The sequence below is a fragment of the Mirounga leonina genome, unplaced genomic scaffold (genome assembly GCF_011800145.1).
Source record: "Mirounga leonina isolate KUSES-001 unplaced genomic scaffold, KU_Mleo_1.0 Mir_173, whole genome shotgun sequence".
In the NCBI taxonomy this organism is placed as follows: Eukaryota; Metazoa; Chordata; class Mammalia; order Carnivora; family Phocidae; genus Mirounga; species Mirounga leonina.
The window spans coordinates 50,790,601-50,857,659 of record NW_023270447.1 but is presented as its reverse complement, the minus strand read 5'-3'; the positions used below and the strand labels follow the sequence as shown (position 1 = coordinate 50,857,659).

At 49.6% G+C, this 67,059-nt stretch overlaps 2 protein-coding genes across 3 annotated transcripts in view; both read left to right on the top strand.

Annotated features, from left to right (window-relative positions):
- The first annotated feature begins 7,778 nt into the window (after positions 1-7,778).
- Positions 7,779-51,451, top strand: MROH7 (maestro heat like repeat family member 7). Its single transcript, XM_035020158.1, has 22 exons — positions 7,779-9,378; positions 15,716-15,789; positions 18,889-18,963; positions 20,301-20,380; positions 20,662-20,791; positions 22,833-22,928; positions 23,437-23,541; positions 23,756-23,891; positions 25,798-25,910; positions 26,274-26,450; positions 26,876-27,030; positions 29,460-29,598; positions 32,644-32,834; positions 37,260-37,397; positions 38,472-38,586; positions 43,215-43,355; positions 44,031-44,210; positions 44,794-44,949; positions 45,222-45,344; positions 48,424-48,526; positions 50,557-50,619; positions 51,153-51,451. The coding sequence occupies exons 1-22, from the start codon at positions 8,148-8,150 to the stop codon at positions 51,395-51,397; spliced, it is 3,966 nt and encodes a 1,321-aa protein (XP_034876049.1). The 5' UTR covers positions 7,779-8,147; the 3' UTR covers positions 51,398-51,451.
- Positions 51,452-56,307: 4,856 nt separating this feature from the next.
- Positions 56,308-67,059, top strand: part of TTC4 (tetratricopeptide repeat domain 4) — a 24,365-nt gene continuing 13,613 nt past the window's right edge. The window contains exons 1-5 of one of the 2 annotated variants that reach the window (XM_035018471.1): positions 56,308-56,497; positions 57,095-57,212; positions 57,990-58,151; positions 61,682-61,759; positions 63,231-63,355. In XM_035018471.1, coding sequence (XP_034874362.1) covers positions 56,387-56,497; positions 57,095-57,212; positions 57,990-58,151; positions 61,682-61,759; positions 63,231-63,355 — 594 coding nt within the window. In that variant the 5' untranslated portion in view covers positions 56,308-56,386. The remainder of the gene's footprint in view (positions 56,498-57,094; positions 57,213-57,989; positions 58,152-61,681; positions 61,760-63,230; positions 63,356-67,059) is intronic. The other variant, XM_035018472.1, reaches the window with a different exon arrangement.

The window sequence follows — 67,059 nt, the reverse complement described above, 5'->3', positions numbered from 1 at the left end:
GGAAGGCAGAGGGGTGGGGGCAGAAAAGGGAGATCTGAGGTGGTAGGAGGGTATTCACTGTTGAGCGCTGAGGCGCCTGGGGTGGGGGCTTCGGGGGCTGAGGCGGATTTCCAGGCTGGATTGAATGACCTGGGTAATCGGGAATATAGTTTAGTGGATAGTTTCAGTACGGCTTTTTAAACGGTGCCCAGTGAAGTTTTTCAGAGTAGTCACTGGTAATCTTAAGCGTTACAAAGCTTCTTTAGCAAGAGAGTAGTGTCTTCATTGCCTTATCCTGGAATCTAGGTTTCAGGGTCTGGGTCTCCCGGCCGGGCCCTCATTCCTGCCCTGCTCCACACTGTTATCTGTGCCTTGGGTGAGGAGGCAGGGTGGAGTAGGGATAAGATAAGGGACACTCATGACCTTGGGCCAGGGTTTTCCCTCTGTGGGTCTCAGTTTCCTCCACACAGACTGCCTGGTTCCAAAGACCTTTGCACACAGCCCACTACCCGCAGGCCTCCCTCTCAGATATGCTGTGCCCCAAGCCTGCAACATTCCTCAGAACGAGGCTGTCACCCCAAGACAAACAAAGGCGTAAGGTCATATGGTGAGGGGCTTTGATGGGGAGGCTTGAATGCTGGGCAAGGAACCTGGTCTTCCTTTGAGTAAGGTCATTTCTCGGCAGTGGTAGAGGGTCCTCCTTTGAAAGGATACCTCCCTGCTTCTAGCTACTGTGTAGGCAAGAGGAGGGGCCTCATTGGCTGGGAACTCCTGAGTCATGGTGACCTCACAAAGACCATAACACCAGCCTGGGCTGGCGGGAGACTAGGTAAGCTGAGGGGTGGCTCTGGGAAAGTCCCAGGGGTGGGGGCGGCCTGCACAGCCTCAAGGCATTTACCACCTTGACCCCACCCCCCTGGGTAAATTCCACAGTTAGAACTTCATACCTTTGGCTTAAAGCTGAATTTTCTGTTACCATGTGGATGCCCCAGGTGGAGGTAACACATTGAACTTTATATCAGCAGCTCAAGGCTCATGGAGAAAGAGTTAGCCTTGTTTGAGAGTATGGTGGGTGGGAGTTGGGGGAGCTGAGAAGACCCAGGAAGGAATGCCATAGACTGGGGGTGGGGGTGGGGGCAAGAAGGCAGAGACCCTGGAAGCCAGACTTGGTCTTCTATCTCAAGTTCTTCTACCCTATCTTGACCCAGAGGGAGGAAGGGATGATGAGGAGGAGCATTTATTGGGGGACTCTTGGGGGTCAGGTGCTGTGATCCTCACAATGTCCATTATCCATTTTACTCCCTACACTAATGTTGTGGATTGAGTATTAATACTGATGCTCAGCATGGTGAGGCCACCTGCCCGTGCTCACACCACTCGTGAGAGACCAAGTAGGTTTCAAATTCAGGTCTAGCTGACCACAAAGCCCTGGATTGGTGCATTATAACTGGGCATCAGGAGAGTTGTGTTGTTTTCTTTGGACTTTTCCACTAGGGTAGGGCCTAAGTGGCAACGGGAATGAGGAGTGAGAAACAGGGAGATGTGGGCTCACTGAGTGATTCATGGCTCAGAAATCCCTGGGGTGTTGTAGGAAAAGCTGTCAGTTGAGAAGACCTGGGTTTGAATTCTGGCTGCCATTTTCTGGGGCTTTGCAAACATTACTTTAGATTCCTGAATAGTCTGAATTAACATGTCAGTAAGTGAAGATAATGATACCTATCTTAAAGAGTTGTCATCCATCCATCCATCCTTCCATCCATCCATCCATTCCCTTACTCCATGAATTATTTCTGAACCTCCCCTGTGTGCTAGGCACTGTGCCATGTGCCGGGAAAACAGGGGTACCAAGATAGCCAGAAACTGACAAGCTCATTTTTTAGAGTGGAGACATATAAGTAAACAGAGTGATCCTCTAGAACAGAGTGATCACATGCAGAGGGCACTTCACCCACATTTGAGGGTCCCAGGAAGACTTCCTGGAGGAAGGGACTCCTAAACTGGCATCTACAATGTTAGATGTTAGCCAGGGGAAGTGATGGAGGTTTAGATGGGTAATCTTGGGGAAGTTTATAGGAAGAGGAAAGAGTATTTACAAAGGCCCCAAGTCAAGAAGGAGGCCAACACATTTGAGGCACTGGGAGAAGTTGAGAGTGGTTCAAGTATGGGGCTGGGGAAGGGAATGGATGGAGCTGGAGAGATAGAGGGGCCAGGCCTGTGGGCTGAGGGTCCTGGTAAAAGAAACACAGCCATCACATTGTAGACCAGGATGTCTCCACCAGTGGCCTACCCACCAGTTACGTGATAATCACTTTGGGGAGGGGCGAAAGGGGGAGAGTTTGATAAAAGTCTGATTCCTCAGCCCCTTCAGAGGTGCAAAGTGGAGGCCCAGCAATCTGTCTTATGAAAAATATAAGCTTTACTTACAACCTATTGTCTGAAAACCCATGAGAAGTCACAGAGGGGTTCTACAGGGGAATGACATGGTTGGATTGGCATGCATTTTTCCTTTGTCTGAGAATATCTTTCTTTCCCCTTCATTCCTGAGGGATAGTTTTGCCTGATCTAGAATTCACAGTTGACAGCTTTTTTTTTTGTTTCAGCACTGGAAAAAATGTGTCCAACTTCTTTCTGGCTTCCCTGGTTTCAGATGAGAAATCTTCTATTATTCGAATTGGTGTTCTCTGATACGTAATACTCTCTGGTTGCTTTTAAGGTTTTTTTCATTGTTTTTAGTTTTTGGAAGTTTAATCATGATGCATTTTGGGGTGGATTTCTTTGGGTTTATCCCGTTTGTGGTTTTCTCAACTCCCTAAAACTGTATGTTTATATCTTTCACTAAATTTGGGATATTTTCAGCTATTCTTTTTTTTTTTTTAACTTTTTATTCATTTATTTCAGAGAGACAGAGAGCACAAGCAGGGGGAGTGGCAGGCAGAGGGAGCAGGGAGCCCGACATGGGGCTCGATCCCAGGACCCTGGGATCATGACCCTAGCCAAAGGCAGACGCTTAACTGACTGAGCCACCCAGGCGCCCCTCAGCTGTTACTTCTTTGAATGTTTTCAGTACCCTCTCTTCCTCTGGAACCCTGACTAAGAGTGTTAGATATTTTGTTTTGTACCACAGTTTCCTGAGGCTCTGTTTGTATTTTTTAGTCCATTCTCTCTGTTGTTTGGATTAAGTAAATTTTATTGATCTGTCTTCAGTTTCACTGATTCTGTCCTCTGTCACCTCCACTTTATTATTGAGCTGGACAGCAACTTAAAATTTTTTCAGTTGTGTCTTTAAAATAACTTCTATTTTAATTTCAGTTATTATATTTTTTTATAACGTCTATTTCTTTGCTGAGATTTTCTAGTCTTTCATTTTGTTTCAGGAGGATTGGTAATTGCCTGGTGAAGCATTTTTATAATGACAGCTTTAAAATCATTATTGCAAACTCCAACACGTGGTTCATCTCAGTGTTGAAGTTAGTTATCTTTTCTCAAGATGAGATTTTCCTAGTTTTTGGTATGATGGGTAATTTTTGATTGTATCCTTGACATCTTGGACATCATGTTAAAGAGACTTTTGATCCTACTTGAATCTATTTTAGCTGGTAATCAACCTGTTAAGGCTCCGAGTGTGGGTTCTGGCCTGCTTTTACAGACCATAGTTCCAATGATAGTTTTCAGAGCCTTGGAAGCTTTGTTCTTCTGGCCCTGCTGGGGTTCTTGTTCATTCCCCATGGTACTGCCTGCAGGGGCAAGATGGTGCTGCCCTTGGCCACCTCTTGTTACCGGGAGGCCAGGAGCTGTGGGACCTGGTAAATTCTCTGCCACTGGGTGGAGAGCCCAGAGAGGCAGGGCTCCTGCAGGTGGATTGGCCTGCCACTGCCCTGGATGTGGAATGGGGATTAGGGTTCCCCACGAGGGGGGGGGGCATCTCTGTTGGGCTTCCCCTGTCTTGGTCCTTTGGCCAGAGGGAACAGGCTTTTTTATGTATGCACACGCACGCTCTTGGTGGATCTGGGTTGCGGGCCTCTCTGGTGCTCAGTCTGGGATATATGGGAGATAAAAAGAAAACCCTGGGGAATGCGCCCAGTGTCATCCCTCCAGTCCTGAGGTTCCTAGCTAGTCCACTGCCTTCTTCCTAGCTTTCAGAGTCCTTTTATGGTTGTCAGTTGAATCATTTCCAGGACATCTAGTTGTACTTGGAAGGGAGGAGCAGGGAAAAGTGAGTCTTGCCTGGTACATGTATTAAAAACACTGTGGCACAATATACATGGCATAAAATGCACTATTACTGACATTTGGTACCTTCGTCGTGTTATGCAACCACCATCACTATCTAGTTGTCAAACACTTTTGTCACTCCAAAAGGTAAGCCTGTTCCCAGCAAACGGTCACTTCCCATTCTCTTTCCTTGGTCTCTGGCAACCTCTCTCTATCTGCCTTAGTCTGCTTTTAGTCTCTCTAGAATTGATTATTTTAGATATTTCATATAAATGGAATCATACAGTATGTGGACTATTCCATTCATCTGTCTTTCTATCCTTATGTCAGCACCACGCCATTGAATGCAATTTTATTTTTTTTTAAGATTTTATTTATTTATTTGATAGAGACAGAGATAGCGAGAGCAGGAACACAAGCAGGGGGAGTGGGAGAGGGAGAAGCAGGCTTCCCGCGAAGGAGGGAGCCCGATGTGGGGCTCGATCCCAGGACCCTGGGATCAGGACCTGAGCCAAAGGCAGACGCTTAACGACTGAGCTACTCAGGCACCCCTGAATGCAATTTTAAAGGAAGATATGTGCAGCTCAATTTAGAAAATGGTATATTGGGAGCAGTCCCTACATACAGGAGTCGTAGGCAATGGGATCTGCCCTAGGGTCTGGCAGTGGTGACGGAGATATGGGGGGATATTTGGGAGCTTTTCTGGAGCCAGAGTTGGCAGAACTTGGCCAAAATTGGATGCAGCTAGTGAGAAAGAGAGTAGTCAGGGATGATATCATTTCTGGCTTGTAGAGTAGTGCCAGTTTCTAGAAATGGAAGAGAAGAGGAAGTTCTGATTTAGGGGAAAGCTGGCATGTTCTGTTTTGGATTCTCTAGGTGTGAGGTGCCCCATGACAGACATGTGTGTGCACGTGTACGTGCGTGACTGCATTCTTACAAGTGCTTAACATATTCCAGGCCCATATAGCTGATGAATGTGTTCTCCACGAGGAACTGGAAGACCCCCTGATAGTTACGCCCCCTGAGGGCTCCAACAACCCTTGTTCAAGGCCTGGAAGGGTTCACTGAGGAGGGAGGGTGGGAATTAGTCAGTGATTCTCTCAGTCTTAGACAGGATTAGCTGGTTGTTTTGTAGCTGTCCTCCGCCCTCCCCATTTGGGGCTCCAGGGCTTGGGAAGCAAAGGCTTGTGGCCGCCGAGTCAGTAGTGAGCTCCTTTGGCTCCGCCATGTCCCATCCAAGCCCCTCAACAACACCACTCTTCCCAGCACACAACGTCCCTTTGGTGGACGGGGAGACATGGGATGCCCCCGTCACTGGCAGGCAGCTCTGAAGCCTTGCCTGTCTGTTGAAGATGAAAGAGAATGAGGGAAAGAAGAGGAGCAGAGTGGGGAAGATCTGTTCTTTTCTCACGGAAGAGGGAGGGTCCGCCAGGGTCGAGACCTGTGGCTGTCTGCCCAGTGACCTGGTATTACGCACCTGCTATGTCAGAGGGGTAGAGATCGTTCTCTTCCATAGGCCAAACCACGTAGGCCTTCTAGAATCCTATGCACAGCCTCCGAGGCTGCACCTGATGCATATTTTTCCAGGTTGTGAATGCCCCTCTTTGATAACTGTGGTGTGTGTGTGTGTGTATGCATGTGTATACACACGCTTACATGCATGCACACAGGTGGGAGGGGCAATGACAGAAGATCTAGGGCTGTTTGGAGCCTGAAGATTTTTTTTTTAGGCTCTTCTTTAAGTAAAAGAAGACAAAATTGTGAACACAAAAGTAAGTAGAGTACCCTTGGAAAGGGACTGTGTAGGCCAGGAGTCCTGAATTTTTAAATTTCACTAGCTTCAGGGTCAAATCAGCCCTGGTGCTGATGGTAAGCAGACACTTTCTGCTTCTGAAGGAGGATACAAGCTATACATGATCTGCTTGCTTGGAATGAAGGCAGCTCCCCCTGCGCTCTGAGCACCTTACTCCTCTCTGCCCGCAGTGCCTGGCAAAGGGTAACAGAAAGGTAGCTATCATTTAGAGAGGCCTTCGGTAGCCCGTGTGTTCTGTGCTAGGCACTGAAACCACCACCAGCATGGGTGGCAGGCTTTATGCTTCCCATGTTAGCGATGAGCAGGATGAGGGCCAGAGGGGGAAAGTCTTTTGCCCAGGCTCCCTCAGACTAGTGAGAAGTTGAACTGGGATGGAATCCAGAGCCATATGACTCCAAATCTATGGTGTTTCTGAAGCCAAGCTATAAAGAGGCACAGCAAAATTTATAGAATGAGTAAATAATTTAGTGAATGAGTTAGTGTGTGAATGAATAATACATGAATAAGCGATGAAATGAGCTAGCGAATGAATGAGTGAAGAAGACATAAGAAGAGGAAGCAAGCAGCTTATTTACTGAACAGTTCCTGTGTGCCAGGTGCTATGTTAGACTCTCCGAGGTCTTGCTGCCTAATGGAGAGACCAGATATTATTATGTGCCAGCAAAGGAGAAGTGGACAAGGTACCCTGGGAACTTACAAGTGGACCTCACCTTTCTCGGGGACCTGGAAGGCTCTTAAGCTGGAATCTGAAGGGTGAAGCCATAGGTGCTAGCCAGGGAAGGAGTCTGGAGAAGGGTACGCCTAACTCCTGGAAGGCCCAGACCGAACCCGGGAGCCTGGCTCTTTGGAGAAACACAGAAGCATTGAAGGGTGGTGGAGTGGAGTGGGGAAGAGAGTCTGGAGGGGCAAGAGGAGTGAAAGGGGCATTAAGGCCAGACACAGAAGGGCCTTTTAGGTCCTGCTGAGACCTGGGAATGTTGTCCTGAAGATAGTGGAACGCCATGGAGGAGTTTAGGTGGATGAGTGGCATAAAGAGATGGTCTTGGCTTCCCTGAGGGCTGGTAGGGTTGGTGACATTCTTTTCCTTGACCTCCACTTCCTTAAGTATATAATGGAGCAAAAATATCTAACTTCTAGGACTCTGTGTGTGCGGTGGGGGGAGGGGGGCAGATTTGGTTAGCAGCTGTGCATGTCTGGCCTGACTTTGCTCAGCAAGCATTGAGAAAACACACTTCACCTGACTCAGTCTTCTTCTGTGTCTCCTCGCAGGGGCCCAGTCCTGCTTAAGAACACCATGAATGCAGGTGAGCTCTCCCAGTGATTCCCACAGGGAGAGGAGCCCAGGGGTGGAAGTGGGGTAGGGTGGGGAGAGGGTTGGGGAATTCACCCTGCAGTCCGATTGCTGGCGTGAGGCAGGCTCTGGTTTGGAGGACTGCCCCAGGTTCTCCTCCCAGGTAGCCTGCCCCACCCAGAATAGGCAAACTGTCAAGGCCAGTTCGTAGCCCTGCCAGGGGCTGTTTTGGGAACCCAGTGCCACAGCCATCTGCAAAGTAGTTCTAGAAATTTAGGCTGGAAGTAGGGTAACCCCTAAGGAGGCTCCTTCTTGCCCTTTTCTACCTTGGTCTAGTATTTATGGACTTCCCACTGGGTGCTAGAGGCTGGGGATGTCCCAGGGACTAAGATAAGCATGGTTCTTGCCACCTCTTCCAGAGGCTAGACCACGAAATGGGTCACTGGAATAAAGTAGGATGAATATTTTGCCTGGGGGAGTGGGCTTGGCAAAGGACAGCGGGAGGAAGTTCCAAGCCAAGGGAATTGCACTGGTTAAGGGTCAAGCGCTGAGAGGAAGCAGGGTGTGGCCAGAGACACCCCGGGGCATCTGGCTGCGACCCAGAGTGCAAGGCACAGAGCTGTGTGGATGGGGCTGGAAAGGTGGGCTGGGCGTGGTCACGAAGTACCTGGAAAGTCATGCAAGGGCTTTCATCCTAAGGATAGTGGGGAGCCATGGAAAGGTTTTAAGCATGACTTAGAAGGTGAAGCATGCTGAATTTGCCTTTTTCTCTCTCAGGAGCATTGCAGGGAGCTCAACAGTTGGCTATTAGAGAGAAGGAAGCAGAGGCATTGAGAGACCGCCAGACCGGGCATGGCCCTGAACCCAGGGGCTAGTCTGGTCCTCTGTGAAAGCTCGAAGATGACACCTAGTCTCAGCTTCACTGAGGCCTCAGATTTAGGCTCCAGTGCCATCTCTGGCCCCCACTCAGACATGGGCCTTGCTCCTCTCATGAACCCACCCCTGAATCCTGGCTCAGCTCTTGTTCCAGACCTTAATCCAAGTCTGAGTCCCGTCTCAGAGGAGGCCCCTGGCCTGGTGACTGGTAACACCCTCAGGCCTGTGGACAGCTGGACTGTGGGCCCCGCCTCCCTCCAGATCACCACTTCCCACTCAGGTGAAGCCCTGGGCCCGAGTTCAAATCAGGTCTTGAGGCCTACCTCCCAGAGGGCCCCAAGTCCAGCCTCAAACCTCGTTCTGAGCCCTAGCTCTTCTGAGGCCCAGGGTCTGAGCTCAGGGAGCCACACAGGGCCCAATTCTGAGGAGGCTCTCAACTCCCTCCCAAGCAAGATTTTTGATTTGGGTCAGAGTAACTCCAATCCTTCCAGGCCTGAAGCAAACCCATTTATAAGGCCCTATTCAAGAGAAGCCCTGGTTTTGGGCCAATGCATCTCCAGGCCAGGCTCGAAAGCACTCCTTACTCCAGCCTCAAACTCTTCTCTGGACCCAGATGCCAACCAGATACTCTGTGTGGGCTCAAGAAACACCTCTAAGCTGGACCTGCATGCGGCTCGAGGTTCTGGTGGGACCCTGATCCCAGATGCCAACGAGACCATCACTGCGGTTTCACATAAGATCTCCGGGTCTGTCTCAAAAGGAGCCTTTGGTGCGGCCTGGAACACGAGTTCCAAGGGAACCATCAACGTGGCTTCGAATGGCAATCGCAGGTCTGACTTGAACATGACCATCACTCAGGCCTCATGCTTGACCCTGATTCCTGGCTCTAGTGACGGTATCAGCCTGCACTCCAGCACCCATGGGCCCAACTCCACCCTCTCTCCACCCTCGTGCATGACCCTGATCCTGGGCTCCAGTGAGACCCTCAGCCTGGGCTCTAGCCTCATTTTCAGTGACACCTCCACCCTGACACTGAGCAGCCAGCAGGATTATTCTGAGGACAACAGCATCCATGCCATACCCTTGGATGAGAATCTGGGGAGCTGGGGCGAGATGGTCAGCACTGAGACTGGTCAGTTCCCTCTGGGGTTCCCCACCTGTAACACCACAGACGAGGACACCACAGCCTTCCAAAGCATCCCAGAGGGTGAGCACAGCAGGGGTGACAGCCCCAGAGAGGGCACTACCCTGGAAGAATTTTGTATTCAGACTTGTAGGGCAGGGAGGCTAGAGAAGAGGAGTGGGACGAGGAAGGAATAGCCTGCAGTGGACAGCATGCAATATATTAATTATACACAAGAGATCTAGTGCTCAGCCTCTGTTTGCTGTGTGACCTGGGAGGAGCTACATAATCTCTCTGAGCCTCAATTTCCGTAACTGAAATAACTCCATATCATAACACTTTTATTATGTCCAAATTATGAGTCACACAACTAACTATACATTTCTTTCAAAATATAGGCCTGTTTCTTTCCAGTTAAATTTCGGACCTGGCTTCTCAGGGTCAAGTTTGACCCATGGAGCAGGCAGGCTCTAGGCTCAGCTCACCTCTGTTGAGTGTTTGACATCCTCACTTGAGTGAAGCCTTGAAGTCCTGTCTGGAGCCTCCGCCTCACTCACCTGGGATACGCAGGAGTTCTGAAAATTAATCCCTTGTCAATTGTTGATGTTGTAAAGACCTTTTCCCAATTATTCGTATCTCCAAATATTTTTGTTTGTTCATGCACCAATACCACATTTGTGATTTTTAAAAATATACCATGGCTTTGTAAATATGTATTTACAAAGGTACAATATGTATCTGGTAGGGTGAGCATTCCTCTTTGAAGTTCTTCTCAAAATTATTCTGAGGACAATAGCATCCACATTGTGCCCTGGAGGCTATTAGTAGACCCTCATTCTTCCATATACGTTTAAAAACAAAAAAAATTTTTTAAAGATTTTATTTTTAAGTAATCTCTACACCCAACGTGGAGGTTGAACTCACAACCCTGAAATTAAGAGTCACATTCTCCATTGACTGAGCCAGCCAGGTGCCTCTTCCATGTGCATTTAATGTTTGTTTGTTTATTTATTTATTTACTTACTTATTTTTTCCATATGCTTTTAGAATACATTTGTCTAAGTCCTCAAAAAGTCTTTCTGACATTTTTATTGGAATGTTATTGATTTATCCGTCTATTCAAGTTTTCCTTTATAATAGGATATACCCTTTGCTAGAATTTAAAAAATTCTCCATAAAGGTCTAGTGCTTTTTTTTGGTAGGTTAATTCCTAGGTACTTTATAGTTTTTATTGCTATCACAAAGCATATCTTATCTTCTTTTTTTTTTTTTAAAGATTTTATTTATTTATTTGACAGAGAGAAAGATAGCAAGAGCAGGAACACAAGCAGGGGGAGTGGGTGAGGGAGAAGCAGGCCTCCTGCCGAGCAGGGAGCCCGATGTGGGACTCGATCCCAGGACCCCGGGATCATGACCTGAGCCGAAGGCAGACGCTTAACGACTGAGCCACCCAGGCGCCCATATCTTATCTTCTAATACAATTTCTATTTTGTGCTGGTGATGCTGATGATATAGAGGAACTTGATGCAAGTTGGTTTTTTCTTTTTTAAAAGATTTTATTTATTTATTTGAGAGAGAGAGAGCACAAGCAGGGGAGGGATAGATGGAGAAGCAGACCCCCCACTGAGCAGGGAGCCCGATGTGGGGCTCGATCCCAGGATCCTGGGATCACGACCCAAGCCGAAGGCAGCCACTTAACCGACTGAGCCACCCAGGTGCCCCGCAAGTTGGTTTTTTCTTTAAACAGCTTTACTGAGATATAATTTATATAACTATAAAATTTATCCACTTAAAGTGTACAATTTAATGCTTTAAAAATATACGCAGTGTTATGCAACCATCACCACCATCCATTTTAGAACATTTTCATCACCCCCAAAAGAAACTCTATACCCCTTAGATGTCATCCCCAACCCATGACCCCCAGTCCCAGTCAATCACTGATCTACTTTCTGTCTCTATAGATTTATCTATTTTGGACATTTCGTATAAATGGAATCATACAATATGTGGTCCTTTGTGATTGGCATCTCCTACTTAGCATAATGTTCTCAAGGTTCATTCATGTTGTAGGGTGGATCAGTACTTCATTCCTTTTTATGACTGAATAATGTTCCACTGTATTCCACATTTTGTTCATCCATTCATCAGTTGATAGATATTTGGGTTGTTTCTACCCTCTGGCTATTTTGAACAATACTACTATGAACATTCATACATAAATTTTTGTATGGATATGTCTCCATTTCTCTTTGGTATACACTTAGAGATAGGATTACTAGGTCATATGGTGACTCTATGTTTAAGTGTATGATTCAGGGGCATTAGTCACACTCACAATATTGTACAACCATTACCACTATCTAGTTCCCAAACTTTTTCATCCCTCCAAATAGAAGCTCATACCATAAAGCCACAGCCCCCTATCCCTCTCTCTCCAGCTCTGCTAAACTCTAATCTTTCTTTCTCTGTGAATTTGCCTACTCTAGATATATCATGAAAGTGGAATCATATAGTTGACTTTTTTGTGTCTGGTTTATTTCACTTACCATAACGTTCATCTATGCTGTATCATGTATCAGTACTTTGTTTTTTTTATATGGTTGGACAAAATTCCAAGATGTGTACCACATTTTATTTGTCTGTTCACCCATGGATGGGCACTTGGGATGTTCCCACTTTTTGGCTATTGTGAATAATGCTGCTATTATAAACATCAGCGTGCAAGTACCTGTTTGAATCCTTATTTTCAATTCCTTTAGATATATACCTATGAGTGGATTTGCTGGATCATCTGGTAATTCTATGTTCAGCTTTTTGAGGAACTGCTAAATTATTTCGCAGAGCAGCTGTACTATCTTGCATTTCCACCAGCAATGTACAAGGGTTCCAATTTCTACACAATTAATCTCTCCTTGCCAACACTTGTTATTTTTCTTCGTTTGAAAATATTTTTTATAATAGACATTCTAAAGGCTGTAAAGTGGTATCTCATTGTGGCTTTGATTTGCATTTCCCTAATGATGACCGATGTTGAGCATCTTTTCATGTGCTTATTGGCTGTTTGTATGCTTTCTTTGGAGAAATGTGTATTCAAGTCCTTTGCCTATTTTCAAATTTGGTTGTTTTTGTTGTTGTTGAGTTTTAGAAGTTCTGTAAATATTCTCTCCCATTCTGTGAGTTGCCTTTTCATTCTCTTGGGTAGTGGTTCCTTTTTTTTTTTTAATAAGATTTATTTATTTATTTATTTGAGAGTGAGCACGTGCGTGCATGAGCAGGAGAAGGGGCAGAAGAGGAGGGAGAGGGATAAGCAGGCTCTGCGCTGAGCTCTGAGCCACTCACAACCCTGTGATCATGACCCAAGCCGAAATCAAGAGTCTGACGCTTTATCTACTGAGCCACCCAGGCGTCCTGATAGTGTTCTTTGATGCACAAAAATTTTAAATTTTCACCAAGTCCAATTTATTTTTTCCTTTATTGTTTGTTCTTTTGGTGTCATATTCATGAAATTATTGCCATATCCAATATCACGAAGGTTTCCTCCAATGCTTGCTTTTAAGAGTTTGTAGTTTTAGCTTTTAATCTTAGTCTTCAAGTCAATTTTTGTATATAGTGTGAGGTAGGGGCCCAACTTCATTCTTTTGCATGTGGAAATCCAGTTTTCCCAGAATCATTTGTTGAAAAGGCCATCCTTTCCCCACTGAATGGTCTTGGCACCCTTGTCAAAAATCAATTGACTACATTTATTTCTGGGCTTTCTATTTTATTCCATTGGTCTATATGTCTGTCCTTATGCCAAAACCACACTGTCGTGATTACTATAGCTTTATAGTAAGTTTTGAAATCAGGAAGTGTGAGTCCACTAACTTCTTGTTTTTGTTTTTTTTTTTAAAGATTATTTTGGCTATTTAGGGTCAATCTTTGCTTTTTATTTTTATTTTAAGTTTTATTTATTGGGTGCCTGGGTGGCTCAGTCGGTCAAGCATCTGCCTCTGGCTCAGGTTATGATCCTGGAGTCCCAGGATTGAATCCTGCATCGGGCTCCCCGCTCAGCAGGGAGTCTGTTTCTCTTTCTGACCCTCCCCCCCTCGTGCTTTCTCTCTCACTCTGTCAAATAAATAAATAAAATCTTTTAAAAAAATGAAGTTTTATTTATTTAAGTAATCTCTACACTCCATGTGGGGCTCAAATTGACCCTGAGATCAAGAATCACATGCTCTTCTGGCTGAGTCAGGTGCCCCCAATCTTTGCTTTTTAATAGGAACATTTTGCCCATTCGCATTTTTTTTAAGATTTTATTTATTTATTTGAGAGAGAGAGAGAAAGCAGGGGAAGGAGCAGAGGGAGAGGGACAAGCAGACTCCATCCCTGAGTGGGGAGCCTGAGTCGGGGGCATCCCACAACCCTGAGATCACTACCAGAGGCAGAGGTGAGGCGAAACCAAGAGTCAACGCCCAACCAACTGAGCCACCCAGGCATCTGTTGTCCATTTGCATTTTTAAAGACAACATGTTTTCAAATTGTACTAGCCTTTTAAAAAACCTTTTCAAGATACATAACATGTATCAGTAAAATATGTAAAGTGTACTACTAATCTCAAGTACAGCTTGATGAGTATTTACATATGTATACATGCTGGAGCCTACCACACAGATCAAGACAGAGATCTTTTCCAGCAGCCCAGAACCGTCCCTTGTGACCTTTTCCATTTAATATCCGTCTCCTGGGGCTGGATTTTTCAACCTTGGTGCTACTGACATTTTGTTAGATAATTCTTTGTTGTGGGGATGTGGGTGTGGGTGTGGAGGGGCTGACTTATGCATTGTAAGATGTATCCCTGGGGGCGCCTGGGTGGCTCAGTCGTTAAGCGTCTGCCTTCGGCTCAGGTCATGATCCCAGGGTCCTGGGATCGAGCCCCACGTCGGGCTCCCTGCTCCACGGGAAGCCTGCTTCTCCCTCTCCCACTCCCCTTGCTTGGTTCCCTCTCTGGCTGTGTCTCTCTCTGTCAAAGAAATAAATAAAATCTTAAAAAAAAAAGATGTATCCCTGGACTCCACCCAATAGACGTTAGTAGCACTTAAACCACCTGTTTGTAATAAACGCTATGTGGGGAGGTACTTGGAAACTATGTAAATATTCCATACCTCATCAAACTTTCAATGTATTCGTGTACTTGTTTATATTAGTATAGACTCATGATTTCTTAGGTTATTCAATGAACTATAATCTGTTGCTACCACTATTTACTGTGATACCCAAATCGTCCCCAATTTGGCCAGTGGGATCCCCTTTAACCAAGCTTTTATGTCCCTTTGACATGTCCCCATCATTCTTTGAGCTCTCTTGTTTTCCGGTACCAGATGTCTCAGGCTCATTCTGCCCAAATCCCAGGCTCAGCCGTTTCTCCGAGAAGGTTTGTTCCTTTCAGTGGAAAAGGTACCTAGGAGACAAGATCTTGGAGCAGGCCATGTTCACTACTATTGGTGTCTCTTCCTCTCCCTGTTGGCTCCATCCTCCAGAAGCCTCTGGTAGCCGAGATGGCCCTGAACCAAGTTCCAGGCACTCATAGGCCCTCAGAAAGAAAGAGACCCATTTTCTTTTGGGTTTCCCTCAGTGCTCTTAAATAAGGGGCTCTATTGGTCCTGTTCAGCCAAGTGCCCATCCCTGGGCCAATCACTGTGGCTGGGGGCATGGGATGCTTTTATTGGCCAAGCTTGGGTTCCAGGCCCACCCCTATCTGAAGAAGGGGTGATGGGTGGGCTTGCGTAATCCAGCTTTACTAGCTACATGGAAAGGGTAGACCACAGGGGAGAAGGGCCTCTTTCACCAGAAGAAAGATGAGGAAATCTAGGCCTGACAAAACAGGTATCTACTATAACAAATCAGTTTGATTATACATTGTGATAACAGCTGTAAGAAGAGAATAGGATGATGCTCAAGAGGATTGTAGTGAGTCCTCCTTTACCCTGAAGGTCAGGGAGGCCTCTCTGCGGAGCGGCAGGCAAGCAGAGATTTGAAGGAGGGGAGCCCCAGCTGGGCCAGTGGGGTGTGGTAGTGGAGTGGCCCAGGTAGAGGACACCACCTGTGCAAAGGCCCTGGGCGGGAAGGTTGCCCTGGCCTGGAAGGAGGACAGTGTGGCCAGAGCATGGTGAGCCAGAGGAGAGCAGCAGGAGATAGGCTGGGGAGGTGGGCAGAGGACACTGATCCCACAGGGATTTGAGGTCCTGACAAGAATGGAGGCATTATGCTCAGTGGAATGGGGTGCCACTGAAGGCTTTCAGGGAAGGCAGCTCAGTCTGGCAGCTAGGAAAACAAGGATTGGAGGGGCCCGGTGGGGGGAGAGGAGACAGGACTATGGCACCAGATCTATATCAGATCTTTACCCTCCCTCTTGTCTCCTCATTGAAACTGTGACATTCAGGAGTCTTCGATGGAGTGACCTCATGCCTGGTGAAGGTGCCAGGGAAGAGAGAAGATGACAACAAGATGGCTCTGGTATGCTTCCTGCCCAACCCCCAGCTGACTTCCCCAGGGTGCCCCCCCTCCCCCACTCCCCAGCCCCAGTGGTCCCTGTTTCTCTGCTCGGCTCTTCTTTTCTCCTTGGGACTCATCACCATCTGGTATACACTATGCTTTGCTACTTCATTTGGTTTTTGTTAGCCTCTCACACTGGAATATGTCCTTTATCAATCAGGGATTTTTTTAAAAAAAGATTTTATTTATTTATTGGAGAGAGAGCGTGCGCACATGAGTGGCGGGGCAGAAGGAGAGGGAGAAGCAGACTCCCCTCTGAGCAGGGAGCCCGAGGTGGGCCTCGATCCCAGGACCCTGAGATCATGACCTGAGCTGAAGGCAGACATTTAACCGGCTGAGCCGCCCAGGCGCCCCCTAAATCAGGGAGTTTGGTCTCTTATTCCCAGCTCTACTCCCAGCATCTAGAACAGTGCCTGGCACATCATAGGTGCTTAATAAAGGTTTTTAAGCACTGAAGGAGGCCAGAGAAAGCCGGCACCTATAGGACTTGGTGAGGGCCAGTGGGGGCAGACTGGGCAGGCTGCTGGACATGAGTGTGAACACACACACAGTCAGGGAGACTGGCTGGTGGACGGAGGCTGGAGGTGGGATCCACCCAGGCCAGGCCGTGCAGGAGGGAGGCCCTGCCCTCAGGCTGCTTCAGAGGCAAACTCCAGTCCCTGGGTGCCCCAGGGTGGGGCATGGGGAGAGGGTGCCAGGAGTAATAAGAGGTCTGGCATTTTAGGAGTTTCCATTCTCATCCCATGGCATTCCTCCGGTTGTCCACTTTGTTCTTGCCACACTGGCCTTGGTTTCTCACACATGCCATACTCATTCCTGCCCCAGGGCCTTTGCACTTGTCCTTTCTGCCAGGAAGTTTCTTCTCAGCTACAAAATGGGCATAATAAAGTTGAAGTGAGGCCTAGTTTGGGGAGATAGGCAGACCTTCCTCTAGTTCTTCATGTGGTTACGTCCTTTTTTTTTTTTTTCAAATGATTACCTCTTTCTTGTCATTCAGGACTCAGTCCAAATATCAACTCTTCTGAGATGTCTTCTATGACCATTCAGTCTATAAGCTATCCCTCTATCATCACTTTGACCGTTTAAGTTATCAGTTGTTATTTAGCAAACCAACCTAAAACTTAGTGGTCTAAAAGTTTACTCCGCTGGGGGAATAAGGACTGAGGGGCCCAATTTCTCATGATGCTGAAATTTTTGAAAAATTTTAATTTTAATTTATTTTTAATTGAAGTGTATACAATATTATAAGTGAATATTATAAAATATAATATATATTCTATATTATACAATATTATAAGTGAATACAGTATTATATTAGTTTCAGGTGTACAACATAGTGATTCAACATCTAAATACATGACCAAGTGATCATCAGGATAGATCTAGCTACCATCTGTCACCATACAAAGTTGTTACAATATTTTTTTTTTTAATTTTTTACTTATTTGCGAGAGAGAGAATGAGAGAGAGAGAGCACATGAGAGGGGGGAGGGTCAGAGGGAGAAGCAGACTCCCTGCCGAGCAGGGAGCCCGATGCGGGACTCGATCCCAGGACTCCAGGATCATGACCTGAGCCGAAGGCAGTCGCTTAACCAACTGAGCCACCCAGGCGCCCCCCAGTTGTTACAATATTATTAACTGTATTCCCTATGCTGTACATTGCATCCCTATATCTTAATTATTTTATAATGGGAAGTTTGTACCTTTTAATTCCCTTCTCCTATTTTGCCCAGCCCCCCCACCCCCTCCCCTCTGGCAACCACGAGAATGTTTCTGTATCTATGAATCTGTTCTGTTTTGTTTTGTTTGTTCGTTTGTTTTGTTTTTTTACATTCCACATGTAAGTGAAATCATATGATATTTGTCTTTCTCTGTCTGCTCTGACTTATTTCACTTAGCACTACATCCTCTAGGTCCATCCATGCGGTTGCAAGTGGCGAGATCTCATTCTTTTTTATGGCTGAGTAACAGTCCATTGCGTGTGTGTACATATAGATCTCAGCCACCTTCTTTATCCATTCATCCGTCGATGGACACTCAGGTTGCTTCCGTATCTTGGCTGCTGTAAATAGTGCCGCAGTCAACATAGCAGTGCCCACATCTTTTAGAATGAGTGCTTTTGTTTTCTTCAGCTAACCACCCAGAGGTATGACAATTCTGCAACGGTCTGGGCTCAGTGATGTGGCTCTTCTGCTTTGTGCTGTAGACTGAGGTCACTCGGGAGCAGGGGCTGGGACATCCGAGATGACCCTCAACTGCCACATGCTGTCATCATTCCCTATCTAGCTGGGCTTCCTTGCAGCACGGAGGCTGGGTTCCAGAAGGAAAAGACTGCCAGTTTCCTTAAGGGCTAGGCCAGGAATTGGCACATCATTGCTTCATGGCCTTCTGTTCGTCCAAGCAAGCGATGAGATGAGCCCTGATTCAAGGGCTCTCCGTCCTCTTGATTGCGGTGGCGAAGAAAGTGTGGCCTCTCGCACTCACCACACCGCCCGTCAGGTTCACTTGCTTTGCTTTCTTCACTACATGAAGTTAGTTTATCTATTCCTTGAGTTTTTCTTCTTCTACCTTAAGATAATGAGAACTCATAGATTAGTTGGACGTTGGTAAAGGTATTCCCTCTCTCAGGCGGCAGGATGACTTGACCTGACTAGGATGTGCCCTTAAGAGTGGATACTAGAAAGCCCTTAAAAGGTATTACTAGTCATGGGATTTCGGCGGGAGGTGTCAGCACCTCTCCTGTCCCATCACCTCCTGCCTCCTCTCCCTCAAGGGAGCGAGCCTGGAGAGGGGGTGTGCTTGGCAGTGCCTGAAATCTGGTCTTCCCCCAAACGCTGCCCTTCAGGGATTATCCAACCCCTCCCCCGCTGCCACCACAGTCTTCCCAAATCTGCACCCCACCCCAAGTGCCCCCGTGGTTTCTCATTTCTCTGGAGCCGATGCTGGGGGCTGGCGGCTGGGGACGAGTTGGCGGTGGCTGGTGGGGGTGTGCGGGCTGTCCCTGAGGGCAGGGGTCAGTGCGGCTCTCACCCTGTGGCTTTGCCCTCTGCTGCCTCCGAGGTGGAGAATGTCATCACCCTCCAGAAGTGCCAGGAAGGGGAAGGCGAGAAGAAGACCATGATGAAGAAGATGATGGTGTGGGAACGCCGTGCGGGTCTGTGGCATTGGGTGGGGAGGAGGTGGGAGTCCACCCACTGATGAGACAGGCTTGAGGTGGGAGGAGGACAGAGGAGGAGGCAGGATGCTTGGATGTGAGCCTCAGCCCACCTCTAACTGCCCTCCACCCCCCGAGGGAGCTCGGCAGGCCATTTTCCTTCGGTGAGCCTGGCCCTTTGCATCTCCTCAGTGCCTGTGGTAATGCCTGTGCAGGGGCTTGCTCGTTGGGAGGATGCGACCTGGTGGCAGATCACTGTAGAGCCCGGGCCCCGGGACCAGTCGTTACTATTTAATACATTCTTTTCCCAGAAATTCCTCCTGGTGGGAAACTTCCAAGAGTTTCCTTATCATTTTGCAAAATACATTCACTTCTCAGTTATCCACTGGAATGGTTTGGGCCACTGAAGTCCCCAAAATTGTATTTAGTTTTAGGTCCCTTAAAGATCAAATCCTTGCCCTTGATAACTTCATTTCACTAACATTAATTGAGCACCTATTGTGTGTAGATGGGAGATGAACAGTGAGAAGTAATTAGGATGTTTTGATTTTATTATTTATTTATTTTTAAGATTTTATTTATTTATTTGAGAGAGAGAGAGCCTGCATCCGCGTGCAAGCATGAGTGGGGGAGGGGCAAAGGGAGAGGGAGAAGCAGACTCCCCACTCAGCAGGGAGCCCAGTGCGGGGGCTCGATCTCAGGACTCTGGGATCAGGGCCCGAGCTGAAGGCAGATGCTTAAAAAATTGAGCCACCCAGGCGCCCCTATTTTTTATTTTTGAAGATTTTATTTATTTATTTGAGAGAGAGAGAGAGAGAGAGTGCATGCACAAGCTGAGGGAGGGGCAGAGGGAGAGAGACAAGCAGACTCTGCACTGAGTGTGGAGCCCAATGCAGGGCTTGATCCCGGGACCCTGAGATCATGACCTGAGCTGAAGGCAGATGCTTAACAGACTGAGCCACCCAGGAGCTCCTAGGACAGTTTTAAGGAATTCAAGTGGACCCCCTTCAGGAGCCATTCATGGTGTTTTTTGCTTTGGGCCAGTCCACGGCTTAAATATTCCCACGAGGCTGCTGAAGCAGTTCTTGCTGGGCCCTAAGTGTGGGATGTGCTTGGTGGCCTTGAACTGAGCTCAGGACGGGGTTTGAGCCGTGAGCTGGCTCTCCCCATGGGAGGCCCTGCATGGTGTAGAGGTGGGGAGTTCTGTCCAGGCTGAGGGGCTGCCGCGGCCCGCGCCCTATGTGGAACAGTGCCCTTGGTCCTGGTGGTCTGCAGTGGCCTTGCCCCCTCATTGGCCCCTCTGTGATCCCCTGTCCAGAGGCAGATCCGGGAGGAGCCACTGGATTCCCTCTCAAGCACCGTCCGCTGGCAGGCCATGGAGACCCTGACCCAGCTGAGGTGTCCACAGCCCCCTCCCTGACCCCCAGCCCTTTCCCCTCTTCCCTGGGCTCCACCTGTCTCCTCTGGGGCCTGTCCTCAGTGCCCCACCCACTCGGGGGCCTTTTCCTCTCCCCAGGCCAGTCCTCCACACCCACTTCCCTCCTCCCCACCTCCTCTTGCTCAGGCCATGCCCAGGCCCCCAGCTAGGTGCCCTCCTCCCAGCCCTGAATCCTTACCTTCCTGCCTCTGGCCCCAGGGCCCCTCCCTCACTGAATGTCCTTGCTTTCTGTCTCCGCCAGTCACACCCAGCCTGTGCTGGGTGGGCAAGAAAGATCAGAGCTGGTGAACACGTGTGTGAAGAGTGTGTTCTCCCTCCCCTCTGTGCAAGCCATGCAGGAGAAAGACGAGGCCAAGGCTGAGGCCATACAGGTGAGTCCTCAGGGCCGTCAGTGTCCTTAGAGTAAGGTGCATTTCTGATCTCCCAGTGGGGAGAGAAAGAGCGTTCCAGAAGGTAGATGTGAATCTTCACACTCCTACTCCAAGCTGGATGAACTCACCTCTCCTGGCCTGAGCAGGCACTTGATAAATATTTGGTGAATGAGTGAATCTTCAGAATAAGGGATTGCTCATTTGGGGTGCTCTGTCCACTTGTGGGTTCTGCCCTAAGAGAGGGATGTGAGCACGTGTTGGCATGGCCAGCGGAGGTGGCCAGGAGTGGGAGGAGGAGGGCTGAGGACTGGGTGAGCTGGGGTGAGGGTAGAACCTTAAGGGGCTCCTGTGAGTGTCTTCCAACTCGGCAGGGTGGTCCCAGGAGAAGTGGGTAGAGGTGACCCTTAGTGTAGGATGTAGGGTCAGTGGGGGAGGTTTAGGGAGAGGAGTTTCAGCCAGGAGGGAGGCACATTCATTCATCCTTTCATTCACTCCAAAACCACCAGGGGCTGGGGGATACAGTAGAGGGAGGGCAGGGGGGAGATGGACATTGTCAAAGAATCATACGAATAAATGCACATTTGCAGCGGTGGTAAATGTTGCAAGCAAGCCTAGAATGGGTATCCTGGCCTAGGTGGGGGTCAAGGGTCATGGTGCTGCAGCTGAGAGGTTAAAGAAGAGCTAGTTAGCTGGTGGGGGAAGGGGGGATGGCAGAAGGAAGGGCATGCCAGGCAGAGGGAACAGCCTGTACAGTGGCCTGAGGCCAGTGAGAACATGGTGATGGCAAGGATGACAAGGGGGCACTGTGGCTGGAGCGCAGAGGTCGAGGCAAGAGTGCTGGGAAGCGAGGCTGGAGAGCACTGGCAGCATGAGGGCTCTGGGTCCCGGGAGGTGGTGCACTGAGACAGGACCGGAAGGAAAGGTGGGGAATCCCTGCAGCCTGGGAAGAGAGCAGGCAGCCCTCTTGCAGTACCAGGCCCAGACAGCAGAGGTCAGTGCTGCGCAGCGATGGGCCAAGGATCAGAGGGAAGGAGGAGGTAGTTGGTAAGTGGGGCCAGCTTGGTGGTTGTGGTGTAACCCTGGTGTGCACAGACTGGGGAAGCCTGGACAGGGACAACCTGGGAGACAGACAGATGTGACGAGCTGGCAGAAGGAAAGGAGCCAGGGGACAGAGGGTCTTCCCAGAGTGGCTCAAACCCACTCTTCCACCTTGTGTATGTGTAATGCCTGCACCTTCCTAAGACTATTCTCAGACTGTGGTGTGGCTAAGGGAGCGGGAACCTGGGCAGGCGAGACATGGCTCCCTGCAGAGGCAACTTGGAAAATGTATTTGGGTCTAGGAGCAGCAAGTAAAAAAAGCATCCGAGAACTTCCCAGAGACGTTAATACAAGTAAGGCTGGCCCCCGCATTTATCTGGCTCTTAATTCCCCCACCCATCCCCTCATTCATTCCTCACGACTCAAAGCCGCCTTGTCGTGGGAGCTGGGACAAGTGCGTCCTCATTTGCAAAACGAGAAAAACACTTTGAGGACAAAGGGATATGGTTGTGCGAATCACCAGGCACTGAGCTGGCCCGTGGTAGAGTCTCAGTCAATGTTGGGGTTCCTCTTCCTCCTCCTTTAAGGTAGGAGTGCAGGGATAATAATCACCAATTTTTTTTTTAAAGATTTTATTTATTTATTTGAGAGAGAGCGAGCGAGCGCAGGAGGGGCAGAGGGAGGGAGAGAATCCCAAGCAGACTCTGCGCTGAACACAGAGCTTGACGCAGGGCTCAATCCCAGGACCCTGAGCCAAAACCAAGAGTCTGACACTTAACCGACTCTGCCACCCAGGCACCCCACTGATTTGTTGATAAGGAAACTGTAACCCATAGGGGGGTGGAATAATTTGTCCAATATCACACCTCAAGTTAGTCTCCGAGGTGGGGCCAGAAAGCAGCTCTCATGGGTCCGAATGCTCGTCCCCTGACCCATAGCAGGGGGTGCAGGCCGGGTCTGCTCCAGAAGCCTCCTAGTGGCTTGGTCCTCCTCCTGTCCACAGACACTTTACCGTCAGACCCTGGAAGCCCTGCAGACACTGCTCAACGCCCTCTTTGTGGAGGACCCCACTCCTGCCGGGCTGAAGAGCATCTTGGAGGTGTGGGGGCAGGAAGGAGCACCAGGGCAGAGGGGAAAGAACAGGCTCCAGAGCGGTGGGGAGGCTGTGCCCAGAAGGAGTGGTTTGACTTCCAGATGTCACCTTGTGCTAGTGTTCCACCCCTGGGTCCCTCTTACAGGCCCTGTTCCAAACTCCTGTCCCTTCGCTCTCTCCCTATCCCCCATGCTCCTGCTGTAGCAGCCCCCATGGCTTTGCCTTCTCCGTTCTCATCCCTCTCTCTCTCTCTCTTCTATTCTCATGACTCTCCACCTATCATCTCTCTCCTCTCTGACCTTCCTCCTCCCTCTGGTCTTCCAGTCCTAGCCTCAGCTTCTGGACCCCATGTCTCCCTATGCTCCTGGAGGAGGGAGAGGAGGGGGGCTGTGGACTGTTGCCTTTATGCCCTCCTGGAAGCTTCCTGCTGACTGGTGAAGGCTGACCTGCCCACCCAGGCAGCAGAAGGCTGGCCTCCAGCCTGTGGCTCTGAGTCTCGCCCTTGTCCTCACAGCCCCTGGGGCCCTGGATGAACTCCGGGAAGGCCCATGAGCGAGCACGGGCTGTGAACAGCAATGTCTCTGTGTTGAACCACACGCTTCTGACCCTGCCTTTCTTTGTGAGTGGCCCCTGGGAGGGGAGGACACTCTTAGGGAGAATCTTCTCGGCTCTAAGGGAGCCGGTGTAGCTGTCCTGAGGTTCCCAGGTGGTCCTCGTCATCTTCAGAGGGCTCTCCTATTGGGGCCAGACCATCCACTAATTACTGTTCACTAATTGCTGTATAATAGTATTGAACCTATAAGACTCAGTCCCTGAAGTTATGACACAAACAGATGACCTCGGGGTTCCCGGCGCTGGGGCTTCTGCTGGGGAGGCTCATCCTTCGCATCGGGGATCCTGATGAGGAGATTGGCCGGGAGGCTCTGGACGGCATCGTCATCCTCTACACCATCCTGGAGCTCCAAAAACGTAAGCTCTTTGGAGAGCCTCTGAGGCAAGCCTTGTGAGCAGGTGCTCAGCCTGGGAATGGACTAGAGCCTTGGCAGCAAGGCACGGGGAGAAGGTGGAGGAGCCAGCGAAGTGGCTGTTGGGGTCTGCAGAAGCCAGTGTGAAGCCGCAGTCCCCACAGACCCAGAGGACAGAGGCGACAAGCAAACCTATCTTGATTTAAGCAGTCCTTCCATCAGAGCCCCTCCTCATCCTTCCAAGTGTAATCTGTGACTCTCACCGGCCCATTCCTGTGACGGCGCCATGCACATGCAGGCGTGCTGGCCCTAATGTGCTGAGAGCAGGGAATTTGTCACCGCTGCATTCCCACGGTCTAGCCCTGGGCCTGGGCACAGGTGGGTGCTCAGTGAATGTTTACTGAGTGAATGAACAAAGAACAGGTCCCACGTTAGAATCTGGAGCGGCTACAACGTGTAGACGCAGCGTTAGGGAGCTGGGGACGGGCAGTGGGCTCACCGGCATCGGGCTGGTACTGTGCCGTCTCGGCAGCTACCTGCTCCTTCCTTTCTCCGCGGTCCCAACCCTGTCCAGGCCTTTGGCATGTTGTTTAAACTTCCCTGGCTCTGGAGGCCGAGTGACCTGGCAATCTGAAATTGCAGTTAACTGGCTATCCTGTTTTATCTGGTGACCCCAGACCCACACTGTTAGACTCTCAAGGGTGAGGTGGTTTGTCCAGACCCCCTGAGTGGAGGGAGCAGCAAAGCTAGGCTTTGATCTTGGGTCTCTCTGATTCCAGGTCTCAAGCTTCTTTTCTTTACAGATAACCCACACACTTGGTCCATAGGATCCCTCTGTCTCGATGGCCCTTTCTTGTGTTTATGTCTTGCGTACCCCAGGGGATCCAGGCCAGGCCGCAGTCAGGCCTTAGGAAATGAGCCTAAAAGGTGTTTCCTTCAACAGAAAATATGAAGCCACCTTGTGCCAGGTCTATTCCAAAGGCACTGAAAACAGCAATGAAGTTAAATAATCCTCCCTGTTGAGCTGCCCTTCTCATTGTCAGGAGACAATGAGCAAAATAAACAAGTGATACGTATAGTGAAGTCAGATAAGGAGCACTTAAGAAAACAAATCAGAAAAGGGGGTTTGGGAAGGCCAGGTAGGGGGGTTGCAATTTAAAGAGGTATCACCAAACACCCACCAGAAAGCAGAAATCAAACCAACAGCTCACTGGTGGGATGCGGACCCACGAGAACTCTCGTGCACTGCTGGTGGGCACATAGTTGGGCCCGATGGAAAACCATTTGGCAGCATCCCCTGAGGCTGACCCGATGCCTACCCTAGGACCCGGCAAGTACGCTCCTGGCTACATACCCAACACATGTGTACATACATTCACCAAAAGGCATGGACTAGGCATACCAGAATGTTCGTAGCAGCACCAATAGCTGGACGTGACCCAAAGGTCCATCAGAAGTAGGAGAGAGACATAAATTGTAGTGTATTCCCACCATGGGAAATGATGCAGCACCACGAACCCATGAGTCAATGCTACCTGCAACAGTGGATGAATCTCCCCCACATAATGTTGAGGGAAACCCAGGCACACAGGAGAACATGCCACATAAAGTCCAATAGCAAGAAATCTAACCTGTGGGTTTAGGAGTCAGAACAGTGGTTACCTGGGTGGGGGAGGGGGCAGGGGACTGGAAGGGAGAGCAAAGAGGGGCCTCTGGGATGTTGATCATGTTCTGTTTCTTGATCATGTTCTGTTTCGTGTTCAGGTGCTGGTTACCTGGATGTGTTCATTCCGTAAAAATGTACCAAGCTGGTTATCTATGATTTGTGTACTTCCTCCATCTGTGTTTAACAAAAAGTTAAAAAAAAAAAAATAGGGTGGCCAGGCCTCACTGAGGCTTTCTTCTTGCAGGATCCAGAGAGAAGGAAGAGACCAATAAGGAGGAGCTATATGAGAGCAACAAGCGATTCCTGGGGCCCTACAACCCTGTCAGCCCATGCCAGAATATTCTGCGCGTGATTGCGGTGACCGCCCGCTGCCCACCAGCTCGGGGCCTTCCTGGGAGTGGGGGAGAGGGGCAGTGCCAGCCCACCCTAATGTCTTCTCCCCCGCTTCCATCTTTCCAGGCTCAAGTCCCCTTTAAGGAAGCCTTCCCCAACCACACAGGCCCACCCTGAGTGCCCCCTCCTCCTCTGGTCCCTGCCCAGAAGCATGTTATCCCATTCTGGGGGCAGGGGCCATGTCTCCCCTTCTTCTGTAGCTCCTCCCCAAAGGGTTGGACCCCCGCAGAGTCTGCACGGCCTGCCCTGCTGACGTCTGCATGTATCTGGTGGTGGCTCGTTTGGGGTCCGTCCACGGGTGTCTGTATCTCTGTGCCTTTGTTTCAGGAGTTTGGAGACTTCCTGGGACCCCAGCAGATAAAGGACCTGTTGCTAGCAGCCTTGGAAGGCTTGAAAGGCAGCTCAGAGGCCCGGGGGAAGGACTCTGGGGAGATGATGCAGCTGGCCTCAGAGGTCACGCTCAGCTCGGTGCTGGAATGGTACCGCCACAGGGTGCTGGAGGTGGTAAGGCTCCCTGGGGGCAGGGCTGAGCCGGGAGAGCCCCCAGGGATGAGACCAGCCGTCTGGCAGCGGCAGGGTGGGGGGTGCAGGAGCCCCTAGCACTGGGGGGGCAGGGGTGGTGGTGGCTGAGTTCTAGGTGCCTCCTACTTGCAGGTGAGGAAGAACTCACTTACTGATCTGGGCAGGGGTGGGGAAGGCAGTGAGGACCATTGGCTGTCTCCCAGGGAAGGAGCAGGTGCGCTGCTGCCCGCCCCCTCATCTGTCTCTTGTTGCCTCCTCTCTCTCTCTCTCTCTCTCTCTCTCTCCCCTGCCCCTCTATCCTGCCACCCCCACCTCCTTCCTCCTCCCCTCTCCCTGCTCTCCCATGCCTGCCTTGGCTTCTCCAACTGGCCGCCTGGTTGCTCACGGCCACTCTGGCTGTGCCCCAGATCCCAGAGATCATGCAGGGCATCTACGTGCAGCTGAACCACATCCAGGAGCCGCGGGCCCGCGAGGTGGCCCTGCTGCCCGTCTCCCTCCTGGCCAGCTCCTTCATGACTGAGGTGGTTGTGGCCCTGCTCATGTGCCCCCTCCCGCTGGACAGGTACCAACGGAGGGGGTCCCGCCACCATACCTCAGAGGGTTGGAGCAGCCCCCATCCTGGGCTGGGAACCTGTCCTTCCACCCAGAGCAGGCCCTGGCCCTCCCAGCTGGCCCCTTTTCCGCACGGTCTGTGGTGCTTATGACAACCATTAAGCACTTCCGAAGCACCGCTGGGTGTCTGAATGCAGAGCATTTTTTTTTTTTTAAGATTTTATTTATTTATTTGAGAGAGAGAGAGAATGAGAGACAGAGAGCACGAGAGGGAGGAGGGTCAGAGGGAGAAGCAGACTCCCCGCCGAGCAGGGAGCCTGATGCGGGACTCGATCCTGGGACTCCAGGATCATGACCTGAGCCGAAGGCAGTCGCTTAACCAACTGAGCCACCCAGGCGCCCCTGAATGCAGAGCATTAATCCCTTCCCTCAGTACAACAACCCCACTCTGCAGATGGGGAAACTGAGGTGAAGTTCCTTGTCCTCGGCACCCAGTGAGCAAGCAACAGGATGAGGACCTAAACTCAGATTTGACCAGCTCTAAGCCCAGAGCCCTAAGGAGGCCATAGAAAGGAGGCCTGAGTGTTGGTCCTGACTCTGCCTCCAGCTGTTGTGTGGTCTTGGGTAGTTCACCTGCCCTCTCTGGGCTTCACTCTCCTCCAAAGGCAAAAGGGGGAAATACTCCCTGCATGCTTCCCACTCCAGATGGCTGCTTGTGACAAGCAATGTAGCCAGCTAAGCTGAGTGCCTGCCCAGGCCTGGATGGTGCGGGAGGATGCCCCCTGCTCTCAGCCTTAGGGGAGCTCGTGGTCTGACGGGCAGAGGGCACTGTGGCCAGAGAGACCAGACTGACTGCTCCAGCCTCCCAGCCCAGGAAACACTCCCACATCTTTGAATGACCAGAACAAGGCAGCAAGTATACGGCCCACACCTTCAGATAGTTGTACGAGAGTGCATGCAGAATCGTGCCGAGCTGGGTGATGAGCTATGCTTCTAGTAGGGGACAGTTGGCGTCACTCATAGAGGCCAGGGAGACCGGCTGGGAAGGTGAGGGCCGGGGGACACGTCCCCGTGCTCCCACCTGGAAGAATTTCACCCTTTCTGGCCCCCACTACCCCCCACCCCCCAGAGGGTTTCTTCTTGGAATCACCAAACCTTCAGACTCACAAGACTGGCAGGGCCACACCTGACATTGGAGTTGCTCAGGCCATAGGACAGAGCAGGGGCAGGGGCTCCTCCTCCCAGGAGTCCTTGTGGCAGCCCATGCAGCAGGCCAGACAGAGCCGGGACAAGATGGAAGGAGGCCCGGCTCTCAGATGCCACGCCGGTGCTTGCGTGAGCCCGAGAGAGATGGCCTCCTACCATCTTGTGCCCGGGATGCCCTAGTCTTCCCTCTGGGCTTAAGAGCTGGACTCTTGGGCCTCCCTGGTGAGAGGGGTAGGGGTTGCCCTGGCTGAAATGTCTCCTAAGAACTGCTCTCTCTTACAAAAGATCTGCAGACTTTGCTTCTGGGGTCCCCACGGGGACAAGCCCAGTCCCAAGAGTCACTGCTCCCTGGGAAGCTCAATGCTACAGCGTCCTCTTCGGTTCTTATAGTTAATTTATAGTTCCTCCCAGCCCAGATGCAATTTACCAATTGGGTCATTTTTACCATAGGCAATGTTGCCTAGCAACATAGTTGACATACTATCTTTATCAGGTTTCCAGGGGAACAGAGTTAGCAAGTTAATGGAAGTTTCAAATGCTCATGCGGAGGGGCAAGGGGTTCCGTTAACCCTTTCGTGCACCACTGGCCTCTCAGTCTCTCAGTTCCGCACAGTCGATAGGAATGCCCACAGGCTGGGGCCGGCTGGCCCAGAGGCTTTCCCCTGCCTGGAGTACTGCCTTGTATGGGGACAGGTGCAGGCACTCCTTGATATTATGTGACAAATGTAAGGTCCAGGCCCCAAAGGGCCCCCTGCTATAGAGGAATGACCACCGGCTTTGAAGGCACCAGACCTGGTCACTTCCTGACTCTGCAGCTCATTAGCTGTGATGTCTTGGACTAATGATTTCACCTCTCTGAGCCTCAACTCCGCATCTGTAAAATGGGAATAATAACCCACCTTGAGGGTCATTTGAGAGTTCAGTGAACTTGAATGTCTTGAATATCTTGTTCACATCTATACGCCCAGAGATTTGCCTAGTGCCTGGGGTACAGCAGATGCTCCATATTTGCTGAATAAATTGTGTATAAAGCACATGGCATGATACCTGGGAAATAGGGTTTTCAATAATTGTTAGCCCCCTGCCTCTTAGAGAGTGTCTTCTGGACCATTGCTCACTGGCACACATGGAATTTTGATGGCATCTTCCCTTCTGCTTCCCCAAACCACTGGGAGGCAGGGTGGCCCCAGCACCCTGGTCCCCACTAACCATCTCCACGCCCCTGCCCCCCAGCAATGGCGCAGAGATGTGGAGGCAGCTGATCCTGCGCAAGCCCAGCTGTGATGTCCGAGACCTCCTGGACCTGCTCCTGACCAGCCTGAAGGAGAAGCCCTTCACCAAGAAGGGCCGGGCCTCCATCGTGCCCCTCGCGGTGAGCACCCGCCTCGCCTACCCCCTGGCTGCCCTGTCCTGCGCTCCCTGTCTTCCCCTCCTGCGGAGCTCAGCATGCCCAGCTTCTAGTGCCCTGCTCTGCCAGGGACTAGTCATGTGGCTTGGGCTCTTGTCTCCGGGCTCTTGTTTCTGACCCACTGGATGCCACGGTGCTACTGCTTACAGGGAAGGGGGCAGTCCGGGAGGGGGACTCACAGACCTGGGTCTGAGAACAGGCTTGGCTACGGGTACTAGTTTGTGACCTAAGCAAGTCACTTCTCCTCTCTGAGGCTCAGCCCCTGCGTCTATAAATGGAATGATAATGAGGAGATTTGGCTTATGTGGTGGTCGTGAAGATAAAATGAGGTACCTCATTCATTCATTTAGTGACGGAACATGTTTACGTGCTCTCTGCCAGGCTCTGAGCTGAGCCCTGGGAACACAGAGGGAAAGGCGGTTCTGACTGCAGGAAGGTGACTGGGTAGAGGGACAGATTTCTCTCTGCCTCTGTCACTGTCATCCTGGCCCTAGCCAGCTGGATAATACCCCTGCTCATCTCCCTGCTTCCACTCCAGCCCCTCCAACCTGTACCACAGCCAAAAAATCTTTGAGAATGCACATCTGCTCTTCTCAATCCCCTCAATGGCTTCCCATTCCCCTTGAGAATAACACAGTGTTCCTACCTGTGTTGCAAGGCCCTGAGCCCCTCTCGGGCCTTACCACACTCCATGGTCCCTCTTACTTGCATGGCTCCAGCCTTGTTCTTTGTCAGAAATTCATACACACCATGCTCTCTCTGTCACAGGGCCTTTGCACATGTAGTTCCCTCTCTTGACTGCTCTCCGCTAACCTAACTTCTACTCATCCCTCAGCTCTCAACTCAAGCATCACCTCCTCAGGGAAGCCCTCTCTTATCTCCCTGACATGATCAAATCTGTGCATATTACACTCTGCTTCACATACTTTATCTTGGAGGAGTTTACCCCAGTTGTGATTTGATTTGACACCAATTTGTGGGGTCATTTGAGTAATCTGTGAGATGCATGGATTCAGTGCCTGAGCCTCTTTTGCTCACCGTGATATCCTCAATGTCTGACATATACCGGGCACATAGTAGATGCTCAAAAAAAGTTTTGTTGGACTGATTTACTTATTCAACAGCATTAATTGAGCACCTACTATGTGCCAGGCAAGCTCATGAATTCTGGGGATTCAGCAGAGAGCAAGACATTCGGGTGGAGGGAAGCGAAAAAAGACGGGTGGGGGCATGGGTGGTAATAGGTTTACAGAGGAGGACACTTACTCAGTTACATCCCAGGCCTTAGCTAAGGTCACAGAGCTAGTGAGTGGTGGGGCAAGGGCTCAAGCCCAGATCTCCTACTTCTGAATCCTGTGCTTCACCACTGGGTCTCTCTGCCTCTCTCCCCCAGCACTGAGGTCTACAAATAAGGCATGAGCCTCCATTCTTTCCCTGATTTGGTCATTCATCCTCTCCTCTCTCAATCAGTGTGTGTTAGTGTATTCTTGAGTCACTCATTTGTGCTTTTGTTCAAGTACAGTTTGAGCATAGATACAGCCCGGACTAATTTTTATCTCATGGTGTTGATAAACAATGTGAGCAAGATTGAGCCAAGAGCAGAGCCCTATGGCACATCACTAGAGACTTTTCTCTACAACACAGACTGTGTTTTTTGGATACAATCATTATCTTTGGTTTACTGAAAAACTTAAAGGCTTTGAGTCTAAGAGGTTCATCTTAGCTCTGCCACTGCCTCACTATATAATCTCAATCACTTCCCCCTCTCTAGCCTTGGTGTTTTGATCTGTAAAATGGGCGGTAATGAGTCCTGCCTTGTCTATCTTCCCTTTTCAGAAGAGTGAAATAGTGTGTGTGAAAGGGCTTCCTAGGCTGTAAAGTATAAATAACTGCCATTCATCATTCTCATCCAGCCCTCATTGTGTCACTTATTTCCCTGGGAACATGCCGTGGGCTCTGTCACTTCACAGTCAAATGCTCTTCCCTTGGGCCAGCAGCATGGGAGCACAGATCTTGGTCACTTCTTTGTAAAGCATTCTCACCTCTCCCCTCATTCACTCTCCACCACACCTGTGGGGCTGGCAGGATGGGACCGTTGACCCCCCCCCTTGACAGGATGAATGAATCTGAAGCCCAAAGAGGGCCAGGGAGTGGTGGGGCCAGAATGAGCTATCCAATCTCGTGACCCCAGCTCATCATCTCCCCCGCCCCCCGCCCCTGCATTGTCCTCCTGCCAGTTAGAAAGGCCTTGGTAGGGAGGCAGGCCCAGGCCAGGACCAGAGATGAATGGCAGGTGGAGAGGTTGGACGGTGAGCACGTTGGGTCCCAGGGAGCATGGTGGGCCAAAAGCCAATAAAGCCAAGTTCCTGGGACTTGGGACAGCTGGTGTGGGGAGTTGTGGAGAGAAAAGGCAGGGAGTGATCAGTAGGCATGGAGTGCCAGAGTCCAGGGCTGGGCCTCCCTGGCTCCCACTCAAGGCTGGGATTTGTTTCTCTTGGTTGCTGGGCACCAGGGGAGGCAGTGAGGGCGGCCTGGTTTAATGGCCCAAAGCGAGGGGACAACTGGTGCCCCATCATGGTCTCCGTGCCTGTGTTATGAATGAGGAAGAGGCAGGGCATGTGGAAGCTGGTGTCTGAAAGCCAGCGTTCCAGTCCCAGCTCTGCTCCCAAGGGCCAGGTGACCAGGGCTAAGTGCTTTCACCCCTCTGAGCGCGTCTCCTCACCTGCGCAATGGGATCAAGATTCCACCTCACAAAAGGTGGGAGAGGAGCCCTCCATCTAATTCTTCCAGGGTTGTGTCAACACAAAGAGGCAGGCCATTGTTCTGTTGTAGGGCTCACCCACAGAGCCAGGAGTTGGGGTGCGGTGGCGGGGCGGGGGGCACGGTGTGGGGAGATCTGGGCTCTACCAGTTTGAGCCAGAGAAGAGCAAAGATCCAGGTCCAGCCTTCTAGAGAAGCAGCCTGGGCCCCTGCCAGGAGCCTCCAGCCAGCCCCCTGCTCTGCCCCCAGGCAGCCAGCGGCCTGTGTGAGCTCCTGTCGGTCAACAGCTGCGTGGGCCGCGTGAGGCGCATTTACCCCCAGCTGCTCCTGGCCCTGCTCATTCAGGTCCATTACCACATCGGTCTCCACCTGCCTAGCCGCATGGCTTTCCGCAAGGACGCCAAGAAGGACACTCAGCCTTCCCTCTTCGTACCCGTGCGGTATGTCCTGCTGTCCCTGGCTGGGGGAGGGCCACGAAGCAAGGGCCCTTCCTAAAATCTTGAGGGCAGTCAACTGGTAGAAATTAGCTTTGGGACTAAAAGAGAAAACAGTAGCACATTTTTAGGAGAGCCAATAATTTGCACAATAGCTACTTGGTGTGTGTGTCAGGCCTGCCTGGTGCTGGACAACAGCAATGAATCAGCCTTCCCCCAAGGAGCTCACAATTTCATGTTTCCACCTCCCTCCCTAGACATATTAATTTGTATTAGATTTGTATCCAAGGTCCACCTTTTATTATTTATTTTTTATTATGCTCAGCCACTGTATAGTACGTAATTAGTTTTTTTTTAAATATTTTATTATTTATTTGACAGTGAGAGAGGGAACACAAGCAGGGGGAGAGGGAGAGGGAGAAGCAGGCCTCCCGTGGAGCCCGGAGCCCAACGCGGGGTTCGATCCCAGGACCCCGGGATCATGACCTGAGCCGAAGGCAGCCGCTTAACGACTGAGCCACCCAGGCACCCCCGTAATTAGTTTTTGATGTAGTGTTCAGTGACTCATTAGCTAAGTATAACACCCAGTGCTCATCACAACACGTGCCCTCCTCAATACTCCTCACCCTGTTACGCCCTCCCCCGCCCCACCCTCTGAGACACTCAGATTGTTTCCCGGGTTCCATAGTCTCTCATGGTTCATCTCCCTCTCTGATTTCTCCCCCTTTGGATTTCCCTCCCTTCCCCTATGGTCCTCTGTGCTATTGTTTATGTTTCACATATGAGTGAAACCATATGATAATTGACTTTCTCTGCTTGACTTATTTCACTTAGCATAATCCCCTCCAGTTCCATCCATGTCAGTGCAAATGGTGGGTATTCATCGTTTCTGATGGCTGAGTAATATTCCATTGTATATAAGTATCACATCTTTGTTATCCATTCATCTGTTGAAGGGCATCTTGGCTCCTTCCACAGTTTGGCTATTGTGGACATTGCTGCTATGAACATTGGGGTGTGTGTGCCCCTTATTTTCCCTACAACTGTATCTATGGGGTAAATACCTAGTAGTGTAATTGCTGGGTCGTAGGGTAGCTCTATTCTTAACATCTTGAGGAACCTCCATACTGTCTTCCAGAGTGGCTGTACCAACTCGCATTCTCACCAACAGTGTAAGAGGGTTCCCCTTTCTCCACATCCTCGCCAACATTTGTTGTTTCATTTTGTTAATTTTTGCCATTCTAACTGGGATAAGGTGGTATCTCATTGTGGTTTTGATTTGTATTTTCCTGGTGGCTAGTGATGTTGAGGATTTTTTCATGTGCCTGTTAGCCATTTGTATGTCTTCTTTGAAGAAGTGTCTGTTCATGTTTTCTGCCGATTTTTTGACTGGGTTATTAGTTTTTGACTGTTGAATTTGAGAAGTTCTTTATAGATCTTGGATATCAGCCCTTTATCTGTAATGTCGTTTACAAATATCTTCTCCCATTCCATGGGCTGCCTCTTTGTTTTGTTAACTGTTTCCTTTGCTGTGCAGAAGCTTTTTATCTCGATGAAGTCCCAAAAGTTCACTTTTGCTTTTGTTTCGCTTGCCTTTGGAGACGTGTCTTGAAAGAAGTTACTGTAGCCGATGTCGAAGAGGTTACTGCCTATATTCTCCTCTAGGATTTTGATGGATTCCTGTCTCACATTGAGGTCTTTTATTTTATTATTTTATTTTTTAAGTGGACTCCATGCTGGGCTTGAACTCACGACCCTGAGATCATGACCTGAGCTGAGATAAAGAGTCAGATGCTTAACCGACTGAGCCATCCAGGCGCCCCTCACCGTTTTATTTTTAATTATTAACCCGTATAGATATATGGGTAAAAATCTCAGAAGGCATTAAAAGTGAGTCTCCTTTCCTCTCCTTACCCAGTGAGCCTCCCCAGAACAACCAGGTTCTCTCATACCCTTCTACAGGTGGTTGATATAGAGATAAGCACACGTTTCTGTTTCTATTTTTACACCAATAGTAGCGTACTTTACAGTTACACACTTTTGCTTTTAGCATATACTATATCTTAGGAGAACATACATATAGAGCCGCCTCATTATTTTTAACAGCCACATATTATCTCTCTGAGTGGAATTCCAACGTACCATAATTTATTTAGCCAGGATCCTCTTGGTTTAGGTACTTTGCACTTACAGACAAAGCTGCAGTGAGTTCGTTTATATGTCTTTATGCACACATGTGATTGTACAATGTAAGACAAATTCCTGAAAGGAGACTGGGCTCACTGAAGGGTTTCTGCATTTTAATAGTGAGCTGGGACAGGGATATGTGGTAGAAAATATTCTTGACCAGTGAATGATGAAGGGGAAAATGGAGTACCCCCTCAAGCACCCAGTTTGCCACATGGCCTCCCCCAGAGGTCACTGCATCAGGAGGGTGTGAGAATGGCCGTCTGCCACACCTTGGCCAGCACAGTGGAACAGAAGATATTTTTATCTTCACTGATCTGAAAGTTGAAAAAAAAATGCTGTCATTTTAGTTTGATTTTCTCTTATTATGATTGAGGTTGAGGTTGAAATACCCTTCCTGTTTTCTTTTTTTAAAGATTTTATTTATTCGAGAGGGAGAGAGCGAGTGCACGTGTTAGCGGGGGAGGAGCAGAGGGGGATGCAGAGGGAGAGAGAGAATCTCAAGCAGACTTTGTGCTGAGCATGAAGCCCCATGCGGGGCTCCATCTTACCACCCTGAGATCATGACCTGAGCCAAAACCAAGAATGGGATGCTTAACCATCTGAGCCACTCAGTGCCCCTGTGTTTCCTTTTCTGTGAGCAACATTTGCTCAATTTTATATAGGACTGTTGAGATTTTTTTGGTGTTAATTTCTAAGAGCTTTTTTTATATTAATATAAATATATATGTTATAATATATATAACACTCTTTGTCACGTGTATTCCACTTAACCGGTAACTATTTTATGGTCTTTGCCATTCAGAAGGTTTAAGTTTGTATGCAGTCGAGTTTCTCAGTCTTTTCTTCTTTGGCTTCTATTGTGTGGGATGCTCAGGGAGGCACACTTGGAGGGGCTGAGGGCAAGCAGTTGCAAGGCTGGGCTTGAAGTCAGAACATCTCAGATTTGGGTGCTGGTTCCATCATTTGGGCTTTGTCCTTTGGGTAAACCACTTTAACCTCTTGGAAGCCTGGTGTGCTTGCCCATGAAATGGGGTAAGTGATTCCTGCCCCACAGGTATGTTGTAAGGACCAAATAGGACCCCGCCTCCCAGTGGGACACCCCGTACCAAGGCCATGGCACCACCTCTGACTCCCCTGGCGCTTGTGAGGGTGGAGAAGCTTGCAGAGTGGGCGTTTGGGGGAGCCATAGGGCCTGCACCACACCCATAACCTTCCTCCCCACACTGTCACCTCCGCCTTTTTACAAAGCAGCGCAGACCTTGTCTGGGGCTCTAGAGGTGTATCTCTGGGAGTGGGGTGGGGAGGAAGGAAGATGGGGAGGGTCATTTGTGTTAAACTTTGGAGCCCGATCAAGGAAATGGTGGAAGAGTGGAGTGACCTAACTAGGAATGATGCGGCACTGTGTCCAAAAGCTTTAGCCCGATTCCGAGTTCCTCAGCTGCACACACCGGGAGCGGGTGGGTGAGGTCTGGGTAAAAGCTGCGACTCTCTGAAACCTCTAAGTCACGTCACTGCCTGTGAGTTTCTGAGCCCAGAGCTGTCCCCAAGCCAGGTGGTGAGAAGGTGACCGGCTGCCCCTGGAGATGGGGACACACTGGGAGAGGAGGGTGGTCAAGTCACAGAGGAGAACATTACACAGGTGGCTCATTTGGTCTTAGTTAAAGGTGCTGATGCTTGACATGGAAGGTAGAACCTTCCTTCTCCTAATGAAAACATGTAAATCTTAGCTTAGCTATTCAGCCAGTTTTTGCGGGGAAGGGAATAGGTGGGGGAAGGGAGAGTCGGGGAGGGCAAGCTCCAGGCTCTTAGGGTGGGCAACACCTGGAGCCTGCCTCCCTCTCTCCCTCCCTGGGTCTTTGAGACGTATGCTGTCAGTTACAGTCCTGGACCAGCAAAGTCAGACACACACACACACACACACACGCACGCACGCACGCCCTGGGGTGCTGGGGAGGCCTGGCTCCAACCTCTCCCTCCAGGGAAAGAGACTCAGGAGAAAAGGGAGGATGAAGCACCATTTGGCAGAATTTTGCCTCTGTTGACTCTCTTTCTCAAAGCCAATAATAATTTTTTAAAAGCCGCTTTTGGTGGATACACCGATGACTGCTACCTCATGATCAGCCCGGCCCAGAGAAGCTTGTCTGTCCAGATGGGAGCTGGCCAGATGGGAGGCTGGCTGGAGGGAGGCCCGGCCCGCAGGGGGGCAGGGGGCATGAGGTCTCAGCCCCCTCATCTCGGCAGCTGGATGGTTAAAGTGGTGAAAACCCTGCTGCTGAGGATGGGCTGCTCGTATGAGGCCACCTTTCTGGAGGACCAGGGCGGCTGGGAACTCCTGGAGCAGGCGGAGAACCACCACCGGGGAGTGTCCCTGCTGGCCAGGTGAGGCTGGGACAGCAGGGCGCAGGGGGTAGGCGGGGGGAGAGATTTGGTTTGCATCTCTCTCTGGGCAAGACCTTTCCCTCAGTCCATCACCTCTTCTAAGCGGCGGGGTATGGTCTACCTCGGTGGGTGGCCGCACCCTCTGTGGGCACTAACTGTGGCCGGGACAGTGCTGGCAACTGCAGGGCACTTAGCTTCCCTACGTATGGGGGACTGTATGGGGACCTTAGTTCCTACACTCATAGAGACATGGGGGCATAGCCGAGTAGTTCAGTGTGGCCTTGGGGCTGGTCGGCCTGTGTCCGAGTCCCAGCCCACCACCTCTCAGCTGTGTGACCCAGGGCAAGTTCTTGCCCCTCTCTGTGTCTCAGTTTTCCCCTCAGTCATGTGGAAATAATAATAGGACCCATCTCCAGGGTTTAGGATGAGGGTTAAAGTACTTTAAACAGCCCCTGGTATATGGGAAGGGCTCAGCACAGGTTAGCTTTCACAGGTTATGCTGACTGGTGGGGCAGGGATTATCAGCCCACATTTTGCACAGCAGGATGCCAAGGTCCAGAGAGGGACAGCTGTGTATCAAAGGTCACACAGCCAGGAAGTGGCAATGCTGGGAGATGACCTGCTGACCCAGACCGGGGTCTTCCCTCGCCCCCATACACAGCCTCCCATGGGGTTGGGAAGGGGCACCTCAATTCTGATGATGTGGCTCCTGCAGGAACAGTCTGTTCCTTAACCTTGCACCCTGAGTGCCCAGGATGGTGCTGTCCCCAGGGGTCTCAGGACACAATTGCATTTATTGAGCACCTACTATGCTCTAGGCATTGTGCAAAGAGCTGTATGCTCTGCGCTCTTGGGCAAGCTTTTCCACTCAGCCTCAGGTTCCCCATCTGTAAAACAAAGCAGTTAAACTAGATGGCCTCTGAGGTCCTGTCCAGGTGAGAAATCCTGGAAACCCAGGAACCCTGGTGCCTCTGACTTGCTCAGACTTTAGGGTATCAGGCCAGGCCCTCCTACCCCCTAGCAGGTCCCCTGGGGCTGGAGAGCCTGAGGCTGCTCACCCTTCCTCACCCCCAGGGCCATGGTTCACTACTCGTGTCAGGAGCTGTGCCGCATCCTCTACCTGCTCATCCCGCTCCTGGAGCGAGGCGATGAAAAGCACAAGATCACTGCCACCGCCTTCTACGTGGAGGTACTGAGCGGGCAGCGGGCCCTGGGCAAGGCTCCTCCCGGCCTCCCCGAGCACACACCTCAGTTCACATTACCGGTCATTTCTCCTGTGCGAACAGTACTTAAAAATGGAGAGTTTGGGATCTTCCATTTGCTCCTCCTCTCTCCACCCCTTCACCCCATTCTACTCTTTCCGGACTCCCCCCGTGCCCGGGCAAGCCCCAACCTTTGCTGGGCACTGCCATGTGCTGAGTGCCAGACTAGAGATACAAGGTTGGAGGTACAAATATGAAATTGACTCTGCCCAGCCCTCAAGGAATTCTCAGTGTGACAGGGAAGCCCGAGGATGTCCCAATTATGAAATGGGGTGCCATGGAGTTACTTGTGCTCTGATGGGGACAGTCCACGCTGTGGTGGGAGAACAGGAGACTTGTGGTGGTGGTGGTGGTGGGAGCATCAGGGAGGGCTTCCTAGAGGAAGTGACATCTAAGCTGAGTTGAGTGTGTGGAGGGTACTAGGGGGTGCTGGGAGAGATGAATCAGGAGGTTGGTTAGGGTCAGACCCAGAAGAGGAGACCCACCAGCAATAATAGCTGAGCAGTTACTATCTTCCAGGCACGTTCTTAGAGTTTTACCCATATTGATTCATTTAATCCTCATAATAATCCTATGATGCAGATGCCATTTCATCCCCCATTTTAGAGGAGGAAACTGAGGCACAGATTTAAATCCATTTTCCAAGGCCACGCAGCTCATAAGTGGCAGACTCAGGATTCAAACCCAGACTCTTGGGTTCTCAAACCCACTCTCTCCCTCCCTGCCTCTCTCTCTTTAGTTTAGAAAGAATCATGGTAAAATACACATAACGTAAAAGTTACCATTTTCGCCAAGGTTAAGTGTACGTCCAGGGGCATGACGTACGCTCACACCGCCCGTGCAGCTGGCAACACCAACCACAGAACTGTTCATCTTCCTTCCCCAGTGCAGCCTCCACCTCAAACTGAAACTGTCTCATGAAATACTACCTCCCCAGGGGGCCTCTGCAGCCCCTGGCGACAAGCATTCTACGTTGTCGCTATGAGCTTGCCATTGCAGGTTTCACTGAAGCCGAATCATGCAATGTGTCCTTTTGTGTCTGGCTTATTTCACTCAACATCATGTCTTCAAGGTTTGTGTATGTTGTTAACAGGGCTCAGAATTTCATTCTTTTTTTTTTTTTTTAAAGATTTTATTTATTTATTTGACAGAGAGATAGCTAGAGCAGGAACACAAGCGGGGGGGGGTGTGAGAGGGAGAAGCAGGCTTCCCATCGAGCAGGGAGACCGATGCGGGGCTTGATCCCGGGACTCTGGGATCGTGACCTGAGCCGAAGGCAGACGCTTAACGACTGAGCCACCCAGGCACCCAGAATTTCATTCTTTTTTAAGGCTGCGTAATACTTCCTTGTATGTATCTACCACACTTGGTCCGTTCACCTGTCCGTGGACCCTTGTAAAGCCCACTCTCCTAACTGCCACCCGTGCTGTCTCATGTGACCTGCTGGTTGTCGTGCTGGGGTCTGCGCCATCATCAGGGTCTGCAGTGCGGTTCAGAGGTAGGAGGCTCACTTTCTGCTTGGAGAGTAGAAGGTCAAGGAAGGCTTCCTGGAGGAGGTGCCATCTGAGCTGGGCCTTGACAGGTGAGTAAAGTTTGCTAGATGGACAGGAGGCAGCATGGCCTCCAGGCATTTCCTGCATCTTTTCTGCCTGTCCAGCTGGACTGTGAGTCTGGGGAGGGGGGACCATGTCGTGTTGGCATTGCATCCCCAACCCCAGCCCTGAAAGCTCCCCAAGTAGGGGGATGGATGAGTGAGTGCCCTGATGAACACTTGGCCTGGCCCTGCAGGCACCAGTAGAATGTGTCACTTCCGGCAGGGCAAACTAGGGGCATGCTCAAGGAGTCCAGAGAGATTCCGACTAGGTCTGCCCGACTGGATCCTCATTTCCAGTCAGCCACTTCTCTCTTAAGTCTGTGAGTGGCTACCACTTGTGGTTCTTGGGGGGATGGTGGTGGTGGCACCTTGCCAGGCCTCAGGGGACACTCCCATGTCCACCCCAAGGTCAGGGGCGCTAGGCTTAACCTTTCCCGAACATTCCCCAGGGAACTCTGAGCAGTGGCCCTGCTCCCTGGAGCAAGTATCCTCAGCCAGGTTCAGTCCTTCTCCCGCGCCCCAGAAGAGGTGGGCTGCTCTCCGCCAGAGCCAGGCCCGCCAAGTCACTGCGGCACCTTGACGTAGCTCACATATCCCGCCCCGGCCTCCCCTGTCACCTACGCTGTGATCGTCTATGTGTGGGCTTGCTGCTCCCAACGGCAGGGGAACTCAAGGGAGCTGTGTGACCTCAAGTCCCGGAACCTGCCTGTGCCTCAGTTTCCTCATTTGCAATATGGGGATAATGAATTGCCCATCTCATAGGGTTTTTTTTTTTTTTTTTAAGATTTTATTTATTTATTTGAGAGAGAGAATGAGATAGAGAGCGCATGGGGGGGAGGGTCAGAGGGAGAAGCAGACTCCCTGCCGAGCAGGGAGCCCGATGCGGGACTCGATCCAGGGACTCCAGGATCATGACCTGAGCCGAAGGCAGTCGCTTAACCAACTGAGCCACCCAGGCGCCCCTCATAGGGTTTTTTTAATAGAGAGCACTAGAGAACTCATGCAAGTGGGGGGAGGGGCAGAGGGGGAGAGAGAGGAAGAGAATCTCCAGTAGACTCCCAGGTGAGTTTGGAGCCCCACTCGGGGCTCGATCCCACGATCCTGAGATCATGACCTGAGCTGAAATCAGGAGCCAGACGCTTAACCGACTGAGCCACCCAGGCGCCCCACGGGTTTTGATGAGGATTAAATGAGTTTACGTAAAACTCTTAGGATAGTGCCTGCATCTAGGAAGCATCGTCTGTGAGTCAGCTGTATTGCTATTATTATTATTATTGATTATCATCAGTACTCTTCTCTACATCTCTAGTGTGCAGGCCGGAAACTGGTGCCGAGCGGGCCTGGGTACCAGTTGTGTGGCTGGGCAGAGCGAGGGCAGTGGGTGGAGCCTCTCCTCTACTGCCTCCTCCCCCTCTGGGCCACCGCCCTGCCCCTCTGTCCGGCCCTCTCTCCTTGTCCTACTGACTCGGGGTCTCAGTAGTCACAGTAGCGGTAAGGCCAGGGAATGGATGAGAGAAGTGTTTATGAGGATGACCAGGGAGGAACTGAAGACGAGTTGGCTGCTGCGGGTGGGAGGGTGGCGGGGAGGGGAAGGAGATGGGGGTGATGCCTGATTGAGGCTAGGACAACAGAGGGGTGGTGGTGCTAGACCTGGCAATGGGAACACAGGAGGAAGGGCAGTTCTAAGGAGGAAAGGAACTGAATTTCATGTTGGACCTGAACTCTTGCACCAAAAGTGTCCCCTAAGCACACGCTCTCCCCCAGAGCTTGTAACAGGTAACAGGAACCCAGGGAGTAACGGTCAGTGTTTGTCCTTAAGGAAGCCCCGGGGGGATGCAGGAGGCAGATGCATTAAGCAGATAGGGGCACTCAGGTTTCCATGTTCAGGGCTCCCAGGGGCCCAGAGAAGGAGGCAATCCACCCTGGTGAGGTGAGGTCTGGGGGCATTGTCAAAAACAGCTTCAAGGGGGGCCGAGTTTTAGATGGAGCCATGCAAGGTGAGTTGGGGCTGGCGTGGAGGTGGGCGCCTTTGCAGAAGGGCATCCTGCCAGCACAGAGAGGACAGAACAGCCTGGATCATTCCACAAGCAATGGGCAGCTTGGTTAGAAGCTGGTTGGTGGTAAGAGTGTGGGCTATAGGGTGGACATGGAGTGAATGAGGCCCCAGAGGCAAGCTGGGCCCAATGGCGAGAGGCAGTGGGGGGCACGGGGGCTCTGAGCTAGAGGGTGACGTGTTCAGCCTTGCTATGAGGTGGTGATGGACATCGGGTGGTGATGGACATCGGGCAGAGATGTCTGGCAAACTGTTGGTTTTCCAAGTCGGAAGCTCCGGACAGCGGCACAGACTAGAGACAGTGACTAGGGTGTTACATGCCCGGGGACAGCAGTTAAAGTCCTGAGCAGAGGAGCTCATTGAGGACAGTGGGCAGAGGGAAGCCAGGCAGAGAGGACAGAGTTCAGCGTCACCAACACTGACAGCTGGGTGGGGACAGGAGTGAGTGGCTGTCATAACTAAACCAGTGCCATCCAATATGATAGCCACAAGCCACATGGGGCCTATTCGGCCCCCGAAATGTGTCTGTCTGAATTGAAATGTGTTTTAAGTTTAAAATTCACACCACATTTCAGACTTGGTTCAAGAAATTTTTTTCACAGAGTGTAAAATATATTAATAATGTTTATATTGATTATGTGTTGAAATGATAATACTTTGGATATACTGGGTCAAGTAAGAGGCATTACTAACATTAATTTCACCTATTTCTTTTTTGCCTTTTTAATGTGGCTCCTGGAAAATTTAAACTTAATGCACGTGGCTTGCGTCGGACAGCACTAACCAGATAGCCATCATTCATGCCCCACACTCAGCCCCTGGTCATCCAGTGAGCACTACCGGTGCATGGGGAGACGGGGGGCTGCCCTGCCCCTTGGCTCAGGGAGTAATTCCTGTTACTCCCGCAGCTTCTGCAGATGGAGCAGGTGCGGCGGATCCCGGAGGAGTACTCTCTTGGGCGGATGGTAGAAGGCCTGAACCACCAGGACCCCATCATGAAGGTGCTGTCCATCCGAGGCCTGGTCATCTTGGCCCGCAGGACTGAGAAGGTGAGCAGAGGGCAGAGGAGAGCCCGGCCCAGCCAGGCCCTGAGCTGGAGGAAGGAGGGAGCCTGGCCATCACTGACTCTCAGATGCTGGAATCCCTGTCTCTCCCTGCCTCAGTTGCCCCATCTGTAAAGTGGATAGCCTTTAATGATTCCCTATACACTTTATTCTTTTTGAAATATTTTCTACTCCAGTTTTTTTCCACAGTAACCCTGAGGGCAGTATGTCTAGGAGGGGTTGGGGATGGCAGTAATTATTCCTATTTTATAGATAGGAAACTGAGGCCCAGATTGTTGGTACATCTTAACATTTTAAAAAAGTGCTTTGTTTTCCTCTACCAGGCACTGTTGTGGCTCATGGTATAGAGGGATGAAGGGACAGGATGTAGACTCAGAAAGCTAACTAGCAATGCAGGTCCTCTACCGAGTGCCAACAAGGGGTGGCAACAAAGGGCCTCAGGTGTCCAGACCCGGAAGGAGTCAGTGAGGCCAAAGAGGACTTTGGGGACAACAAGAGCTTGAGCAAGGGCATTCCAGGCAGGTGGGATGGCATAACCAAAGGCCTTGGAGGCAGCACGTGCTCCACCAAGTTCAACTTAGTGAATCAGAGGCTGGGTCTCCCACCTGTCAGCCCCTACTGTCAGATAGGAGCCCGCATCCCAATGGTCCTGCCCCACAGAATGCCAAGGTGCAGGCCCTCCTACCCTCTATGGTGAAGGGCCTGAAGAGCATGGACGGGCGGCTGGTGGTGGAGGCGGCCCACAACCTCAAGACCATCTTCAAGGGGCAGGACCGGAAGCTGACGGACAGCTCCGTCTATGTGGAGATGCTGCAGATCCTGCTGCCACATTTCAGCGACGTAAGGGATCCCACGGTGGGGCGAGGGTGCGAGGGTTGGGGGGCAGCCCATGGAGGGTAGTTCTTGACTACTCTGGGGGCTGCTATAGATCCAGTGGCCTGCTGAGGCAGGGCAGAGCGGAGTCAGCCCCAGGGGAAGGGGCACCTTGTTCCAACTGGCCCATGTCTTTTGCACCGAGAAAGATCCTTCTCTAATCAGTTCTCGCAGAGAGAGCTCTTTTGTAATCAGGTCTCGCCAGACAACTTGCCTCATTGCAATTGGCCCACCTAGAGGGGGGCACGTGTTTTTGATGCTTCCAGAGGCGGGCATTTTCCCACTTGGCACTAAGGCACCTTTTAGGTTAGCAGGGGGCCCTGGCTGGGGAGAGCGGGCAGAAGTCCAGAGCTAGGCTCCAGTGAGGGAGGCGCTGGCCCCAGATCAGCCCCACCCGGTGGCCTCCACCCTGCTCCATCTCTGTGTGTCTTGTGCCTGGAGGGTCCCCCAGAATGAGTGGGAGGAAGGCCGCATGCCTCCATGTGGGGCTCAGAGGCCCAGGCAGCCCCTTGGAGGAGGGAGCATGCCTGAGCCTCGGGGTCTGCCCCAGTCTCGAGAGGACGTGCGCTCCTCCTGCATCAACCTGTACGGCAAGGTGGTCCAGAAGCTGCGGTCGCCCTGCACCCCAGCCGTGGAAGAGCAGCTGATCAGCACCTTGGTGCCCCTGCTGCTGATCATGCAAGAGGGCAACGCCAAGGTGAGCCAGGTGAGTGTGTGTAGGCAGCGGGCCCTGTGGCTGAGCCTCCCTTTATGGAAACCAAGCCAGAATCACTAACCATCCATTATGGACAAGCCTGTGTTCCAAAGGCACCATGTCAGAATTCCTCCTCAAAATGGACAACTTCACTTGTGCCTTTCAAATAGGAATTGATTTTTCTAGAATTCAGTTTCACAACCCCCCCCCTTTTTTTTTCTGGAAGATGTTCTGGCTGTCCTGGAATTCCCCATCTCTGGTATTGTCTTCCTATTGGTCCCCAGAAATGTATAAAGACCCTGTTCCGCTGTTCTTGCATCATGGCATGGGAATTGCCAAAAAGAGCTTATAGCCGGAAGTCCTGGGACAACCAGCCGCAGACGGTGGCCAAAATATGCAAGTACCTTGTGAGTGCTTTCAAGACCACAGTGGTTCCCGACGAGCGTGTTGGAGGTGGGCAAAGCTCTCCCCTTTCCTCTTCCTTCTTTTTGCACAAGCATCCTGACCGGCAATTGCACTATTACCCACACGTTGTTGGCTCCTAGACGTTCATCTGCATTTCTGGCTTCTCACTTCTGGTGTCCCTCTCCGGTGGCTTACCGGACACCTCCCCCCTGACCCACACACGCTTCAAGCTCGACATGCCTCTTCTGAGCTGATGGCCTTCCCATTTCAATTCTGCTCTGTCCCTCTAGATCCCCAAAGCAGAAACCTAGAATTACCCTAGACTCCATCTCCCCCACCTTCCACAATCGATCAATCTGAAATATCCTAAACATCTCCGCATCTGTTTTCTTTCGCTTCCTGTCCCCACGGTCCTTGCCCTTAGTTCAGGGCGCAGATGTCTCCCAGCTGGGCTGTGGATCCAGCCACCTCCGGCTCTCTCTGCCTTGAACCTCATCTCTTCCGATCCCATTCCCACTCGGGCCACCAGAGCAGTCTGCTTCAAACACGAGTCTGTCTGTGTTATTTCCCTGTTTCAGGAGCTTCACTGATTCCCTGTTCTGCATCAGCATTTCCCAGGGTATATTCTCTGTGACACCCACCCCACAGGAAATGCCCCACAGGGGAGAAAAGAGGCTCTAAGATGAATAAGTTGGGGAAACACTGCCTCGCCATCTTCCTCTTGGGGGTTTTCAATCCCTTCGGCTCACTAAAGGCTCTGAGGTGGTCTGTACTGAGATGTTCCATGGTTGTTGATCCATGGTTTCCCAAACTTATTTAACCACCAAACCCCCTTTCTAGGTAACACGTAAGGGCATCCTGAGGTAGGAGCAAGCCACCTGTACTCCATGGAATGCACACTGCAGGATGCAGCCCAGTCCCTCTGCACACCATTTGGGAAGCTTTGTTCTAAGTTCCACCTACCTACCCTGCTGTCACAGGCGCCCCAAGACGCAGACTCAGGGATAGAGATTAGCATGCAGGAGGTTTATTTGGGCACGGCCTTGGGATCGACACCTGTGGAAGGGAGGGCAGGGACAGGAGGAGAGGTCAAGCTGCAGTGTAGCTTTGGGGGAGGTCTCAGCCACCGCTGCAGTGAGATCCCCCACATTTGGGGCCAGGGGCCAGGTCTTTACACCCCCGTGTCCATTTGTTACTGGATGCCAGCCACCCTGGGAAAGGGATGTGACCTTGGGTCGGCAGTTCTCTTCCTCGGAGGCAGTCCCCAGTGTTGGGGGAGAAATCCTTCACACCAAAGGGAGACCTGGGTGGGGCATGCCAGCACCCCCCACAGCAATCTAACGAAAATATGCAGAGTCACAGATGGTTCCTAGGATTAAGAAAAGGGCTGGACACCACCACTATCAGTAATGCTCAAAACCTCTGCAGTCCAGGGTCTAATAGTATTCCCGTCATTTCATGAGGGAAGAAGAGGCCTAGAGGCGGTGTTTGGCCAGGGCGCTAATTCAAATACCTCCAGCGACCAGGGAACGGGTGGAAAATGATCACGGGTGACACAGAAGTGGTGGGACCTCTGGCAACATGGAGGCCAGGCCCTGTTGAAAGCATGAGTGGGTGATCCTGCTCACGGTGCAGGCCGCTCTTGCCAGCAACTCTGCTTTCACAAGAAAAGCTAGAGACCCAGATTTTTATAAGACATTAATTAGCAATCAATTTAGCTTGTTGAAAACACTGTGCTGGTCACTGCTCTGCCAACTCTTCATGGTTTGTGGGCTGTCGGCTTGTGACCTCTGTGTTAGGCCCTTCTAGAGTCTCTGTTTTGGCTCTTCCAGCATCAACAGATTTGCTCATGTGAAGGTCAACTTCTAGCCTGAGCTTTAAGGAGGGGGGCAGTAACCCATTAATTAATTAATTAATTAATTAATTCATCCATCCCTCCCTCCATCCATCCATCCATCCATCCAGTGCTTTCTGGGCAGCTCTGCCACACCAAGCTTTGTGTCCAGGAAGCTGTGGACTCGGAGTTGAGTGAGCTGGCCCCTTCTCTTGGGGGAGCTCTGGATCTGGTGGGGGAGATAGGTATAAATAATCACAGCACAATGTCATAGGTGACATGACAAGGGCTGTGCAAGATGCTGCAGAAACGTGAAGAGTGGTGAGAGCCGCTCTGCCTGAGAGTTGTGAAAGGCTTCAGGGAAGGGGTGGCTTCTGAGCTGAGCCTCAAGGGATGAGAGGGATCCATCAGATGAAGAGAGGGGGAGGGGCACTCCAATAGGGAGCAATCGCTTGTACCAGGCACAGAGCTGGGGAGAGCCAGGCCACATCCTGGCACTGGAGCAGAGTGTGCATACTAGGTAGAGGCATTGGTGGAAACTGAGGCAGGGGAGCATGATCATGAAGGCTTTGATGCCAGGCCCAGAGTTTACTCCCTGACATGCAGATTGTCAACAGGAGAGCAATCATATCAGATTCTTCTTCATCTCCCTCCACAGCCTCTTAGCAGAATGCCTGCCCCCTAGTTTCTACTTGATCAAACTCATCGTGAACACCACCGTCAGACTATTTTGCCCAAAACATTGCTTTGCCATTGCTCTATCAAGAATGGATTCTGGCTTCCTACTTTCTGATGCATAAGTAAGCCTTATTCCTATCTGGCTTTTAAGGACTTTTAAGACCTCTCTAACTCTCTAATTTATTCTTCACTGCACTGTAACTTGAATTCTTCACCCCCATCAGACCTGTCTCCTTATCCATCATGTCCCTTGCATGCCATGTCCATTCTCACTTGGCTGGACTTCTTATTTTAGAACTTTATTTCGACTTGCAGCAGGGGGTGGACTGGAAGAGGATACACTCAAGGCAGGAAGACCATGGAAAGGATTGTTGCAATCCACTAAGAGAAGATGAGGCCTGGCCTCCGGGGGCCTCAGGCAGAGGCCAGGATGGGTGGCAGAGAAGTTTAGGAGGCGAGGAGCCAGGGCTCGGCTGCCTGACAGGGTCGCCATTCCTAGCTTTGGGAAGGGTGGATGGGCGATTAGTCCCTCCGAGGGCCAGCACTCTTGGGCTTTCTCTTTGTCCCAGGTGACTACACACCAAGACAGCACCTTCACATTCCTCAGCCAGAGCCTGGAGTATGCCAAGAATTCCCGGGCCTCCCTCCGGAAGTACTCAGTCATGTTCATAGGTAACCTGGCAGAACTAGTTTTGCTGCTGGGACTCTGCCTGACCTCCATTTTGCTTCCTCCCCTTGGAAAGAAGCTGCCAGTCCTTCTGGCACCTGGGAAATGCCTCCCTTGGGTTCAAGGCTTGGCCAGCAGACAGTCATGGTGCAAATTAGAAAGGTCTTCCCTCCTCTAAAATCCCTGCTTGGGAACTGGGCCACAGGGTGGATCCAGCCTGGAGTCCTTGTGCAGGTCACAACCTTGGCAACTGTACACAGCGGAACCGCTGCTTCCTGCCCACCCCTCCCACCGCTAATACAGCATGCTCCAGGCCCAGCGGGAGCCTACCATTGACTGTGTCAGGAGGGGCCAAGCTGTGCAGTAGAAAGAGTGAAGTAGAATCTCAGCTCCATGATCCCCTTTCCATGTGACCCCAACCGAGTCATTTACTGCCACTGAGTCTGTTTCCTCACCTGTAAAATGGGGATTAAGTCCTGTTTCACAGATCAGATGAGAATATTTTTTAAAAATGTGAAGCCTGGCTAGTCAAGGTACTCCCTCAACGTAGCTCACTCCACATTTCCCATAATCCCAACCTCTGCCTTTCTGGGGAAAAAAACAACTAGATTCCCCTCACTCAGAATCCTCCACTCTAGCCCAGAGCCTTCTGATGGCATGTGGGAATATCTCCTCCCAGCTACTGCCCTCCCCTCCCCCAAATAACCACATGCTCTTCACCAGGCCCAAGAGACCCCACTGCCCAGGAGCTTGGAGAGGATGACCTTCCCATTCCCCACTTTGAAAAGCGATGCTTCTTTTGGTTCCTTTCCTCAATTCACTTGTGGTTTTCATCGGTCCAGTCACCCATGCACCCACTCACTTGTTCAGGTAGCAAACGTTGCTTAATGCTCCACTCTGTGTCGGGCACCGTGCCTAGTCTAGAGAAACAGAGAACCCTTCCAGAGGTGATGTGGATGGCAGGGGTGGGGGTGGGGCGCGTGTGCCGTTAACATGATCCAGGCAGGGACAGAGGAGCAATGCCCAGGACCGGGGGCATCCCTCAGACTGTGGGGGCCTGCTCAGAGGCAGCTTCTCACACAGAGTGACATTATTCCCTAGACGCTGACTTCTCTAAATCGTGCTCCATTTAATCACATCTAAAAATGTTAGCGTTTAACCCTTTGATTTCTCATCTCTTGTGCGTTCGTGAAACCCTGAAGAAAGTTATGAACGCTTTCGCTAGAAAAATGCATACATGCATACAATTGTGTGTGTGATTTAAGATCCTCAGAGACTGCCCTTCCCACTTGCCCACCTCGAGTGCATCTAAGCGGGAGACCTCAGGTCTGGTGGGAGCGGTTCATAGGTCACAAGGTATATCACAGTATATACAGATGAAGGGAAACTCAGGTGCTCTGAGAACCCATAGAGGCACCTAACCGAGTTTGGGTGCAGGGTCAGGAAGGATTTCCTGGAGAAGTAATTATGTTAAGCTGAATAGTCAAGGATAAATAGGAATGAGCCCGGCAGAGAAATGTGGGAAGGGCCTAACAGCAGGCCACATTCAAGGACCTGCAGGTGCTTTGGGAACCAGGCATGCAGGCAGGGAGCGGGGGAGGGCTGGACAATGTGGCCAAGGAGCAGAGTCTCAGGCCTTCCAGGGCCGCACCAACCACCTGCCTGGAAGGTATGCGAGGCACTGTGTCCTTCGCATGAATGCTGCTCAAACTACCTGAAGAAGGGGGGCAGCTGAGGCAGCACTTCCCCGAGTCTCAGATCAGGACACTGAGGGCCAGCCTGGGTAAGGGACCACTGTCAGAGTCAGCTGCAGCCCAGATCCTGTCCCTGTCCTGGTGCCATCCCTGCCCTCTGGACCCGCCACCTCTCCCAGGACCCCTCGTAGAGAATCTGTCCCAGGGTCAAAACGAAGTTCTTTTATGTCCTCATTCGTGGGACTCAAGAAGGGTGGGAGAGTTTCTCTTAGGAGGTCTGGTCTGAGGGTGGGGGTCAGAGTCAGGAGATGGATGCACTAACCTCTTGGATTACACTCAAGGGTCCCTGGTCCCCTGCATGGAGAGCATAATGACAGAAGACCATCTGAATGAAGTTAAAGCAGGTAAGTCATACCCTATGTCTTTGAGATCTCAGGGGGCTGGTGAGAGAATGAGTGGGCTCACAGTGGGTGACAGGAAACAGAAGAGATAGGTCTCGAAGCAAGTGGCTTCAGCTCAGCCCAGCTGTGCTAGTCTTTATCCACAGTGAGTAGTGTTAAGGGGTCACCAAGACACACAATACACAGCCCCACCTTAGGGGAGTTTATAGTCTAGGAAACCAGACTAGAAAATAAGCCCAAAACCATTTCGTGCAGGGCGAATAGTTCAGACTCTTACTGGGGCAGATTAATTTTGTAACTGGGGAAACGGATGGGAGCCTGAGGCTGGAGCAGTCCCAGAAGGCTTCCTGAAGGAGGCAGTTTTGATTCAGGCTTTGAAAAGCAGTAACGGTTTGAAGAGCTGGGAGGAAGGTAAGATGAGGGGACGCTGAGCAGAGTGCCTGAGCCAACACACAGAAGTGAGAAGGAATGATGAGTGTGAGACCTATGTGGGGACCTGGTCTTAACAAGCGGCCTTTCCCCTCCCCGTGACCCAGCTCTGGAAAACCTGAGACACGACCCAGAAGCATCAGTGTGCATCTACGCGGCCCAGGCCCAGGACCACATCCTGGCCAGCTGCTGGCGGAACTCCTGGCCACTACCGCACGGGGACTCGTGGGTATGCGACCCGGCCACCACGCACCGCTGGAGCCCCAGCTGTGAGAACCTGCCCACTTCCCACCAGCGGCGCTCCTGGATCATGCAGGCCCTGGGCTCCTGGAAGATGTCCTTGAAGCAGTGATGTCCCTGAGCCCCCAGCCCTCCTCAGGGGTGGCCAAGGCCACAGTCATGCCCCTATAAATGCCACGTGGCTTACCTCTCCCTGTGAGTGTTTCCTCATGGGAGGCGCTGTGGCTCTGTGCGACTCATCGGCAAGATGAGCGTGGCCTTCACTGTTGACTCGGTCAACATCTACAGACTCACACAGGCTGTTTTGTCCACATTTTATAGGTGAGGAAGCCATGCTCTGAGAGGTGAAGTGGCTTCCTCATGGCCACAGAGCAAGTCTCCTGCCTGCCTCAGTGTCCCCTCCCCCACAGGGAGGGTAGAAGAACAAAGGGGGATGGTGATTGGAGTGGCTTTAGGGGAAGGAAAAGGAGAGACTCTCCCACCCCATGACATCGGCACATCCTGGAGCCCTGACCTCTGAGTCCCACTCTTGGGTCTCTGCTCGGAGATTGGCTGTCTCTCATTCGGGTCACATTCACTGAGCACCTAACCTGGACCAGGCCTGCTCTGGGTGCTGGAGGAGAACAAGACCAGTCCCAGGCCCTGGTAATTCATACTCTGAAGCAGGGCTTCTCAAAAGGGGTGATTTTGACCTGTGGGGAATATTTGGCAATATCTGGAGACATTTTTCGTTGTTGGATGGAGCCCAGAGACGCTGCTAAACATCCTACAGTGCACAGGACAGGCCCCACAGTGAAGAATTATCCATCCCAAATGGTCGAAAGTGCTGAGGTTGAGACACTTTGGTCTAATGGAAGTATCAGAGACATGGAAAGACACCAACACCCTAGTGCGGTGATGAAGGAACTCATGGGAGCTGTGAAGTCCAAAGGATGTACATAGGCCAGCAGGGAGTTGGGGTGTCAGGGAAGGCTTCCCAGAGACAAGACCCCCCATTAGGGGCTTGGAAAGATGACCACATGGTGGGCGTATATGGAGGAGAGCAAGGCACACAGGACCGAGGACCAACTGCTGATACGTAGGTTCAGTGGATCCTAGAGTGTGTGTGGGGGGAGATCAGGGCCAGGGCCAGGTCCCTAAGGCCTTGGAGGCTGTGTGAAGGAGGGAGACTTCAGGGAGCAGCGGGAAGGCATGGTGTGGTGGTAAGCCAGGGAGAGATGTGTGCAAATATTGGCTTTAGAAAGCTGCTTCCTCTAGAGGATCAGGAACCCCACAGACACGGCTGGTGGGAGGGCGGATGGCTGCAGCCCTCTGGACACGAATCTGTCACTGTTCAGTGGTACTAAGTTTATGCATGCTGTCACCTGGCAATTCCACTCATGAGCACACACCTTGGAGCTCGTCCCACAGGTCCGTAAAAGAGACGTGTGAGGAAGTCTCCTGCAGCATTATTTGTACTGCCTGGGAGAGGAGGCAGCCTGGGCATCCCTGGTCGGGGAGGGAATGGGCACCGTGGAGCCCGTGCAGCAGTTAGAGGCCGAGGGGGTATGTGGTGCAACACGTGGGACCTAAAACCTCCTGCTGAGGAGGAAAGTACATAAAAAAATGCATGCACAAAAGAAAGGCCGCTTGTTTAACTGAAAATACACATTAAAACACACAGTGGTGGGAGGGAGTGAGGGCTCTGGGACATAAAGGGGAATAAATGATAAAAGGGAGGGGAAGAACACTCTGTGGTGGAAGGAAAGCGGGGGGAGGGCAGTGAACAAGGACACAGGGAGGCTTGGCTGGAGGCTTGGGGGAAGGAATGGAAGTCTGGACAGCAGGGTAGGATGGAGAGGGAGACCGGACCTTCAGGAGATGGGAGAAGAGGAATTTTCAGAACCTGGTGGTTGACAGGATGGAGAAAGGGGGAGGGAGAGTGAAGTGCTGAGGGTGGTGCCTGCATTTCTGGGCTGATGACTGGGTCAAGGGTGTCCCCCACTGGGTGGTCTCTCAGGACCAGAAGCAGGTTCAGGGGGAGAGGAATTCAGGCTGGATGTGGTGAGCTTGAGGGGCTGGGCGTCACAGTGGTAGAGACATCTGCTGGGTGGCTGGCTGCACAGTGGGAAGCTCGGCAGAGGGACTTGGAATGGAAACAGGTTTGGGATTCCTCGCAGACAGGGCTGAGGTGAGATTCCTTGGGCGAGGGTGTAGAGTACATCTAAGCTCCTGCTTGGATGAGGAACCCATGAAGTTGACCACACAATCATCTGCCAATAAATGATAGGCAAAGACCATCAGGGCCTACGAGGAACAGGAAATGGGGGTGGTCCATGTGCATAACCTTTTCCGTTGCCAAGAATGTTCACGAGCATGGCCTGCTTGGAGGCTCACAGCAGCCATATGGAGTTATGAAGAAGGCAGGCTGGCTTTACTGCCTGTGTTCTACGGGTGAGGATAGGGCTTGACGATGAGCGGGCCTTGTCCAAGATCATGCAAGAGAATCAATAGAAATGTGGGTCCCAAAGGTCTCCCAACTCCCATGTCGAAGCCCTTTCCACCCAAAGACACTGCTGCTTTCATTGGCCAGAACCTAGGTCTGGGCTGGTCTTGACAATCGACAGCTGCCACATTCTGGGTCCGTGTGGCTTCGAAGCATAACAGAGGCTAAAAGTGTCAGTAATTGGCCAAGGCCCCCCAGTAGTCTTGAGTGGGAAGGGCCCAAGAGCACTCAAGTCACTTCCCTCGCTTCCTGAGCCTCCCCCATCATCACCTGTAAAATGAATTCTTGCCTCACAGGTTTTTTTTTTTTTTTTTTTTTTTTAAGATTTTATTTATTTGACAGAGACACAGCAAAAGAGGGAACACAAGCAGGGGGAGTGGGAGCAGGAGAAGCAGGCTTCTTGCGGAGCAGGGAGCCCGATGCGGGGCTCAATCCCAGGACCTGGAATCATGACCTGAGCCGAAGGCAGACGCTTAATGACTGAGCCACCCAGGCGCCCCGCCTCACAGCGTTTTATAGGAATCAAAACATGGAAGCCAAAGGGTTTGTAGGCTCTGTACCCAAGAAGGGAAAAGACAATGAAGAGGAGAGTAAGAATGGGAACCATTAGGGAGCAGGCTGCAGGAGGAAGTGTGGAAAAGGAGGCTCAGATTTGGAGGAGAGGAGGCCCTTGGACCAGGTGTTCTGCTGGGCATGGGTGGGCTAGAAGGGGAAAGACACAGGTGTGGTCCTGGAAGGCTCATGGCCCTCTGTACGTCATCCTTAGCCCTGCTGTATCTCTCACCCTGGGATCAGATCATGACCAAGCCTGCCAGTTCCACTGCTGGGCCTCCCATCTCTTCTCTTCCCTGGTCTCTCATCAGCAGCCTTGTCAATCTCTTAATCCAGCCTCCCCCCATCAATCCTTCACCCGGCAACCCAGGCCTTCCTAAAACAAATTTGCCCTTAGGTCTATCACTGGCTCACTATCCTCTGCAAGATAAAGGGCTACAAGATAAAGGCCTGACTGCCCTCTGGCCCCCATTCATCTTGCTGGCCTTTCCTCCTGACTTTTATGGTACCCAGTATGCCAGGCTCTTGCACACCACCATGCCTCTCTGCACAGGGACTCTGACAGCTGCCTAAAATGCTCAACTCCCTTCCAGCCTCCAACCATCTGGGGAGACCTTCCTCATCTCTGCTCTCAGCTCTGCAGAGAACTTGGGTCTGTGAAATCTTGCTGACTCCCCGAGGTAACACCCACCCTTCTGTGCCTCCACTGTGCAGACTTGTGGAAGTGCTTTAGATTGGCCTGCTGCCTATCTGCCTATCTGCCTATCCTTCTAGACCAGGCTGTGGGCTCCCTGAGCCTATAGCACCCATGGCTGCTGGAGGGCGCACCTGGCCTGGAGATCTTGTTTCCATCTCAGCTGGGGTGGATAGGGAGGTGGTTAACCTCAGAAATAGGCATGGCTGATCACATAGCCCCTTTTCTTGAAACTCTTCAGAAGGTACCACCGCACTCTTAGGAAGACCCAAGTCTTCAGAATCACTACCCATCATCCCTCCTACCTCACCTACTCACCCTCCTTCTCATTTTGCTCCAACCACCCCCACCCCCAGCTCCCCTCCCTGGGGCTGGGCACTGCCAGTCCCCTCCCTAAAGAATGCTCCTCCCCAGACAGGCCCTGGCCACTCTGGGATTCCTCCTTTGCTTGAATGCATGTATACCCAGTTTAAACTGCACCCCCACCCCCTCATTAGGGACACCTGGGTGGCTCAGTCAGTTGGGTCTCAAACTCCTGATTTCGGTTCAGGTCACGACCTCAGGATCGTGAGTTGAGCCCGCATCTGTCTCCCTGCTTAGCGCGGAGTCGGTTTGGGATTCTGCCTCTCCCTCTGCCCCTCCCCCTGCACACACGCGCACTCTCTCTCTCTCTCTCAAAAAAATCTTAAAAAAATAAAATAAAAACTTTTCCCCGATAGTTTTTTCTAGCACCTGACAACCTCTTACATCTTATTTGTTTACTGTCTGTCTTTCCCCACTATCTTATCAACTCCTGGAGAGCGGGGTTTACCCAGCGACCACAATAGGCCTGAACACACAAAGAGCTTAGGAAAGATGTATTGACTGGCTGAACAAATGAGCGAATGAGGGGCGCCTGGGTGGCTCAGTGGGTTAGACATCTGCCTTCGGCTCAGGTCATGATCCCGGGGTCCTGGGATGGAGCCCCGCATCGGGCTCCCCGCTCAGCGGGAAGCCTGCTTCTCCCTCTCCCACTCCTCCTGTTTGTGTTCCCTCTCTCGCTGTGTCTCTCTCTGTCAAATAAAATCTTTAAAAACACACACACACAAATGAACTAAGTGATAGTGGGCACTGTGGGGCGCCGGGTTTATCCACCACCCTAAACATTCGGGGGCGGAGCGGGGCGGGGCGGTGGCCCGCTGAGGGGAGGGCGGGGCGGGGGCGGTGCTGGCCGGGGAGGGGCGGAGCCGGCGGCCGGGCCCCAGAAGGGCGGAACCCGAGGCTCGGGGGCGGGCGCGGCCCGGAGGACTGACGGAAAGGCACCCGCGCTGCCGGAAGTGGGCGCGCGGTTCTCGCCACCCTGACCGTGGCGGGAGGGCTGAGGAGTCGCCATGGAGCTACCTGACCCGGACGCCGCCGGCGAAGATGCCATGGACTCGTTCCTAGAAAAGTTCCAGAGCCAGCCTTACCGTGGCGGCTTCCACGAGGACCAGTGGGAGGAGGTGGGCGGCCCGGGGCCCCGCACGTGTGTGGGGGCGTCGTCCCGACGCCTGGGGCTGGCGGGCGGGCGCCTCCCGCACCCCCGGCCCCCCCGGCCCTGCCAGAGGAAAGGTGGTTTCCACCTGGGACTGTTGGAAAATGGGACTCGGGTTTTTGAGGGCAGTCTTCAGCTGCCAGTGCATTTAGGAGTCTAGGTTTTGGAGTCAGACCTGAGACTCCACCATTTGCTGGCTCAGTTACTTAACTTCTCTGAGCCCGTGTCCTCATTTGTAAGATTTCCCGAACTAGAGCCACAGTCTCGTAGCATTGCGGCGAAAATGAAGGGATGTGGTGGGTGAAGTGCCGGGAACATAAGAGCGTCCCATTAATGGTGATTCCCACCGCCCTTGGAAGATTGTGAGCACCGAAAGAATCGTTAGAGATCCTTGCCCTGCGCTCTCATCTTACACTTGGGAAACTGAGGCCTGGATAGGGAGAGAGATAGCTAACCATGACTTGCAAATCATGGTGAGAGAGAAAACTTTGATACAGAGATGTGGAACTGGATCTACCCTGTGGAAAATCTTATTCCTATAGTTCATTCTTCTCTTCATCTCCAGGAATTTGAAAAGGTCCCCCTATTTATGAAGAAAGCGCCGTCTGAAATTGATCCCAATGAGAATCCTGACTTGGCTTGCCTTCAGTCCATTATTTTTGATGAAGAGCGATCTCCAGAAGGTATCTTACATGAGTCTAATATTTGTTTTGTGTCTCCATTGAATTGAGGTAAAGAGCGAGTCAGAAAGTTTCTGATAACAAGAAGTAGTTAGCCTGGGCTAACTCATCACTATTTATTCCACATATACCCCCCCCCCCCGCCCATACCTACTAAATGCTAGGCTTTGGGGATAAAGGGATGAGTCAGATTGCCCTCAAAGGTCTCATGCTCCATTTAAAAAAAAATCTCATGCTCCAGTGGATAGCCAGATTGTCCCTTGTGTATGTGATAAGTGCCAACATGTGGCTATGTACTAGGTGCGGCGGGAACACTGAAGTGGGGGAGGTAGGAATGGGCTCACAATGGATTGGAAATCTGAACTGATTCTTAACAGTTTTGTAGGCTCTTACTAAGGTGAGGAGAGGGGAATTTGCACTCCAGGGAATAAAATATAAGCAAAAACAGAAGTATAATTTCCCTCTATTTCCTCAGTAATTAAAAAAAAGTCCTTCAAGAGGTAGGATAAATATACTTTTTTTCTTTATGCATCTTTTTTTTTTTTTGGTAAGGATCCAATCTACCTTGTAAGATATTTGGAATTGATTGTGGCATTAAGTACACATGACTTTGCTTCTCCATGTTGATACCCAGTTTTACAGGATTAATTTTGGAGTTTCCATTATTGGTTTCTTTTTATTTGGTTTATCATATGTAAAATTATTGTATGACTTAGAATCTGTTTTTAATGAGACTTTAAAAAAATAGGAAATAGTGATTATTTATTCTCTTCTTTGCAGAACAGGCCAAGACCTATAAGGATGAGGGCAATGATTACTTTAAAGAAAAAGACTATAAAAAAGCTGTGATTTCGTACACTGAAGGATTAAAGAAGAAATGCACAGACCCTGATTTGAATGCTGTCCTTTATACCAACCGGGCAGCAGCACGGTACTATCTAGGTAATTTATTCTATTATTTAGTGCTTTCTAAAGAATTAACTTACGGTAAAAGCCATTATGATGGCTAGTGCAGAGTTTGAGAGTGTCAGAGGAAGAGCTGCTTATCCCAGAAAGCTAGGCTAGTTTACTCTAATTGAACACTGATCTTCCAGGTAGACTGGCTGAAAAGGGAAACCAGATAGATTGTATAATTCTTACTCTCTGAACCAAATGAGTGACACACCTTAATACATGAATTGGTATGATCTGAGATTTTTTTTAGCCCAAATGCTTTTCTCTTAAAAAAAAATGTGGTTTTGGTTTTTGGCCTTTTATCCTCTTCTGAAGGATGCTAGAAGGATTCAAGCAAAGAGATGTTTGTGTGAGAGAAACTATCTTAAAGGGAGAATTTTTCAGAGTATTCTGTGGAACCTGAAGTGAAAAATATTCTTTGGAAAGTGCTCCTGCTTTGTTGGAGATTGCAGTGCACAGTATGTTAAAGATGCTGAGATGACCTGCAGCAAAGAACTTTACCCTTTGATTCTTAAGTTTTGTAAGCCCCCTTTTCAAGTAACACTAACTAACATGCAGGACTCTTCTGCACACGTGACTTTGGGAAACTCATTATTAAGGAGACCTGGGGCCTCTGAGGGGCTGGTAGAGAGTAAGCCTTGCAGTCTAGCTGGGATGAGTCTGCTGGGACTCATCACCATTTGATCAGTTTCTCCCCAACCATAGTCTGCTCCAACTGTTGTCTCCTTTTGCATGTTTCATTATAAAATTCTAAATAGTAAGAGTGGTATAGAACTTTAGAGATTATTTGGGCCAACCAACCCCTTCGTTTTACATAGGCCCAGAGAGGGTCCCTCTGATAAGTGCAAGAACTTGGACTAGAAACCCATTCTTCTAACTTCTGGAGGAATACATTTTCTTCAGCAGATGAACTCGAGTTTTTGTTCTGTGCTAGGCAGTGGTGTCGCAGAGATGAGTAAGATCTGGCCTTTTCCAGAAGGAGTTGCGTTCATTTCTTTATTCAATCAGTAAATATATATATTAAAAAATATTTTTTTAATATATATATATATATATATATATATATATATAAAGCGTTTACTGTGTGCTAGGCATTGCACTGTGAGCAACAGCTACATAGTTCCTTTCTTTGGGGAACTTAAAGACTGTAGGGCTAATCAGCCCAGAAGCGCCACCTTACGAGAAGAAAACCGTGTGTGTGATGCCAGAGGAGCGGAGGCATAATCATCACAGCCATTCCTTAAATGAGATGGCACCGGTACAGCTCACAGAGCACTTTCACATTTGTTATCCCTCTTGACCTCACAGCACCTATGTAAGGTAGGTGAGGTTAACAGCTTTATCCCTAGTCGGCAGAGTACACAACTACAGTAAAGTACAGTAAATTTAGTAAAATGAACTGTGTAAGGGTGCACAGTGCTAGGATTAGTATGCAGAATCAGGTTTGATTCCAAGTGCACTAAATGGAAAAAACCTTGACCCACACTTCCAGAAGGTACCTGGTGCTGTCAGTTCTGTAGTCCTGGGTACTTTTAGGTTATGCAGTACAACTTGACAGCTTTGGGGCTTTCCCTCTGCTGGCTTAGAATTCAGTTTTCTTAGGCCTGATTAGTCATTTAACCATTGTCCCTTTGTTTTCGAGCTTTAAAATGTGTTCTATGTTCTTACTCTTGTCTCTGTGGGTTTATGGCATTTTGGGGGGAAGGGGAAGAGTAGTGGAGGTTTAGTTAAATCCTTATGTTCAATCTACCACCCTTAACCAGAAGTCTTTGGATCTCTTTTATATACATTTTTTTCCATAGTTAATATCATGCTGTTCTTCCAGTTTTGTATTCAGTTCTTTTCACTTAATTTTATAACATAAACAATACCACCTGTCAAGATATTTTTGAATACTATTTTAATAGCTACATAAAGTTGCATCATTTGGACATACCAGTGTTTACACAGTTGGCTTTACTGTTCTGCTGTTATTGAGTATACAGCTGCTTTTAGGTTTTTTAAAATAATGCAGTAATGAACACAGTTAGTGATAAAGTTTTCCTACGAATTCTGATTATTCTTTTTTTTTTTTAAAGATTTTATTTTTATTATTTATTTGAGAGAGAGAATGAGCAGGGTGAGGGGCAGAGGGAGAAGCAGACTCCCTGCTGAGCAGGGAGCCCGATGCAGGACTCGATCCCGGGACTCCAGGATCACGACCTGAGCCGAAGGCAGTTGCTTAACCAACTGAGCCACCCAGGCGCCCGAATTCTGATTATTCTTAAGGCTGAAGCCAGATTTGGCAAACTATGGCTCACAGGCCACATCTGGATTCCTGGCTTCCTGTGAGCTAAAAATGCCTTTTATATTTTTAAAGGATTGTAAAACAAAGAAGAATGTGTAACAGACCATATGTGGCCTGTAAAGCCTAAAATATTTACTATATGGCCCTTTACAGAAAAATTTAGCTGACCTCTGCACTAGATTTTTAGAAGTGAAAATAATAAGTAAATACCAAACTGTTAATATTTACAGTATAAACTAGAAAGTGAAAATCTACCTCATGCCCTTCTAGTTTGGATAACAGTGTGTTTGATTGCACACCTTTTTTTTTTTTTTTAAAGGTTTTATTTATTTGAGAGAGTGAGTACAAGTTGGGGGGAGGGGCAGAGGGAGAGGGAGAAGCAGACTCCCCGCTCAGCAGGGAGCTGGATGTGGGCTCGATCCCAGGACCCTGAGCAGAAGGCAGACGCTTCACTGACTGAGCCACCCAGATGCCCCTATACACCTTTTTTTTTTTTTACAAATATATATGTGTGTGTACATATGTCTGTATATTTAGATTGGTTTTACAAAAAATATTGATATTTTACACATTGACATTATACACATAGAACCACCAGTTAAAACACAGGCATCCTGTCACACCTTTTACGTGCACATGTATCTTACCCTTTTTAATGGTTGCATAGTATTTAGTGGTGTGGATTTACCATAGTTCATTTAATCATTACTACATTGAGGATATTTAGGGTATCACCAGTGTTTCACAACTCACAGTTAAAACTAATGCTGCAGTTGACATGCTTTCACATTTATCCTTACATATTTGTCCAGGTATTTTTAAGGATAAGTTGTTAGAAGAATATTGTTGGGTCAGAGTATACGCACAAGTGCATGCTAATTTGCTCTCTGATTTACCCTTAAGAGTGCCCTTTTCCCATGTCTTCAACCATCCTGGATATTACCTGTTTTTAATTTTTACCAGTTCCATGTTAATTTTAATTTCTTCAGTCAGTGGTGATGTTGAGCGTCTTTTCATGGGCTTGCTAGCCATTTATAGTTGTTCTGTGGGCTTCTAGTGTTACAAATATTTCTAAGACTTGATGAGCACAACTATATTTTTTTCTAAAAACTGTTGCTCTGATTTATATTTCTCTAAGACTGTACAAGAATGTCTATGTCTCTACACATGAAATTTTGCAAATATTCTGATCTCAGTCTTGTTTTCTCTTTTACTAAATGGTGCCTGTTAGGCAATTTTCGTTCTGCTCTCAATGATGTGACAGCTGCCAGAAAGCTAAAACCCTGCCACCTCAAAGCAATAGTAAGAGGTAAGTATTGTAGAACTACAGTATGGTTGTCCTTATGGAAAAGTTGGCACTCACTGCACCAAAAGTTGAGGCATTTTAAGCTTCGATATTAAGGTGCTAAGATACTAATGAAGTCACCTTATTTTTGCAATCTTGATATTAAGTTCCTGGTCCTTATCAATAGCAACATGCCATTTTTAAAAGAATTTCCCAGAGAATAATATAACTTTTTATATTTTAAGAATTTGTAGAGAAATTGAAACTCCTCATTTTAAATTAGCAATAAAATTAATTAAAATAAAGCAGTTCCAAAAGCCACATTCTAAATTTTTTTTCAAGTTAGCTAATTGAAAGGCGAGATCTTCAAATGCCATGTTAATTAAAAGATAAGTTATGGACCTTTGCTGATAACTCTGATGCTGAGATGTTCCCAGATTATATTTTCTTTTGTGGTCTGACCTTTCTATGTAATAATAGTGCTTATATTACTTTTATACTTTACCTTTTCTTTGAGAAGCTCAGAGGTGCTTTGTAAACTTTAATTTATTCATCACATATTAATCTTCCTTATAGTCCCATGATCGACTGCTTTATCATAAACCAAATGCTTTACCAAAGTTATGCATCTTTAGGTATCATAGTTAGGGGTTTGTATAGGTAGATCCATGTCCCTCAGCTGTAGGGAACGAAGGTACTGTTCAAAGATTGGCAAGTAAAGTCAGTGTAGTCCTGTGGAATTGGGACAAGCTGGAGTCTATAAATCTTGAATTGTCAGTTTTACCTCAGCATGTGACCTTGGCAAGATACCCACTCTGAGTGTCAGTTTGCTCATCTCTGGAAGATGAGGGTGGATTCTGTTGACATCTAAGCCCTTACAGTTCTGATATTTGGAAATTCTGTGGAAAGTCTAAAGAGGCTAACTGGAGAAGAATAAACATGGTGAGAGGAGAGGCAGCTTAACCTGGAAGCCATTAGGAACAATTTTAGGAGAGACCTAATGTCTTTGGTCTTGCCACTGCTTTGATGAATGGCTGAGGTCAGTTCTGTTTTCTGTCTCTTAAATATCTGAGATGGACTTTATTCTGATTTGCAGATGAGGAACCTGAAGCTTGGAGATGGTCAGTATTTTATCTAATGCCTAGTTGGTAAACAATAGCGCCAGATTTCCAGCCCAGATCTGTCTGACTCTAAACCCTGTGCTCTTTGCCATTAGGTTGTAGCCTTCCCTACTTTAAAAGCCCTTAATGTCAGGGAGGCTTACAGGAATTTTAAGCTGAATGGGCCCTAGAGATCTTTCTGATCTAAGATACAAAAAATATTCTTCCTTGTCTGGGGAATGCAGTAGAAGGGGCTTTAATCATCTGTTGTCCCTTTAGAATGCTGGCTGGTAGCTGGTGGAGGTTGGGGATGGGGGTGGGGGGGTGGTTCCTGCTCAAGGAGAGCTCTTCCCATGCATATTGTCCACGTATTCTAAGGGTTCTGGGTTCTACAGGTGCCTTATGCCATCTGGAACTGAAAAACTTTGCTGAGGCTGTGAACTGGTGTGATGAAGGGTTGCAGATCGATGCCAGAGAGAAGAAGCTTCTGGAAATGAGGGCTAAAGCAGACAAGCTGAAGGTTGGCAAAATCATTAGCCAGTTGGCATTTATTACTTAGCACTAATTAATTAGTATTTCCCAGATTGTGTCTTTTGGGTCATTGTCAACTTTTTCTTCTTTAAAAACAAAACCCAAAACTATTCCCTACCTTTGGAACTCTGGAGGACACAAACAAATAAAGACATAAATAAATAGTTATAATGTGACAGAGGCAAGCAAGAATATATAGTATATATAGTAGTAGTATCTGCTGATAACAGAGAAGGTTTGTCGAAAGAGGTGATGTCTGATCTCTTGAAGACTGAGCAAGAGTTTACTCCACTGGAGGGTGGGGGTGAGGAGTGCAGAACATTCCAGAAAGGAGAGAGCATAACCATCGGCAAGTCCTTGATATTTCTGAAACTCAGTCCCCTTTTTGAAAATAGTGTGCATAATATATACCTCAGAGGTTTTTATGAGGATTAAATGAGAAAGTGTGTGTGTATGTTAGCACATTTCTTGACTTACAGTAAGGAGTTGATAAATTTGTGGCTATTGTGATTTGAATAAATAAGAAATGGCACTTGACTGCCATAATGTAGTCTGCACACTATGTAAATCTCTTGAAAGAGAGCAGAGGAAATGACGGAAACATTTAAACAGGGGCGCCTGGGTGGCTCAGTCGGTTAAGTGTCCGACTCTTGATTTCAGCTTGGGTAGTAATCTCAGGGTCCTGGGATCGAGCCCTGCGTTGGGCTCCCCACTCAGCAGGGAGTCTGCTTGTCTCCTCCCTCTGCCCCTGTTCATGCGTGCACATGCCACGCTCTCTCTCAAATAAATCTTTAAAAAGAACATTTAAACAAATCTTTTTTTTTTTTTTTAAAGATTTTATTTATTCATTCATGAGAGACAGAGAGAGAGAGAGAGGCAGAGGGAGAAGCAGGCTCCCAAGGAGCAGGGAGCCCGATGTGGGACCCGATCCCAGGACCCCGGGATCATGACCCGAGCCGAAGGCAGACGCCCAACCATCTGAGCCACCCAGGCGCCCATAAAAAGAACATTTAAACAAATCTTTAAGTTTCTACAATATTGTGTAACTCCCAGCTTTAAGACATCTATAACTTGCTGATGAAATGCACGTAATAGCAACTGATAATAATAACAGAATACCATCACTACCAAAAATAATGTCCAGCATTTAGCATTTACTGTGTGTATCTTCCAGGTGCTATTTAAAAATTTTTACTTTTATTTATGAATTCATTTAAACCACACAACAACCCTATAAAGTAGGAACTATTCTAATTCACCTCTCAGTAGTGAGGTAGCTAAAGCACAGAGAGATCAGAAAGCTGCCTGAGTCACATAGCTGTGGTGAAGATGGATGTCAGAATCAGGCAGTCTGGCTCTAGAATCCTATGCAGTACTGCCTTACGTGTCTGTTCAGTACAAAGCCAGAACTAGACTTCAGTCTGATTCTTGGTCTAAGTCTGTCTTCATTACTTACACTACGGAAGGGGAATTTTCAGTGCTATGGGAGCCTGTAGCTCCCATGCAAAGGGGTAGGTTTTAGAGGTCATTCTGGTTATATAAAATGGTAGAAAAAGTAGATAATCTGGTGATTCACAAGGCTCGGTAACAGAATTCTGAGCCTAGGTGACTGGGTATGGGTCAGAATTTCTAAAAGGGGTGTATATAGGAGAGAATGTCTAAAGGGCTACTGCGGAAGGACATAGCCAAGTTAATCCACGGAAAAACCCTTAGTGGACCTAAATGAAAGCTTTCAGATCCTGTAGCACAGGCGCAGTTTTTTGTTGTTGTTGTTTTGTTTGTTTGTTTTTGCAGATATCTTTTTAAAAATTTAAATTCAGTTAATTAACATATAATGTATTATTGGTTTCAGAGGTAGACGTCAGTGATTCATCAGTATTATAGGATACCCAGTGCTCATTACATACATCACATACCCTCCTTAATGTCCATCATCCAGTTACCCCATCCTACTGCTCTTCTCCCCTCCAGCAACCCTCAGTTTGTCTACTATGATGAAGAGTCTCTTACGGTTTGTCTCCCTCTCTGATTTTGTCTTTATTTTTTCCTCTCTTCCCTTATGATCCTCTGTTTTGTTTCTTAAATTCCACATATGAGTGAAATCATATGATAATTGTCTTTCTCTGATTGACTTATTTCACTTAGCATAATACCCGCTAGTTCCATCCACGTTGTTGCAAATAGCAAGATTTCATTTTTTTTGATGGTTGAGTAGTATTCCATTGTGTATATGCCACATCTTTTTTTTTTTAAGATTTATTTATTTATTTGTCAGAGAGTGAGCAAATGAGCGAGTGTGCATGCCGTGCGCAAGAGCACAAGCTGGGGAGTGGCAGGCAGAGGGAGAAATAGGCTCTCCGCCCGATGCAGGACCCAATCCCAGGACCCTGGGATCATGACCTGAGCTGAAAGCAGACGCTTAACTGACTGAGCCACCCAGGCGTCCCCATATACCACATCGTCTTTGTCCATTCATCTGTCGTTGGGTGTCTGGGCTCTTTCCACAGTTTGGCTATTGTGGACATTGCTGCTATAAACACTAGGGTGCATGTACCCCTTCGGATCATTACATTGGTATCTTTGTGGTAAACACCTAGGAGTGCAGTTGCTGGGTCGTAGAGTAGCTCTATTTTCAACTTTTTGAGAAACCTCCATACTGTTTTCCAGAGTGGCTGCACCAGCTTGCATTCCCACCAACAGTGTAGGAGGGTTCCCCTTTCTCTGCATCCTTGCCAACATCTGTCATTTCCTGACTTGTTAATTTTAGCCATTCTGACTGGTGTGAGGTGGTATCTCATTGTGGTTTTGATTTATATTTCCCTGATACAGATGCATAGTTAAAGATTTCAGGGCCCCGGGCGCCTGGGTGGCTCAGTTGGTTAAGCGACTGCCTTTGGCTCAGGTCATGATCCTGGAGTTCCAGGATCGAGTCCCGCATCGGGCTCCCTGCTCGGCAGGGAGTCTGCTTCTCCCTCTGCCCCTCCCCCCTCTCATGTGCTCTCTCTCATTCTCTCTCTCTGAAATAAATAAATAAAATGTTAAAAAAAAAAAAAAAAAGAGTTCAGGGCCCCAAAGCCTGACACTGGGTATGGGTGACATTGCTTGCTGAGTGTCAGTTTATTCTATATCTGAGTATAAATTGACTCTGGATTCCTACGTGCTTGGCTTATGTAAACAATGTATCTTATATGCCTATATTAAAATCAGAACAGCCATCAAGGCAATGAATATTACCAGAAATAAAGCATGGCTTTGTTAAATGATAAAAGGGTCAGCTAATCAAGAAGATTTAACAATTCTAAATATGCATGTATCTAATAACAGAACCTCAAAATATAAGAAGCAAAAAAATTGAGGGAGACAAATCTACAAATAGGTGTAGATGTCAACATCCCTGTCTCTCAGTAAGAGAGATAGAACAAGTAGATAAATCAGTAAAGAGAAGTGATATCAGCAAAAATGGCCAAATAAAGACCTAAAATTCTTTACTTCATAAAGTCTATGAAAAACTGGCAAAAATGGTCAGAGTCACTAACTTTTTTCAGAGCTCTGAAATGAGCCAAAGGCTTGCAGCAATCTGGGGAGTGTTTATTCAAGAAAAATGGCTGCACCTGCATAAGCACAGCAAGCTTTGTGACATTTTAACTTTCCCTATTCCCATCTCCTCCCTCCCTGGTACCACAGTAGCCTTGA

What these genes read in the sequence shown, in the direction of transcription:
- MROH7 (XM_035020158.1), top strand. Translation starts at nt 8,148, where the DNA reads ATGGCCCTGAACCCAGGGGCTAGTCTGGTCCTCTGTGAAAGCTCGAAG. An exon ending in ATATTCTGCGCGTGATTGCG is followed by an intron (nt 25,911 to 26,273) that starts GTGACCGCCCGC and finishes CCTTTGTTTCAG; the next exon opens with GAGTTTGGAGACTTCCTGGG. An exon ending in GCCACAGGGTGCTGGAGGTG is followed by an intron (nt 26,451 to 26,875) that starts GTAAGGCTCCCT and finishes GCTGTGCCCCAG; the next exon opens with ATCCCAGAGATCATGCAGGG.